Source organism: Eptesicus fuscus, chromosome 10 (genome assembly GCF_027574615.1).
Source record: "Eptesicus fuscus isolate TK198812 chromosome 10, DD_ASM_mEF_20220401, whole genome shotgun sequence".
NCBI classification, from domain to species: Eukaryota; Metazoa; Chordata; class Mammalia; order Chiroptera; family Vespertilionidae; genus Eptesicus; species Eptesicus fuscus.
In genome coordinates this window covers 76,755,061-76,827,149 of record NC_072482.1, presented here as the reverse complement: position 1 = coordinate 76,827,149, position 72,089 = coordinate 76,755,061, and the positions used below count along the sequence as shown (strand labels likewise).

General features: G+C 40.0%; 2 protein-coding genes across 4 annotated transcripts; one reads left to right on the top strand and one right to left on the bottom strand.

Annotated features, from left to right (window-relative positions):
• Window positions 1-16,048: 16,048 nt before the first annotated feature.
• Window positions 16,049-53,218, bottom strand: STX7 (syntaxin 7). 3 transcript variants are annotated; one of them, XM_054721913.1, is made up of 11 exons: window positions 53,114-53,218; window positions 47,106-47,226; window positions 46,380-46,530; window positions 26,986-27,055; window positions 24,752-24,845; window positions 23,922-24,059; window positions 23,095-23,147; window positions 22,462-22,558; window positions 21,236-21,308; window positions 19,839-19,921; window positions 16,049-16,457 (listed from the first exon to the last, which is right to left on the bottom strand). In XM_054721913.1, exons 3-11 carry the CDS (start codon window positions 46,462-46,464, stop codon window positions 16,368-16,370), a joined length of 783 nt encoding a protein of 260 aa, XP_054577888.1. In that variant the 5' UTR covers window positions 46,465-46,530; window positions 47,106-47,226; window positions 53,114-53,218; the 3' UTR covers window positions 16,049-16,367. The 3 variants fall into 3 exon arrangements, with proteins under 3 accessions (XP_054577888.1, XP_008160667.1, XP_027997870.1); XM_008162445.3 differs by lacking the exon at window positions 47,106-47,226; XM_028142069.2 differs by lacking the exons at window positions 16,049-16,457; window positions 47,106-47,226 and adding an exon at window positions 17,097-17,353.
• Window positions 53,219-59,145: 5,927 nt separating this feature from the next.
• Window positions 59,146-65,186, top strand: TAAR9 (trace amine associated receptor 9). Its single transcript, XM_054722680.1, is given in 5 exon segments — window positions 59,146-59,190; window positions 62,401-62,518; window positions 64,154-65,015; window positions 65,017-65,074; window positions 65,076-65,186. Coding segments are annotated over 5 exon segments (1,194 nt in total).
• Window positions 65,187-72,089: the final 6,903 nt, after the last annotated feature.

Here is a 72,089-nt window from a genome sequence, read left to right as displayed (position 1 = left end):
TCTCATTGTCATTTTTATTTGCATCTCTCAGATGATTAGTGACTTTGAGCATTTTTTCATATGTCTCTTGACTTTCTGTATGTCCACTTTGGAGAAGTATCTATTTAGGTCCTTTGCCCATTTTTAAATTGGATTGTTTCTCTTCCTTCTGTTAAGTTGTATGAGTTTCCTGCATATTTTGGAGATTAACCCCTTATTGGATGTATCATTGGCAAATATGTTCTCCCATGTAGTGGGCTCTCTTGTTATTTTGTTGATGGTTTCTTTTATAGTGCAGAAGCTTTTCATTTTAATGTAGTCCCATTTGTTTATTTTCTCCTTAGTTTCCATTGTCCTAGGAGATGTATCAGTAAACATATTGCTATGAGAGATGTCTGAGATTTTGGTGCCTATGGTTTTCTGAGACTTTTATGGTTTCATGCCTTACATTTAAGTCTTTTATCCATTTTGAGTTTATTGTTGTATATGAGGTAAGTTGGTGGTTGCATGAAAAGTTCTTAACACAATTCCTGATCCTTAGTAAGTACAGTTATAAATGTTAGTTATTAAAGATGATGTGCATCATTACAATAATTATGAATAATTATCATAAATACCACAGGGCCAAGAACTAAAACCAAGAAAAAGTTAAATGCAAGGAGCTAAATGCATAGTATGAGCAAGGGTTGATTTCTGTATATTCTTCAAAAGCCCAAATCTTTAGTAAAGTTTGATGTACCACAAAGTATCTAAGTAAAATTTTGGAAAACGAGGAGATGAGGTGGTGTTCAGGTGTTGAGGAAAAGAAAACTAGAGAAAAGCTATAGCAATCAGTAGAGCAAAGAGGCAGTAACACAAATCAATAAGCAATTAAGTTTGCTCAGGAATCAATGAAATAACTGGAGAAAATACTGGATTTCCAAAACTACCTAGAATGGAGATTCAAGCTATTTTACTTGGATATTATTGTAAAACATGGCACCAATATCCTGAAACACGTGAAAATTTGAGTTGCATATGTATAGCAATGGATGTTTATATCTATACTAGAGGCCGGGGGCATAAAATTCGTGTACTCGGGGGTAGGGGCGGGGGAGATTCCTTAGCCCGGCCTGTGCTCTCTCGCAGTCCAGGACTCCTCAGGGGATGTCTGCCTGCCAGCTTGGGATGTCCCAGGGGGATTGGGCCTAAGCCGGCAGGCAGACATCCCTCTCACAGTCTGGACCCCTCGCTCCTTACCACCCGCCTGCTCGCAACCTCTACCACTCAGCTTGCTGCTCCTTAGCACTACCACGGAGGTGGGAGAGGCTCCCTCCACCTCTGTTGTGCTCTCCAGCCATGAGCCCAACTTCTGGCTGAGTGGTGCTCCTGCTGTGGGAATACACTGACCACCAGGGGGCAACTCTTACGTTGAGCATCAGCCTCCTGGTGGTCAGTGTGCATCATAGCGACTGGCCAACCAGTCGTTCTGGTCGTTCTGCTGTTTGGTCACTGGGCTTTTATTATATAGGATAGAAAAAATTGAAGGAGGATATAAATCAAACTGTTAAACAATATCTATTGGGATAGGGATAACTGGGAACCTTCAGTTGTCTATTTTCTATATTTTTACATTGTTTAAAATTAAGCATGGGCTATCTTTATGAACCTGAAAATTAATAAAGATATTTTCATGATCATTATTTGTATGTATTGCTATAAAATTTTAACCTAGGGGTTATTTAGTTTACATTGTTGTTTAGAAGGTATAAACTTTATCATTCTTACTCCCCCTGCTGGCTGACCAAGAGAGCAAGGAAGCAACATTAACTCGGGTGCGGAACAGAACAATAGCACACCACCTTTTTAGGCTGTTGGTTGCAGAATGAGGACCATATTGCTGGTCATTTCTTAGTCTGAAGAAAACCAGGTGTAGGAAACCAGGTGTAGTCGACTCTTAGTGTAGGTAGTTTTTCCTGGAGAATTTTAAATATAAAGACAGTTCAGAACACGTCACCTGATGTTACCCTAAATCCCACCAATGGCATTTTAGGTATGGTGATTTTTATTTTTAAATTTGATAGGTAGATTGATAGCTTCCATTTATCAAGTGAGAGTATCTCTTTCTTTCTTGTGTCTGTCTGGATTTTTCCAGGAAACAGAGTGTATTGCACAAGCAAAGCCTCTGGTCACTTTGCACCAATAGATGTTCTGCCTTCAAGGAAAGCCATTGTCTCCTGGATCCACAGCATCTTAAACACATGCCCACAGGCATGCCGGGAGAGTGTGGGTTAATGATGACTCCAGTGTGCTCTCCTGGGGCCCATTTTCTCCCCCACGCTGCCAGAGCTCTTCCTTCCTGCCCCAGGTCCCTGGATTTTAAATGGTGCTGGCTGCCTCACCGAGGGTATGCCCATGGCCCTGCTGATTAAGACTTGGTCTGTGCTCCCCGAGACACCTTACATGCTCTCATTTCTGCTGTCCCCTGCCTGAGATCCTCACTGTGCAATATGCCGCCTCACCCCCAGCATCGACTTCTTTCTCAGCCATTTAGAAAGCATTGTCCTCTGTGTCCAGCTTCCAAAGAGAAGTTTTCACAGCAGACCAATAGCCCGGTGGCAATTCATTCTGGTCTTCCCTTTCCTTTCCAGTGCAACCTCATGTTCTAAAATGAACCACTGAAGCCCTGCTGATGAGTCTGTCAGACTGTTGAATTATTGCTGGGGATTTTCCCCCAAAGTGCCTCTTGTTCCTCCTTGAAATCTGTCTTCATTTCTACATTTACAATCCTGCTCACCCTTCTCAGTCTGCCCATTGGCATATCTCCTTTTGAAGAAACCAAAACTCTGAACTGATTTCAAGATAATTTATAGGGATGTTATGCTAATTGCCTTCTAACATTCTGTGACAGAGATGCTTTCATGGTCTGTTTGGCAATGTACATAGACACCCTTCAAAAGATGTCAGCTGTGGTCAGAGGAGGGCTTATGAATTACCATGTTGTTAATGAAGCTTAATCTTTAGGGGCTCTCACTTGCTCCTATTCTAAGGCTTGCTGTGTTCTCCGGGTAGCTAGGGAAGAAGAAGTGGCTGTGTCTATGAGCAGGAGGCAGGAAGTACTGCCTAGCTTGGTGGCCACCCTCTACAATCTGGGGGTGGTACTGGGACTGCAATGGGGCTAGCAAGCTGCCAGCAATACTTCCATATCATCCTAGGCCCTCAGACACAACTTCAGATTCTTGGAGCCTATCTGTGACCACAAGGAGAAAGACCAAGGAGATATCTCCTTGACTGCAGGCTACTATGACCCAGGATTCAAGAGTATTTTCTGTCCCCAATCTCAATGACTACTTCCCAGAGGGAAGCAGGGACAGCAAAGACCTAACAAAGTGGACCATCTGCTGTGGCAGGAGCCATACCCTGTGTTATCGACAGGCTGGAGTTTCCCGGGATTTTCCTGATCACTGCCTGAGTAAGATTCCAATGTGGCATCACCAGTAATGTAGGATGAAATTGCAAGAAAACTTTCTGATCCCTCAGTTTCCGTCTATCATGATAGAGGGAATATTTAATTATATTTCTAGTCTTTCTAGAAAAAAAAATTTACAAGATTGTTTTATAGAGAGAGATAATCTAAGTGTGTGCAGCCCAAAAATGTAGGGAAAAAAAATTGTTAGAGAGGTATTAGGCAGATCATCATTGTCATCGTCATCATCACATTATTTTTCTAGATTTTGAGATGGTTCTGCTATTTAACCTGCCCAATGCAATTTTTTTTTTACAGTAGGATGGTTATTATGAGGAGAAAGGAGCAAAGTCTGTTCCTCTGGTGGTTTCAGTGTGGAATTGAAGTCACTACCCACTAAAGAGAATCTTAATAAAAGAGACTGCCTCGTTGCTGGTCAAAGGGAGTGGCCTAGGGAATGGGTGAGAGAATGTCAGTGTAAACTGTATTCAATTATAGTGTTCTGATTCTTTTTGAGATCCTCTAGTTGTGTATTATAATTTAAGTGGAGACAACTACTTAGCTTTATTCCCTTAAAATATTGCTATTGGAAAGCTATTTGTAAAAAAAGAAGCCTACTTATCCTCTTCCTGTTAACTACTTTCTTAACAGCCCTCATTAGTTTAAAGAAATTACAAGGGCAAAGAAGCTAAGAGTCTGGAGAACTTAGTATAATTGATGACTCACGTCAAAGCAGGGACTTGAATGCTATTCAACAGATAAAATTGTGCCACTGTAGTGTGTTTGCCTGTGTGTGTCCCTGTGTGTTGTTTCTCCTCAATAATTGTTTGAGTAAAAAAAAAAAAAAAAGAATGCCTTCCAAATAGTATTGTCCTTATATAAAAGACAATTACACCATTAAATTAGATAATTTGGAAATAATCTTAAGCAGTGAAACAAAAAGTATTTTGCCCTAGCCAGTTTTTCTCAGTGGTTAGAGTGAAGGGTCCCAAGTTCAAGGCTCAATTCCTGCTGCATGTGGGAGGCAACCAATCAATATGTCTTTCTCACATTGATGTTTCTCTCTGCCTCTCGCCCTATCTTCCAGTCTCTCTAAAAAAAAAATTAAAAAAATCAATGGAAAAATATCATCCAGTGAGGATTAACAATAACAACAACAAAAAAGTATTGAAAGTAAGGAACTGAGATTTCTTTTGTTTACAGATGATTCATCCAACAACAAAAAAAGTCACTTTCTCTTTGCTCTATTCCACAGAGCTCAAGGAGGATTTTTAAAAAGAAGAATATAAATGTCATATTGGAATCATTAAGTGGGATCTGTTCGCCTTTTAATTTGCTCTTAATACAATTTTTAAAACAAGATTAAGTAGTACTGATGCCATTGTAATAACCTGATTATTATTTTTTAAAAAGAAGGAGCAAAAAGGGTGACCAAATAATATAATCATGTAATTTATACAGTTTTGCCAAAAGCTACATTTAATATTCTCCAAGTCTGTCCCCCGTTGATGGATGGGGGAAGGGACTGGAGAAAGGCAGTTTAGATGCATGTCCACTGGTCTAAGTGACATGGGAAAATGCTTACCTGTCAATCACACCTGGAAACAGGTAACTGGACAGGATGAGCATGGCTGCTGCAGTCAAGCAAAATCTAAACATATAAACTTCTAGACAAAGGAACCACACTCTCTTGTCTCCATGGCGTCTGGCTCCTGGGACTTCTGTTGCAGGGGCACACTCCCCTGCACCCTGCATGGCTCATGGACAGGTGGGGGACCACAGATGGACTAATGGACTTTAATCTGGCCTGAATGCCAAGCCACACCTGGCTTCAACATGGAACGAAAACTCTGGACACTTGCCCTGTTTCTGACTCTGCTGAACTCCTAGCTGCCCCTCTTTCAGGACTGGCTTAGGGGAAATGGGACATTGCAACCCAGGGAATGTTAACTCCATGCAAATAAAGCCTTCTTTTTTTTTTTTTTTCTTTTTTTTTTTTTTGTTAATCCTCACCTGAGGATATTTCCCATTGATTTTCAGAGAGAATGGAAGAGACAGGGAAAGACAGAAATATCGATGTGAGAGAAACACATTGATTGGTTGCCTCCTGCACTCATCCCAAGCAGGGCCCAGGCTGGGGAGGAGCCTGCAACCAAGGTATGTGCCCTTGACCGGAATTGAACCCGGGACCCTTTGGTCCACAGGACGAGACTCTATTCGCTGAGCCAACCTGGCTAGGACATAAAGCCTTTTCCCACATTCCATCTTCCCGTGGGGGCTTCTGAAAATGCTTCTTTCAGTGGTATCCCAAGAACCTCACTCCCCCAAATGATAGGGGAGTTTCATCCTCTGGCAACATCACTACTTTATAAATCATAAATAGCTTTGGGAATTAGGAAAGGGTAGACCTTTAAACACTTTTCTTTCTTTAGTCAGAAATGACTGGCACAACCTCACCCTAGTTCTCTGAGGCACATAACTATCAACTCTTAGAAAAGCAAGTCAGCAAAAGCCATGGATCTCAAAGACCCTCCCATACATGTCCTCCAGCCATGTTCAATGTAAACCGAACATTGTATAGTGGCAAGATAAGAGCTGCTTTGTTTTGATAAAAATCCATATTACTTTGTCATTGTGTAATATATTTGGGATTAAAGTTTGCTCCTTATTAGAACTATTTAGGAAGAAAGTAAGTCTAGAGGACCCCAAATCAAAGAATGTTATTTGCTGTGAGTGATGAAATTCCTCTCTGAAATACCCTTCTTCCCCTCCATCTGAGCAGTTAGCTTGACACGCAAGCACAAGGCAGGGGTCCAATGGAAAACAAAGGCAGGTGGAACATAGGCAGAGGTAGACACGGCAGTTTGAGCAGCCTAATCACAGAAACCGACCAAGCAGGAATAACAAAATGGTTTGGGACTCAAAGCGAGAGGCATGTGAAACCAGGGAGAGTCTGCAACAATAAGGTGAACTGACGCCTAGGAACACGGAAAGTTCAGGTCCGTGGCTGGGCAAGAACAATTGAGGGACTCAATCAGGTGATGACGTGGATAGAGAGCAGGCTTGTAGCAAATATATATCCCTAGACTACAAAGATTCAAGGGGCAACCCATTTGGCTCCCCCTCCCCGTGCAGGGAGTCTGAATCTGCTTGTAAGAAATTTTCCACACTTTTGCTTAAATCTTCTGGTCCATGGAGCTCATTCTTCGGCGTCTTGAGACACAACCCCAGGAAAACACCTCGGCTCACCGTTCTGGTTATCACATCTACACTTTAAAAATTGCAGAAAGATTAATAGATTTTTGTAATGCAATCAATGTTGAATTGTTATCTAAGAGGCTAAGTGCTTATAATACAAGCAAAGCCGAGGAACCAGAAATGACTAAGAAAAGTTCAATTGTGATGAATTTATACAGCATTTCAAAATAAGAACACACAGAAAAAAAATAACAATTTCAGTTTTTATGTGAGTTTTATGACCTTTTGAAAAAATAAATTTAAAAAATTACATATGGGGTTGTCATCACAATCTTTTTCATATTTGAAGCTTCAATAGTCTCAATTCAAGCCCTGGATACAAAAATTCTAAACACTGAGGGTTAAAGCATTGAAGACGCTAGTACACTTACAACTATTTATATTGCAAAAGCTTTGCCTTTCTGCAAGAACATGCCTTTTCCCAAACACTAACCTCTCTTTACAAGGTTATGCTTATTAGCTGGGATTTGTAGCTCAATAGCAACACTGTTCATCCTTGGTTCAATTCAGATTGTAATTTCTTTTTAAACTACCTGACCCTTATAATCATACGGTGTGTAGGTTTGATCATTCATCTTCCCCAGGCCAAGTACTTGGTCTGAACACAGAGTCACTTGTATTTCTGAAACCTCTCAGCATCATGATGATTGGGGTAAAAACTGTTAGGAAAAGTTTGAAAGAAACTTTTCATACAACGATTTTATTGTCTTGTGTTTTTTTTTTCTGGAACTAACATTTCTGATTGCAAAAATAAAAGTCTTCCTAAATACAAGGATGAAATTTTAAGAGATGATCTTTGTTAAGTATGGAAGCTAGCAGCTATTTTATTGTCCCCCGTGTTAAGAAATTGCTGAATAAGATTTTGCTTTTGCTCAGTGCCCAGTAGTTATTTAGCACTCAGCAGATGCTTGCTGAATGAAGGAATGAATGACTCTACCCAATCTCACGTCTCTAGCCTGAGCTGTATCATGCCTCATGGTATTAAAATGTTGCACTAGTGTCTGACTTCACGACTGAAGCACCACAGCCCACAGCACCAATGTTGCCCAAATTGGATTCCAGGTTGGAGGAAAGTAAATCCTGAGCTAATTGCCTCAACTTGACTTCTGCCCATTCCTGAACCAATCACTGAGGCAAAAGGAATGTGATTAGGCTGGCTGGTTTATGTAAAGCAGTAGGGACCAACTCTGGAGTCAGGATGGAGTCAATTCCACCCAAGGCACATGGCTGCTACCCAACAGAGGAGAGAGAATATTCCAAAGGAAAGTCTGGGACCATTTAGAACTGACAGGGGTGGCAGAGATATAGACAATGTAATTTCTACTTTCAATCTGACTCATTGAAGGGGGTCAAATAGATGGTGACAGAAGATGATCTGACTTTGGATGGTGAGCACAAAATGCAATATACAGATCATGTATCATATAAATGATCGCTTGAAACCTATATAATTGTATCAACCAATGTCATCCCAATTAATTTAATAACAAATCAATTTAGTTTATTGTGTCCTAAATATTTGGCTACTTGAGATAAAAATTGAGAGGTATATGAACTACAATCTAGTAGGATTCTCCACTTGCCCTGTAGTTCTATTAATTCTGGATTTTTTGCTATGTTAAGAACTGTTTGGAATTGTTATCCCTGCCTCATTACTTGAAACTTTTATTATTTTTAGACACATTTTATCCCTATTAAGGCTTTTTACCTTAGTATTTATAAGGACTAGTATTTTTTTAATCCTCACCCAAGGATATTTTTCCATTGATTTTTAGAAAGAGTGGAAGAGAGAGGGAAAGACAGAGAGAAATATTGATGTGAGAGAAACACATCGATTGGTTGCCTCCTGCATGAGCCCTGACCTGGCCCAGGCTGGGGAGGAGCCTGCAGCCCAACCAGCAGGTGGTTAAACAAACTGTCAGGCATCCATGACATAGCCTTAAAAAATGGACTATGGCCCTAACTGGTTTGGCTCAGTGGATAGAGCATCGGCCTGCGGACTGAAGGGTCCCAGGTTCGATTCCAGTCAAGGGCATGTACCTTGGTTGCGGGCACATCCCCAGTAAGGGGGTGTGCAGGAGGCAGCTGATTGATGTTTCTCTCTCATCAATGTTTCTAACTCTCTATCCTTCTCCCTTCCTCTCTGTAAAAAATCAATAAAATATATTAATTAAAATAAAAAAATGGACTCTGATGTACTTGATATACACAACAACATGGATGAGTTTCCAGAGAATTATGCTGAATAATAAAAAAAAGCTAAAAGGTTACATACCACATGATTCTAGTTATATAATATTAAAGAAATAATGAAATTATAAAAATGGAGAACAAATTATGATTGCCAAGGATGAATGAGGGGGTTAGGGAGGAAACACAGTGGCTGTGGCGATGTAAGGGCAACAGGAGAGGTCTTTATGCTGGAATGTTCTGCATCTTAACTGGATCAATGTCAGTGTCCTGTTTTAATATTGCACTAGTTTTGCAAGAGGTTGTCATTGGAGGAAATTTGGTGAGGGGTACATGAGAGGAATCTCTGTATTGTTTCTTACATTTGAAGATAAAAGTTTATCTGAGAATACAAGTTTAATTTAAAATATTAGCATTATACTTAGTTTATATTTTATAGAGAACGGGCTCTTTATTTTAAATGTTCATGCCATTTTAAAGGAAAGTCTTGGTCAGGTTGCCGCCATTCCTGGCTTGATAAAGGTTTAATGCAACATAGAAAACTTCTAAATTACTAAGAAAAATATTTTATCTTAGCTCAGGAAAAGATACAGAGACAACAGGGTAGCCCTAATTTAGACTATCCTGTTGTATCAAAGATAGAACTAATTTAAATGACATATGATGGTTGTCTTACTAAATTTTGGTATATACCTGGCCACAAAATAATAACTAAATGTTAAAATTATGGTCGCCTTTGGGGAAATTAAAACACTAAATTTGGCACTGGAAAGAGGTTGGATATGGTCAGGTACATTGAAAACACCTTTAAATGAACTTAAAATGGTCATAACACCTAGGTGTGGAAGTAACTTACATATAATATGCTCCACTAAATTATAACTTGGCCTTTTGTTTCTGGAGTCATTATTGACAGAAGGATTAGCTTTGACCAGAGAGCTTCTCATGATCAGGCCTTTAGCTGTGCGAGTTACTAAAAGCTTGTATCTCCCTGTTGGGTTAAATGTCTGTATCCTAGAGCTGTAAACGGGGCTCTCGTTATCCTGTTCTCACTTCGTATTTCAGATCTACCATGAAACAGCTGATATAAAACTCAGAGGATGTTAGAAATCAAAACTAGCATCAGTAAATCTTTGTTGAGACTCAATGACTGTATTTCTAAGTTTCCTCCAACGCTAACAGGTTTTGGACTTAGCAACTACTGTCAAACAGTACTTACAGTAAACACTTAAAAATTTGTACGTTGGGTTGCCAAAGTGGGAATTAAGGCCCTTTCATGTTTATTTAAAGACTCAGTTCAGTTCTAGCAGACTCCCTCTAAAACAAGCAAGGGCGTTATGCGTGCAACAACTGCACAGGAAATTTGGTTTTGCCTTCCGCCACTTACATTTTCAGCAGAAATGCCATCACGGCACGAAACCTACAGGAATCCCACTCTGAGTAATTGAGTAACCAACCTCTTAAAAACTTGCCAGAAGCAACAGTGTCTATAAAAACGTATGCAGTGTGTCAGTTATTCAGTTCTATTTCTGCCCTTCAAATTAGGATTATTTGGAGAAAAATAAGACATGATACAATTTTCATTTGTTAACCAAATGATTGCCAAAACCAAGCATTAGGATGGACATACTGATATAGTATGTGGGTTAAGTGAGCCATTAAGCGGGTGTTATTCCCTTTTGATTAAAAAAAAAAAAAAGATTTGCTAAGGGATAGGGTAGGGTTAAATTAGACACATTTTAAAGGGCATTTTGCCAGGAACATTCGTCATGCATTGGCTTTGAGTGCATCCTAAAGAAATATAGGTTCCAAATCCCCCTAGTTCTTTCCCTTCTTCCCAATGCTCTGCGCTTTATCGGGAGCAGTGATTCTGCAAAAGTCAGTCCCATCAGGACGCCCTGCCCCTGAATCCAGATGCTGCCACCAAAAGAAGGAAGGTTCCTTCTTTGGAGACATTACATACAGATTGCCTTCCAAATTAGCAGCCCCTCTTGAGAGAATTACCAATTTCCTAGTAGTCTGTTAATGGAGCAAAGAAAATGAAAGTCCGTTACTTGGTAAGGAGGGAAGAGGGTACAGAGGAAGCCATCCCTAGGAGTGAATGGTCCCAGAGTCTCAGGTGCTAGGCAGTCTGGGTGATGATCTTTCTCCCGTGCCTCCTTCCCCTCCCACCCACCATTTTCTTTCTTGCTTACACATCAGGTGTTTTTCACACGCTGAACGCCAAAAGCTGCTGAGGGCAGGGAACATACTCTTTGGGCTCCCTCTTGTACTCTGTGCCCAGGAATGTAGCAGCCTGGCACAAAATAAGTGCCCAATGAAGTCAGCAAATATTTATGGAGCAACTCTGGAAAGAGAAAACTGTTAGGTGCTTGGGCCTCAATGTTCGTATATATGGACTTGGTTCTGGTTGGAAAAATTGCCACACCATTTAGAAGCAGCGCTCCTAAGTTTTTTTCCATCGAAGGAACCCTAATGAAAGAAGAAAATTCTGGGAGGCCTTCTGCTTCCTGTCGTTTATGGTCTTTCTGCACTTCAGTGTTTCATTACCTCAACATCTCTGCTTCCTTCTGAAGCGCCCGTGCTCTGTATGGCAGGGAAGCCAGAAACTACTCTTCCCAGACTCTGCTTCACCTCTGGTTCTAAGTCAGATGGACCATTGAGAGGTATTCCCGGAGAGAAGGCGAGGCTGAAGGAAGTGCAGGCTTCCCAGCAGCTTCACAATCTCTTGCAGGCCACCTGCTCTGGTGCTCTCACAGCCAAGCAGGCTGGTGGCAACCCCTTGAGACCCACTGGTGTGGCTGCTACAAGCTGAGGAGGCACGGCCTTCCAATGTTTGGAGATTCAGGGACTCTGGGCCATCCCTGCTGCTGCTGCACTCACCTTCCGTGGCCTGCCCTTGAGTTTTCCCGGTGTCTTATTAACTTAGTGAAGGAGCTTCACTGTGTCCATGGACTTTGGGGGACCCCGCTGACCCTGCGTGTTTACATCCAGGCCATCTCTTCACTACCACCTGTGCTGCAATGTTGTAGGACACAAAATCCTAAATACATGGGGGAAATGGTCTTCTCTTCATTGACTTATGAACTGTAACTGGGCACTGTTAAGTAGAGATGTCATGCATTTTGTCAAAGAAGGGGTACCATGTATATTTTCATTTTCAGCTCCTATTGGTGTAAATAGCCCTAGTAAATCACAGGGCTATTTCAGGGATCCAGGTGAGCAATTATATTGCCTTGGATCAGATAGTAATATAAAACTTTGGATAAGGAATGCATTTGATCTTACTTTGAGTGAAATCTAGTGAATTGTGCAGCTCTCTCACTAGCATCTACATGTGCTTACAGTGGTGTGTGTGTGTTTGTTTTACAGATAGCATAGAAGCCAACGTTGAAAATGCAGAGGTGCATTTACCTCAAGTGCATTACTAAGTGTATTTCCTTGCCCAGAGGTCAAGCTGCTCAGATCCTATGGTAAGCTTAGCCTTTTAGAAGTCTGGGATCCACAGGTCAGTTTTTTGTTTTTATTTGTTGAATCATGAAAATATACAGCTTCATATTTTAAGATGCTATTACTTAAGATGTGAGGAATTTTTATCACATTTAAATGAACTAAAAATTGTTACCTAACTCATAACTTACCCAAACAACTCTCTTCATCCCATTCTGAAATTTTATTTTTATTGGAGCAACCTGATCATGTATAAAAAAGTCAATTTCATCTTTCAAAAAAAAGCTGAATAAATTACCCTTGTGAATTGGTCTTTATTATTAAATGGTGGACAATGACTTTTTTTTTAACACAGGTTTTATCTTTTATTAGAACATTCTTTTTTCTAGTTAAAGAAACAAAAATTATCTATATATATATATATAAAGCCAGCGACTGTAACGGCTATAACGACCGGTCGCTATAACGCCCACTGTGGCCAGCAAACCAGCCGATCAGGGGATGGGGCCGGCTGGCCAACCTCACGGCCCCTCCCCGCTGCTGGCCTGCCCCTGATCAGTCTCTTCCACCCTGATCAAGAGCTGGCTGCTGACCAAATGTCCCCTCCCTTCCCCCCAGCCAGCCCCGCCCCCATCAGCCTGCCCCACCACAATAGGCCCGCAGCCCCTCCCCCTGGCTGGCCCGCCCCTGATCACACCCCCCACCCCAATAGGGGGCGTGGCTGGGCAGCCAACCTCCTGTAGCCCCTCCCCCCACCCAGTCCCACCCAAGATCGGACCCCCACCCCATCAGGGGCAGGGCCGGCTGGCCAACCACCCATGGCCCCTCCCCAGGCCACTGACCCCCCATCGGCACCCCCACCCCATTTGGGGGCAGGGCCCGCTGGCCAATCGCCCACAGCCCCTTCCCCCAGCTGGCCCAGCCCTGATTGGGCCCCAATCGGGGTGGGCTGGCTGGCTGGCTGGCCAACCTCCTACCATCTCCTCCTCCTGACAGGCCCAGCCCCGATCTGCCTCAATTGGGGCCGGATGGCCGGACCCTACCCATGCACAAATTCATGCACTGGGCCTCTAGTACCAACTATAAAAGCTATTCTGTACTTTTCTTGCTAAACTACAGACTAATTTTGTGGAACAAGAAGTCTTCAAAAGTCATTTCTTTCTTCAATATAAAGTGCTCTAAGAAGACTGGTATTCAAAACACTTTATTGTGTAGAAAATTTTACCATTTTTAACAAAAGCAGTGAAGACCCTGCAGGACTCAGTGGCAACCTTTCCACGGAGCAGTGTTCTCAATCAAGGATGCAGATGCTGCCATGGGAACTGGGCATGCTCAGTGGCCTGATTCCAGATGCTGTGCCCAAGGTTTGCTGTCCTAGATTGAGTTCCATCTGTATCCAGATCTACATATTTTTTGGAGTGATCCCATGCCCACTAAAAAAGAACAACCTGCATTATGTTGAAATGACACCAATTATTCTTTTACCATCAATCACTGTGCAAAACCAAAACATTTTCATAATATTTAATAACCAATACAATGGCCAAATACTTCATGCCACACTGTCATTCAACTTAAGAACAGAAGCTGGTTAACCTCAGTCTGCGTCATCCAGCATGTCTTTGGAGCACACTGAAGTGAACAATATGTGTCGTTTGATAAGGAAACTACTTCAGTTTGAGACTCAGTTTGCCTCAAACAATTTCAATATGTTGACAGTCATTAAAACAACTCTAATTTTATTTTCTATAGTGTAAGCTTTGCCACCTTTCAAAGTGATTTTAAAATCTAAAGGAAATACATTTTTTAAAAAAATGCCCTAGCTGGTTTGGCTCAGTGGATAGAGTGTCAGCCTGTGGACTAAAGGGTCCCAGGTTCGATTCCAGCCAAGGACACATGCCTGGGTTGCGGGCTTGATTCCTCCCCCTCCAGTAGGGGGCCAGCAGGAGGCAGCCAATCAATGATTCTCTCTCATCATTGTTTCTATCTCTCTATCCCTCTCCCTTCCTCTCTGAAATCAATATATATATATATCCTAAAGGAAAACTTCAAGAATTTTAAAATTTTGCCCTAAGCGTTTTGGCTCGGTGGATAGAGCATTGGCCTGTGGACTGAAGGGTCCCAGGTTCGATTCTGGTCAAGGACATGTACCTTGGTTGCAGGCACATCCCCAGTAGGAGGTGTGCAGGAGGCAGCTGATCAATGTTTCTTTCTCATCGATGTCTCTAACTCTCTATCCCTCTCCCTTCCTCTCTGTAAAAAAAAAAAAAAAAAAAAAAAAAAAAAAAAAATCTATAAAATCTATATATATTTTAAAAGAATTTTAAAATTTTGGTGACTGCAATCCTTTTTTTTTTCTAATCAAGACTTTTCTTTCTATTCCCAATATTTTGTGCAAATTTCCCCCTTCAAAATTAATGATTCTTAAAATAATGCAAGTCACTGAAGTTCCTGGTTTTAGTCACTGACTTGTGTTCCAGTTAAAATCACTTATAAATTATTAAACTTTAAATAATGGTGCTAACATCATGCCAAAAAATTAAGTGCTTTTGTTGTTCTTGGAAACTTAACATAAAATAAATAAAGGTAAATGCCTTTGTCTTCATGATAATAATAACATTTATCAAGTACAACTGTGGCAAAAAAACAAACAAAACAACCCCACACAACTGAAGTGATCTGTGAAAGCCATCGGGACTTCCATAGGCATAAGATGCTGGTGTGTGACATGAAACGGCAGGCTCTTCTGCACTTACAAAGAAAGAGCCTGGTGGGCTCACACTGACTTCAGAACAGGTAGGAAGTATGAGTTCTCCCTGCATCACCCATCACCTACCTACACACCTATTTAGTTGTTTGTTTACTGTTCCCACCTGAAGCTCATAGCTTGCCAAATAAAACACTGCCTTTGCTATCAAACTGCTATATAAGAACATTATAAAATACAAACTATAAACTAAGATAATCTTCTTTACAGTATTCAGATTAGTGCATTAAAACAACATTGACTTTAAAAAGGCAAGTGAGTTAATTGGTAAACACCAATTTTTTTTCCAGTGAAGATGGTACAAAATGGTACTCAAGGTAAACACTATATTTTAAGTGGTGGGTGCTGAAAAACATTAATTGTGGAACAGTTACCTCCCCAATAATTTTGACCTCAGGATACAAATGTGGCCATTGTTCTACAGGATGTAAGGAAAAATCATTAATTTCCATTATAATAGCTGTGGAAATGCACAGCAGAGTTACAGGTTGGGATCTTTAGAATTCTAGCACAATAGGTATTGATTTGTCATACTCTCCTTCCAAATCACATCAAACATTTAAAGTGACTACACATTCCCCAGTAAATGTCAGATTTAAACAGAGCCTATGTAAAAACAATCTACCCTTCTTCCTATTTCACTAGGCAATCTACAGCAAATGCTTAACATATACACATCAGGTATTTGAAACATAGTAGGAAATTTTTCACTGACTTCATTCAGAGTAATAAAGGGTCTTAAGAGAAGACAACAGTAAAAGTTGAATAGATAATTTGTGCTGGTATAAACCAGAAAAAAAAGCCAACAGAAACAGGTTAATTTGTTTTAAGTTATTGAGAATATTTCCTCTGCTGGTCCTAATCCAAATTAAATTTGAGATTTTTAATGGAAGTAACACAAGTCTGGGTGCATGTTACACTGTGACAAGAGAGACAGATGCCCACAGAACACACACACACACACCTTTAAATTTATTAATTCCAAAAATGAAGTCAACATGATAAATAAATTATACATGAAAGACATATACAATGTGGGCAAAAAACTAAGTGTTATTAGACCAAAAATCATGGAAGTTATGCCAGCACTGATATTTAGAAAAACTTTCAGTATTAGGAAATACCATATTTGATCCAAAGGAAAATTTCCCCCAAATAAAAAGCATGGGAGCTATCCTTTATGCAACACCTTTAAAATAATAGTAAAAAAACCATGATTACAGGAGCTTTCCTACATAATTTAGATAACGCAGTGCAACAGTGTGCTCCTTCATAATTTTAGCCTTTCACTCCCCATATGACACCAATAATTACAATTCCGATGACAAGGAGAGAAATGATGATGCAGATGGTTTTTCTGGATTTGCGCTGCAGATGCAAAAACAAAAACATGTTTACAAATGTAGAGAAGCCATCACCATAGCACCTGAAAATCATTTGGTTCCTTTCTAGAGTAAAATTGCTCCCAAAATTCTTGGCTGTACTTTTTTGCTTCTTAAAAATCTCTTCAATTCACATGGAACTATTTTTTCAAAAATATTTTTCTCAAGTGTCTGGGACAAGTCAAGGGGTAATCATTCAACTTTTGTTGGTATTTTTTCTGGGGTAGAAGACATAGGAAAACAAAAAGTACTGATTTAAAGCATTAGACTGAGGTTATCTATGTATGAAAACAAGGAACAGCTTAAAAGCTTAGAAATCTTAAAACTTTCATCAAAACATTGTTCTTAAAAAAAAGTTGTGCTTCAAATTGCCAGTTATAAAAATTGTCACAGGGATATAAAGTATAGCACAGGAAATATAGTCAATAATATTATAATAAATATATGTTGGTGTCAGATGGGTACTAGACTTATTGGGGTGATCACTCCATAAGGTATATAAATATCTAATAACTATGTTGTATATCTGAAACTAATATAATATTATATATCAACTATAATTGAAAAATACATTTTAAAAAAAAAAAAGCTGTTCTTCAAAATGAGTTCTCTGAAAATGTCAGCAAGTATAAGTGTTGAGCAATTTTTCCCAAGGTTAATTTATTAGTTTCCAAAATCATTCTCATTCTTTCATATTCATGAAAACTGCATTCAAAATCTCAACATACAAATAAAAAAACAAAGAGGCAAAAAAATTAAGATACAGTCATTTAAAATATAAAGGTTAAAGATTTATTCCATTCTTCATTCCTGGCCCAGTTGTAGATTTCTATATTTCTTAATGGCTTGTGTATCTCACAGCAACATGCAGGAATCCTTTTTCTTGCAAAGTAGAAAAATTTGTAAATTTACTTTGTGTCAACCAGAAGTACCATTAAATTTACATAAAGATATGTTTCTGACTCTGAAGTCACCCTGAAAATGGTGAATACTTTCAGTATTCCACATATTCACCTAATTTTTCAACTGACTACCCCTTATATATAAAACATAATTCCTCTACAGTTTCAATATTATGCTTACATATTTTCCCCAGACCCCACTTGGTTACCCCGGACACATGTAATGCACCTTTATGAACAGTCAGAGGTATTCATTCTACTACAGTACAGCTGTTACCTGGGGAACCCTCCCTAGGGTCGGGTGGTGAGGCTCTTTGGGGTGCTGCAGTGGTAAGAACATTTATCACCTTCTTTTATGCTCGTGGTCCACCCAACCTATTTAGAAGCACCCTAAAGGCAGCCGTTTACTATCAAGGCTCCAAGTAGGGCTATTGGAAAGAGGCTCTTTTCCTGGGACCTGTGTTGTGTGGCTCTTTTCTCATCCCTGCAGGGCCTCCCGAGTTAAGCATTAGGGAAGCTCCAGTTTTGGAGGTGCAGCCTGGGAAGATGTGTTTCTTTTCCCCAGGGAGGCTGCAGGCTTCCCATGCACAAGGAAGAGGAAAAGTAAAACTTTCATGTATCTACATTCCCCCAAAACCAAAAGCCAAACGAAGTAATATGTAAGCCCAGTCACTGACGAATCCTGCTACACACTATGTTTGAGCAGTTGTAACTGTTGGCATTTACAGATTACCGTGTGCGTAACTATTTGTGAGGAATACAGTCTATGACACAATGACGTTAATTCTTCAGCGGTGCATATCTGAATCACATGCAAAAAGACGGTAAGTATGCATTACTCCATCAGTGAATATAATTGGCTATAACTCAGCGTCTCTATACAGCTTCATTGTTCTCTACATATCACTGAATATGCAGTAATCTGTCCAGTGAAAAAATGGCATTGACATTAAAGGGAACTTTTATAGTTAGTGAGAAAAGTAAAAAGCAACTGGAAATATCTAAGATGGTACAAATCTTAGATATTTTATAAGAAGGTAACAAGGACTGAGAAAATAATTATGGACAACAACAAAAATGAAGTTTTGAAAGGGAAGTTAAATCTTAAGCTGGGACTTAGTGGTTTCCAAAAAGCCTGGCCTTTTTTCCTTTAGAACATCAAAGGTCTACATATTAAACAATATATTGATAGTTCATGGTCCTGATATGCATATAGTACTTTAAACATACTTTATATTTGGCACATACATATGGACTCCTTGTATTAACTTGATTTACTTAAGAAATCAATTTAGTCCGAGTGAAGGGCCTGCTGAATGCTGACAGAATACCTAATAGTCAAGGACACTGAATACAGTGAAGCCTCGATTCTCGAACTTAATCCGTTCTGGAAGGCTGTTTGAGAAGCAATTTGTTAAAAAACGGAATCATTTTTTTCCCATTAGAAATAATGTAAATTGATCCCCAAATGATTATTTTAATCTTTCTTATATACAATATATGTCTAATGTACTGTTTAATCTATAAATAAACACTTCTTTTCTTATACTTATCGAACCACCCCCTCCTAGCCTTAAAGGAGTCACTTTCAGCACTCAGTCCAGGGGTGTCTTCCAGGTCAGCATGCAGCATCTTTGCTTGTTCATATATCACTGCCTCCGAAATGCTACCCCCGGCTAACTGCTTTTCCTTCATCCAAATCAACAACAGTTTTTCTACCTCTTCCGTTGCCTGTGATTACTGTTTCTTTACTCCCTTAGCAACATTAGCACTCCTTATGTTCTAAAACTGATTTCACCAGCAACAAAAGCATTCTCTCTGTTGTTTGTTGCATGAGAGACGCTTTTTGTCTTGCTGAGGTATCAGTATGAAAGGGTTGTCAGGTTGAAAACGAAGTTTGGTAACTTTAACAACCGAGACATTTTTTTCTGTGAACAACTTGGTTGAGAACTGAATTGTTGGAGATGGGAGATGTTCAAGAAACGAGGTCTGAATGGATGATCTCCACAGGACCTGAAGAGATCTCTGTAGGACAAAAGTTCTTGCTTCTTTAGTCCACAGCGTCGTTGACAAGAAGGGAAGGGAAGGTGGAAGGGAACAGTGAGAAACAGGCTGTCCAAGAGCTTCTGGGTTGGAATGTCACGGTGACATCAGAGCCTGTCAGAAAAGCCTGGCGTTCCTGCCCTATTGTTCCCCTCGGGACGCTAAACATTAACGTTCCTATCCTTGCGGCCACGATTCGGGTTCGACCCTGAAACATCCAGGCTAACTGCAGTTTATACTGACTGGCGTATTTCTGACCTGTCTTCCTTGGGATTTTAATCTTAAACAACTCTAGCCACTTTACACCTGATCACTCACACTCACACTCACTCACACACTCACTCACACACACACACACACACACTTACACTCACACAGTTAAAAGTCCAAGTTATCAGACAATTTACTCGAGTTAATATTACCTGATAATCAGATGCCCTCGACAGCTGCTGGTTTGCTTGCTGAACGTGCACCTCTGCATTTTCAACGTTGGCTTCTATGCTATCTGTAAAACAAACACACACACACCACTGTAAGCACATGTAGATGCTAGTGAGAGAGCTGCACAATTCACTAGATTTCACTCAAAGTAAGATCAAATGCATTCCTTATCCAAAGTTTTATATTACTATCTGATCCAAGGCAATATAATTGCTCACCTGGATCCCTGAAATAGCCCTGTGATTTACTAGGGCAGTGGTCGGCAAACCGCGGTTCGAGAGCCACATGCAGCTCTTTGGCCCCTTGAGTTTTTAGCAAAGGCCAGCTTAGGAGTACCCTAATTAAGTTAATAACAATGTACCTACCTATATAGTTTAAGTTTAAAAAATTTGGCTCTCAAAAGAAATTTCAATCGTTGTACTGTTGATATTTGGCTCTGTTGACTAATGAGTTTGCCGACCACTGTACTAGGGTGAGAGAAGAGACTTAGAATGGACGAATAATAGTTCTATTGAACTATATAGGTTCAAGTATTTCAATGGAACCAAATTCAGAAAGCATATTAAATACACACACACACACACACACACACACACACACACATATATATTCATATTTCAAAATGATCAGGATCCTGATCAGTGCTGACAATGACACCTTAAATGAATCACTATTACATTTAAAACTTAAAGAAAGCCTTAGTCACTGGTTTATTTTTAAGAAATTTTAAAAAAGAATTCTAAGTAATACTACTAAATAAATCTACCAAAACCTCTCAGGATGAATGATCAGGCAAATAGCTTCCTATTCCCTCTAATCTAAATGGCAAGATCACACGCACAATTATAAATAGCACAGATTTTCCCAAAAGTCCTTATTGTGATGAGAATTAGATTGGGATAAGATCAGAGGTCCTGGAAATGAGCTATAATGACAACTCTCCTGGTGCCTTCCATGATCTCAGCAGGAGGCCCGATTAAATTGGAGTATTCTAAAATAAATGAGTCTGGTCATTTCAACCACTAGGAGCCAAAAATGAGATCTGTTTTTGTGTGTGTTTTTTAAAAAAACATATTTTTATTGATTACAGAGAGGAAAGGAGAGGCACAGAGAGAACCATCAATAATTCCAGAGAATCCCTTACTGGGGATCAGGCCGCAACCTGATAGGCTGACGCTCTATCCACTGAGCCAAACCGGCTAGGGCAAGATCTATTTTAGATAATGCCAAGGGTGATGCTTTGTCTGCTGTATACTATGCTTTTGATTCCAGAGGAAACAAGGAAGAGAGGGAGCAGTTACTCTTGTTTGAGAAGTAACCACAGGTAAACTTCAGGTAGTTTGCTCACATCTCATGAAATCTAATCAGCAGGTCTTACCTATCACATCTCCTTGCTCATGAATCATCATTCCCAAATCTTTAAATATTTCATTAATATCCATAATATCAGCCTAAGAGAAAAAAGTACATATTATTAAAATCAGAAATTCAGTCCCCAATACACAGAAGGGGAAAATTAAAAACAAAACAAAATCAAACCGCCATACATAAATTTTGGAACAACAAAAATTATTTTACTATAAGCAATCCCAGGTAAGCAGAGCTTGAATAACTGTAACCAATCCCTAAAATAAGTTTGCGACATTAAAAATATTAAGCACAGCAGGATGGAAATGAAGGATCTATATTAGGGAAGAGCTGTGGTTATCACTAAGTTTATGTTATATAATCTGATTTGTTTTGTTATCACAAGCATTAGTCTTGCTATTTCCTCATAAGGGCATAAAATATTCTTGTTATGATATATTTCTAGTAAAAATATATACATCAATTTGACAACTTAAGAGAGTAAAACATTAGGTATATGCAAATTTATGAAATGTGATGGATAAAAAAGTAATAAATTTACTTTTCTTCAATATATAATAACTATTATTTTACCTGATTAAAGAGTAAAGTGTTGGCACTTTATTCAGGAGGGATGGGGCAATTTACATATGCACCCCTGTCTGAGTTTCCCCATCTATAATATGGCGATGGTAATGTCACAGTTAACACTTCACAGACACTTATGAGACAGTGAACATACAGAGCTTGTCACCATAGTACTTGGCACATGGAAGCCCTCAATAAACTGTAGCTACTGCTAGCTATCAGAAGCTCACCTTCTAGGGAACATGTAGGTGCCATAAGAACTAACGCTTTAGATCTTTTGGATGTCATGAACATACTCAAGAGAAATAACATACTTCTAAAGCCCTGGTAAAAATCATTATACATGCAGATGAATCATGTGCCATAGAAGGCATCAGACTCACTGAACAGACATTTACCTCCACACTGATATTTTTCTCAATGCTAAAGTTGCCTGAGATGACTTAAAAGAATTTAAAAAAAAATGTTAAAGCAGAGAGAGGATGTCCTCTCACCCAGGCACAAATTCTAAAGAGATTTTTTTTTTAAAGGAATTATTCTAATTTATATCAGAAATGCCACCAAATAGATTTTTTTTTTTTCTCAACCTCTCCCCCAGCATTAGCTACGGATCTTGAGGACAGTCACTAAGAACAGAACAGCAGTCCGACTCTACAATGTAAAGCTTACTTCAAGTTGCCTAATAGAAGACTCTCTCTCATGGATAAGGCGGAGGTCATCCTCTGTAATTTCGTCATCTTGCACTTGCACTTGAGACTGAGTTTGGCTAATAAAAAGAAAAGAATATGGAAAAAAGAAAGACTGTATTAAAACAATGGGACTTCTTTCCTACTAAAAAATAATAAATAGAATATTTTTTAAAGTCAGAGAATTGCTCAAATTCTAAGAATATAACAGAAATATTCATCACATTTTACTCTTATTCCATATGATAGATACTATTTTTTTAGAGTTATGATTTAATTATTGGAAGCTGTATTTGGCAGCTGGATATTTCTTTTTGGTTGACTTAGACCTCACACAAGTGAATATATCAAATGATAATTAAGCAATAATATTTATTTGGACAAATAATTATAAAGTGTTATTCCTATATTGGAATATTTTTATATATTTATAGATTATACAATAAATACTGACTCAAACCTTTTTTCGAAGTTATTATTTGTTTTCAATTTATAATAATTTAGGGTAGTCATAATATAATATACTGAAAGCTTTAATTCTGTTCTAGGGATGATAATACATAAAATGTATTTGAATAAGTACCTTTTGATCTGTATCATGTTTTATACCTCTTACCTTTCCCACGATACAAGATTCCTGTCTTTTGAGCTCTCCTCAGGAAAACCACCCTGAATAATTTAGCAAAGAGTGGATTGAGAAGGGGCAAGAAAAAACGCACAACATCACAACATTCACATTTTCCCTTACAATAACCTAGACTGTTTTACATGTGCATGTGAATATATGTGTAAAGAAAAACAATTGTTCTAATATTGTAGGTCAACTACTTCGAATTATAATAATATTATACCCTAAGATGACAAGGATGGCACTCATTAAATATTTCTAAGGGCATATAATAAACATTATTTAATTAAAATGTAACATAATCTTAGAAACTCTACATTAAGAAATAAGAAAATTACTTGTGATAGTGTCTAAGGGAACTTTAAATTAGAATAAGTCAAAATTCTACTCTAAATTATCTGTTCATTTATTTTCTCCAGGTGAATATTCTTCAACATTTGTACAATATATTCACTCTGTGCATTTCCACTTCATACAGCCCCGGAGTAGAATGCTCTCTACACTAGCACAGTAACAGCTTCAGGTTCAGTAAGTGTGGGAATATTATTTAGGATTTGACCCCTAATCTTTTCTGACAAAATATTTCTATATTTTTAATATAATCTATAATAGTTTGTTCCATGACATGGACAAAATAACCACAGTAATACATAACTATATAACTATCATCCTTCTTAAAAACTGAGCAGAAACACTTCAACATTACTCAAGTGCTGATTTCTAAGCTTTATGACTTAAAAAACATGTCAATGTGGACTTTTGAGGGATCCCTAGAGTATTATGCTCATTTTTACAATGCCTTTTTAAATACTTACGGATACTCTGGAACTGGCTCTCACTCGGGCCACAAAGTCTTTCTCTTTCTCAGCAGCTTGCCTCTGGACCTTCTGAAAGTTTGTCAGTGATGTTGTGAACTCAGCCACTAAGCGGTCCTTCTGTATTTTCCTTTGACGCTAGAGGAAAGGGGAATAAAAACCTACTAGAATCAAGCTGTGAAGTTCTACAAAATTTGCAAAAGCAGTTTTACCACTAGCTGACTCTTTATTTAATTCTGAAATTCTTGCTCACTCTCCAATTATAGGATCTTACTAACTGACTTTCAATAACATTCTGACAATATGTTCAAACACTGTATAAATTTACCTTGAGGCAAAAAGTCCATAATGCTGAAGTCCTTACCTTGAATTTTCATCCTAAAATCTGGGTCATGATTTTGAGGTTATTTTAAAGTAGTTCTCCTTTTTTCTTTTTAAAGGAAAATAAAACCTTATACTTTTACCTAACTAAACATCCACTAAGTAAGCAAGGAAATACATATGTGCCCCTAGGACACCTCACATCTTGAATGTTTGCATGTTGTGCGAGGTCGGTCCTGGAAGGACAGGAAACAATTACTCAGGAGGCATTTTCTGAGCACTTATTTAATTATGGGTCAGGGCAACTGCATGGAAATAATTTTTGCTTTATTGAACCACAGGATATTACCTGGGCAATTAAATATAGTTTTGTGTTCTGTGAACTAATCTCAAATAGAATCCCGCCCCCCACCCTAATTTCCTTTCTAGTGTAACAGTTCAAAGATCCCATAAGACATTGGGTTCCTTTCACATTCAATGCATCAACAATGCGTTTTAAAGCTGGGTACCTGCTCACTGGGGGTGGTGGGCAGAGATCCAAACTCTTTAATGTACTTATCTGTTTCTTTAGCAAGTTGGTTAGTATACTGCTGCTTCTGTTGCCTGAAGAGAGAAACACAGATTATAGAGAAAGAATAAATATATTTCATTAAGCTATGACTCTGCCACTTGCATTAATCCTGATGAATAGTTTTATAAAAATCACTTTTCTACAGACTGCCTCAGAATTTCTGTATGAAAATAAAATTGTCAGAATCTATTCTTTGATAAATATTGAGTAAATATGACAGGGAAAGTTCTTTACTCACACAAGATGGGTAACCAAACTTTGAGAAATAAGTATCAGTAGCCATTTAGAAAGGGAGATGACTCAAGCCAACTAGAGATTATGAGATGTCTGATGTTTGAGACACTGGGGGTGTGGGAGCCTTTTATCCGCATCCCACAGTTGGGAGGTCATCAATTAGTAAAGAGGATTTGTTGCCTTAAACTTTGCCCAGTTCTCAGGTCTTAAGGTACATCTGGCCTCTCATATTTCTCTACCTGGGAATTTATATCCTACAAATACTTCAAAAGAGAAAAGGGGGAAAGGTAGTAAGTAATAGTACAAATTATTATTTAAGATTGCTGCTGAAAAAAATAGCATTTTTCCATAGAGTGAACAGGCCACAATAACAGAAGTAAATTATATCAGTATCTACGTCTAACTTGCTAGCTAGCTTATAAAGTTAAAAGATTTCTAACTAAAGGACATGACACTAAAAAAAGCTAGTATTCATGTGATGCTTTATAAATTACAACATCAGTACCTCTCATACATATTAAATAACATCTCTCATTTTAAACACATATTAGTCACCACTTAGGATCCTTTAAAATAGCAAAGTACTACAGAAGTATATGTTTACATACAGACATCTGCACTTGACCAATAAGGAAGAATTATACCTATTTGTACCTATTTCCTGAGTATCCTATTTTTAATATGCCTTTTTAAACCTTTAGAAAAAGTCATATAATTAAAATTCTAAAAAGAACACTTTAATGATATCTACATATTCAGAATCTGCTATTAATGTTAGCAAAATATTGTAACTATTAAGAATTATGTGTTTCTATTTCATTTCATTCTAATAAATGATGGTTTATTATTTAGATTAAGGCATTTTTACCACTCTGACATCTATACACAACAAAGAAGTACAATATAAATTAGAGATAACTGTAAATTCTTCAAATTGTAATTGATAAGAAATGGGAATTATTATTAACTATCTTTTAATTTCTTCCTCATTTTTTCCTTCAGAGCCAATGTTTGGCATATAACTTATTATATATATATATGTTACTTGAAATTTGCAGCTGTGTCTGTGTTGAGCTAAGATTTAAAACTCAGGTTCAGAATGATGTTGGGCAAATCATCAAACCCCGAATGGACATGTTTTCCTTATAAGCAAAATGAAAATAGTTCTTTGATTTATTTCACCCCAATTTTATAAGTTTCAGATGAGAAAATGTGTAAAAAAACACTCTGTAAAATCTATAACACCACAAAATACAACTGCTGTTTTTCTAACAGCATATTAATTTACTGAAATATGTATTATATAAACATATTACATTTTTTAGCAGAGACTAATGCTTCCTGAAATTCAAGTATGTTGGTATAAGTTTTTGGGGAATAGCTCATATTGGATATGTACTTGATCTAAACCAAATAAAAATCTGGTCACTGTAGCACTGTAGGGATGGATAGCCAAAGGAAGTAAATCACACACACAGAGAAGCTTAGAGAACTAGTTTTCAAAAGCCATAAAAAACAACCTATTTAAAAAGTATAAGAAAACCCAGGTTCACTGACAATAGGGTGGTGAAGGCTTGGGGCGGGGGTGGGCTAGGAGAGGTCAATGGGGGGACAAAGGGGACATATGTAATACTTTCAACAATAAAGATTTTTAAAATAAATAAAACTGGAAAATGAAAAAGAAGTATAAGAAAAGTAACTAAAGAAGTTCTGCTTTGATATGGTAAGCCATATCTTTAAAAAACAACAAACAAACATCTGCCTACTCTGGATATGGAAAAACTTACACAAAAGCTTGGTACAAATAGGGGAGCAGAAATACCTTATTAATTTCCCATTGTTTTCTCCAGTAAGCATAACACTACACACTATGAAAGGAATATAACAAGTTATTTTTTCCCATTCTTCCTTTTTCTTTTTGTTTAATTAAATACTTACAGCTGTTGCCTCAATTCAGGTGTATCTTGAGGTGTTCCAAGTTGATTCAGTGTCCTCTGTATTTCCACAGCTATTATGATGGAAAATAAATGTACAATTGTTACAGATGGTAGGGCAACAGAAAATAAGTTAGAAATTAATATAAGCAATTGGGAAGTTAGAAAAACAAAGATTAAATATAGAAAACAGTTTAAAAAGTGAAATAAATGGTTTATTTGAATCTAATTAGTGATAATGAATTAATTTTCAAGAGGAAATTGTGTGGGGGCATTAACATAGCAAATTGCACTTACGATCCAAAGGTATTATATTCTTCCCTCCCCCATCAGAACATTAGGTGCAATGGCACATGGACTTTCACTTAAAAATTGTGAGAAAGATAATTGCAACAATTACACAATTCATTGGAATATAAAGTAAATGAATTATGGTTAATAAACGAGGGAGGAATAACAGAATTAGAAAAAAAATCATTTTTCAATTATTGTGTAATAAGTGATTCAAGCAGATCATCAAAGGATGAGAAAACCACAGGATATTCACAAGACCTGAAAGTACTACCACATAGATGGCATTAATTATAAAAGAGCTAACTTATCATAGGTAAATTTGTAGCTTAAAACGAATAATCACATTTAGCACCACTAATGGTACAAACTGGCACTAAGAGCCTCCTGACAATGCGATAAGAAAGTCACAATAGGACCTCTGCGTTTGTCTTGCCAAAATATTTAACCTGCATCTAATCATGAGAAAAGAATCAGACTGATCTACATTGTGGGATAATCTACAAAAATATTGGCCTGGACTTTTAAAATGTCAATGCTACAAAAGGAAAAAAATTAAAAGCAGGTGAGCTTTCTAAATTAAAGAACGGAAGTGCCCATATAAAGTATGCAAAAGGTAGTGTGATTTTTCACTAGCTTCTAAATCAGAAAAAAAAAAATGCTATAAAAAATTGTGGGGACAATTGAAGAATTTGAATTTGGAGTGAGGGATAGTAAACAAATGTTGAAAAATTTCAACAATTGGTGAATCCAGGTGAAGGTACATAAAAAGCTCACTATACTATACTTTTATTTTTCTATACGTTTAAAATACTTAAAGTTAAAAATCAGGGATTTAAAATTCATGCTAAGCTCACAAACCAGAAGTCTATGACCAATGCAATTTTAAAAAAAGAAAAAAAAAAGCTCTTCACATTAGGTAAGGTTACATAGTTTGACGTGTATACATGAAATGCCAAGTAGAAATGAGTTGAAAATCCAGCTTAAGAACTAGAGAAAAACAATCCAACCCACCAATACTTTTCATTTAAAATAAGTGGTTTACTTATATAGTTTAAATGCTTTTAAATAGTCATTATTTATTTATGGGATAAAGGGAATGATTGTATTCCAAAACACAGGATAACTTTTGTTCACTGAGGATGATGTAATGATCACTGCTTTCAAATCAGAGTTGGAAAGTATAAATACTGAAGAGGAATCATACAGCATATAGCAATTGTTAACCACCCAGCTAGTTTCAAAGGAATCTCTTTTGCTTTGATTTTGGCAAATTTTCCTTTTGCAGGGTAGAGAATTCTTGTTTACTGTTTTTAACTTATGGCTGCTTGCAATTAGTTATATATTTTCTTTTTACCTCAACAGATTTTCTTGGAATATCTTTTAGAGGTTTAAAATTTTTTTACTTTTGTTTTTTCAAGTATGTTGGTCAGACTAATTGAAGTGTAGACCTCTATAGGATAAAGGCAGGCATTGACCTCTTCTCTTGTCTTTTTAAAAAGTCATATTAAGCCATGGGAAGGTTGGAGTGCCATACACCAAAAGGTTGTGGGTTCGATTCCCCGTAGGGCACGTACTTACATTGCGGGTTTGATCCCCAGTCAGGCGAGTACGGGAGGCAACTGATCCATGTTTCTAACATCGATTTCTCTCTCTCTCCCCTCTTTCAAATCAATAAACATATGTTCAGATGAGAATAAAATTTTTTTTAAAAAGTATATGATTTTCTAACCACTGTGCTGTACACCTGAAACTAATACAGAATATTGAATGTAAACGATAATTGAAAAAAATAATATTTAAAAGGAAAACTATCACCCACCCAAAAAAGAAGTTCAACTGCTTCTGACAGGCCCAGTGGGAGCCTAAATACCCCAAGTGGTTATTCCCCTAGTTTATTTTTTTCAAACAGAGAGACTCAGCAGCCCCAGTTTTAATGCTTTCTGCCTACATGTTAGGGAAAGGAAGAGAAAATTGAAAGCCCCTGGTGGCTCTGCACTCTAACAAAACAGTGAACCAAGAGCAACTCCAGTCCCTATGTCCTTGCTCAGAAATGCCACCAAAAACCTGACAAGCTGAGCATGGTCTGCCTGCAGGATACAGAAGGTAAGTCATGATGGCTAGCAGAACCCTAGTTGATAGTGACTCCAATTGACAAGCTCTTCAAAATGGGACCATCACAAATTCTGATATCTTATGCAGACCTGCTGATATCATTTAAGTTCGCTTTGCTCTATCCTAAAAGAAATAGAAAACATGAGGAGTATGCTCTCAGTTGGTCCCTTAATCTGTATGGATTGTTGACATACTCCTGCAAAGCAAATGACAAATTGCTTTTCTTTAGTCTCAATACAAATAGGGAACAGTGCTTGGTGAGAATTATGCTGCTCCAACCCATTTTACTGAATGCCCCAAAAGGTGGCCAGCTCTGGCTCCAACTCCCCCAAAGAAACTGCAATCCAGCTAGTTCAAGTGCTAGTACAAGTAGCTCCAAAACTTGACTTTAATGACCCCATTGAATGACCCCATTGCTACTGAGCCCTGGATTAAAAGTAAACCTTGGTATACTAGGTAACCAAGCGACCTGAGCTGTCCACTGTGCATTAGGTGTTACGTAGTCTCATTGGCATATCTCTTACTTCATTTTGTTCTATGTATGCCAGTCAGCTTGCCCCTGACCCCACTTCCTATAGCATTTGTTCAATGGGAAAATAAACTAGGAATGGAGGAATAAAAGCCACATATAGGCTCATCAACATGGACTTCCCGTTTCTCACACTGACATGATTACTGGCAATGCTACATACCACTTTGTAGCAACAGCAAGCAAATGTAAATATGTGATATGACACCATTCTTGGAGGTACCAGGCAGCCACCCAGTGGCAAGATGATTATACCCCTTCCACCTTAGTGGAGGCAGAATTTTATATGACTGAAGCAGTAGCACTGTAGTTCACCCCAAGATTCTACCAGCTTCCCAGTTCATGGATCAGTCACAATCATGGTATTCCACACACCAGTGCTTCTGAGCAAGACACTCACTTTACAGAGAGAGAGAAAAAAAAAGAACAGATCTTCTGAGGACACAGGGATTCATTGCCCTGCCAGTGCTCCTTTATCTAGAACCTGCTGGGCTAGAATGTTTAATGGCCTAACAAAGGCTCAATGATGGTGTCGCCTGGGAGACAGTATTTTCGAAAGCTGTCCCACAGGATCTTTATGCTCTCAAAGGATAACCACTCCAGGGCGCTGTTTCACCCACAGCCAGAAAGAAAACTTAGATTTGGGAACTAAGGGGTGGAAGTTGAAGACAAATATTTCACATGTGTACCAAATTACCCCATGGCAAATTTTCTTCCATCTCTGGCGGTGACAGAGACAATATCCAAGTCAGAAATACAACCATGTCTTCACCCGAGTAGAAGAATGCATCTGTCCCATTTGGTGCCGGGATAGTATATGTCAGTGACTGAGGTCGTTGCTAATGGGAGATAAGGGTATACCAACTCATACCAACGTGAGAGGAGAAGGGACTTAACTCTTAGGGAGCAGCTGGAGGGAACTAGTTAACACTGCCAACTTTAACCATAACAGTTAGTATCACACAACACGTGAGCCGGAGCAACGAGGACCCTGGTTTGAAAGTCTGGATCACTCTAACCAGTCCAAGTGTTGAATGAAGGCAGAGAAACATGGAATGGCTACTCAGGGGAAACGTACTAATACAAACTGCACCTGTTTCCAGCTATAGAGCAGCAATTACAGTCAAAGAAAGAAGTTTCTAGGTGGATGACAAACTGGATGGTGAGATGTGGAAAAGCGGATAATCACTCCTGATTTCTCCATAGCAAGTCTAATGGGTTTCATTTCATTATCTAGTCTGGGTATTGTGAATTTATGGGATAGTCATACTCAATTTTAACTGGCATATGTCCACTTTAAAGAAAACTCTTGAAACATGAAACTTAAGGAACATATTCTTTACATAACCTTAAACAGTTTCTTGAAAAAAATTTACATAATCCATGGAGGTAGGATCAAATCAAGATGCACCTCTGCAAGGGTACAATGAACAAATTATTTTTACATTGTTCACAATTTGCACCATTACTTCTAGAGAGGTGACCTTAGAGAATATGTTACATTTTTCATAAAATCAAGAGAACACTATTTCCTATACATCCAAACATCCAAGAAAAGGTGCATTGCTATTTTCTCAAAACAAAAACAGTCCCCCGCTCGGAATCTGCAGAGCTTCAGGACTGAAGACCCATTCTGTTCCACGAGGGTCTGCTGCCATCTAGTGGAATACTTAAAAAATGCTTCATACGAAAGTATTTTTTTGTGTCAAAACTGAGGCAGCAGTTGGTGTGTAAGGCTATGTAATGTGACCTGTCAGTTCCCCGGGGAACAGGGAGGACACCGCTGGACCAGTGAGAGTGGCAGGCTAAGGAGCACCCTGGGCCAACCCTAACAGGCACAGAGAACGCCTTCAAATAACAGAATAGAATACAGCTATCTTCTCTCTTAGCACAAAACATTCCCATTGCTCAACCCAAAACAACTCAAGCTGTAACAGCCAATCATAGGAAACATGATTAGTAATGTATCACAAGTAAATACCTGTATCAGTTGGACAAGTGACTTTGAGATTCTGACTCGGTCTCACCCACAGCACACTGAGGAAGAAGTCGAGTTTACTGCCGACTAGGAAGTAACCTTGGGGCCAGACAGCCTGATTTGGAAACCTGACCTCTTCATCCTGGATGCTGACCTTGGCCAGTTTACCTAATCTCTCCAAGAGATAACTGCTTCAAGAGTCAAACGGTGAGATGCCGAAACCGGTTTGGCTCAGTGGATAGAGCGTCGGCCTACGGACTGAAGGGTCCCAGGTTCGATTCCGGTCAAGGGCATGTACCTTGGTTGCAGGCACATCCCCAGTGGGGGGTGTGCAGGAGGCAGCTGATGGATGTTTCTCTCTCATCGATGTTTCTGACTCTCTATCCCTCTCCCTTCCTCTCTGTAAAAAATCAATAAAATATATTAAAAATTTAAAAAAAAAAGAGTCAAACGGTGAGAAAACCAGCTCCTCTCAGTTATCATGAACCTTAACTGAGAACGATGTATGTAAGCACCTTTTACTGGCTATAGTAAGAGCTCAATAAATGAGAGCTAACAGTATAAACTGATTTGTTTTTCTCCTGAAGTCAGAAATGAATAAGAATTTTCTTATTAACATAACTAACTAATGTGAGCCATGCTTCAGGAGGATACCACAACTTTACTCCCTGTTATAACAATTGTAGAGATAATGATAGATATCAATTGACACTAGAGAGTTATACCCCATATTTAGGAGGCAGGAGGCAGCTACCTGACAAGTATCTAGCAGTTACATACAAGTGATGTGATTGAACTAGAAAAAAAAAGTAAATATTAAAAGAAACAAACTCTGTTTTACACTCAACTCTTTTTCTCACCTATGAAACCCTCTACCTGTTTTAAACAGTGGTTTGCAGTATTATAAAAAACTAGTGGCCCAGTGCACGAATTTGTGCACATTGAAAGGAAATTAATTAAAATAAATATTTTAATACCACTATTCACCCTTTCTCTATAATAGGAGTGTCAACCAAATTCACGATTGACAATGACAGATCAAAACACATGCGTGCGATTGGCATCAGCAAGAGCTTTATGTGTATCACGCACGTGCGAGTCAACTTAGCCTTTTATAGATATAGGATAAACTTGCTTAATTAGACCTGCTTTTTGATGTAGCTAAACTTTTCGGAGCCCAATGAAGCACCCAAACTTCTCTTTTAGGTAGTTATCAGCAACACAGCAATAAATATCAACATGAAGCAGATTATTATTGTAGATCACGCAGGGAGAACAAAGGGTAAATATTTAACTGCAGCAGTGTTTGACTATATTCTGTGCAGTGAGAAAACCTGAAGTCATTTTCAAGGTCCACCATTTCTTACTTCTTCTCAGTTGGGTCAAGTTTCTAAACTTTCTAAATCTCCGTTTTCTGGCTAATGAAAAGAAAATAGGATTCCACTGAGTCTCCTATCTACCTACTCAAGGACTTCTGTGAGGATCAAATGAGATGAGGCATGGGAAAACACTTCAAAGACATTTGGTTACAGTGTAAAATGTTTCTACCTGGCTATAAAGCAAGTCATGTTCCTGGGCTGAAGAAACTGCAAGGAGGCTAGTCGCTAGGGAGAGGAAGCGGGTGTTGCTATGTGACGTCATTACCCAGATGGGCACTTAGCATATTAGCCTTTTATATATGTAGATTATATATATATATATATGTATATATATATATATATACTGGTCATGTTAACTACAATTAGAGAATCATTAGGTTAGGTTTGTTACTAGGTACAAGGTGCATGGGAAAATATACCACAAGTAAATACCTGTATCAGTAGCTGAAAAAAAGATCAATACAAAAAGGTCCTAAGAAAAAAAATTAAGTCAACTTGGTCTATTTCATCTTCCAAGAAAAACCAAGAAAGGTGTGTTATAATTCTAAAAGGCACACCACAAGTGGAGAAAACTCCCTAGAGAGCCTGAAAGAATTACGGGCTTTTTTCCAAATAGGCTCTCTCTCTCATGCTCCATCTTGTGACCGGGACAGGGAGCTTATCTTCTTTGTGGGTAAAAGAACTGACGCAAATTGTGGAGACAAGAAGGGGTGGCGAGGAAGATGCAGACCTTCCAAAGGATGAATCTCGAGTGGACGAGGGCCTCCAGGGTTGGCCAAGCCCAGGGGTTTGCTATGCCGCCTGCCCAGCATGCGAAGGCAGATGCTGCCCCCACGAAGCAATCTCACATTTAGAACACATTCAATTTCAAATTCCTCGCTATGTCCTTCCCAGATACTTCAAAGGTAGAAAGGCAGAGAGGTTATTAACAAAGTAGAAATTTAGGGCGTTTTAAACTTATTGTAGGTTAATGAAGAGTTAAATCTGAAGGAATGGCTCTTAAAAATAAAGTACAAAAACAAGTCATTTGACTGCATGGGAACAACAGTTCGGTTTCTGAGACGGCCAGGACTTGGCAAGTTCTATCTCAGCAGAGGTAGTCAGTCCTAAAGTTTTATCTCACGCACCTGCTCAGTTCACCTGCTCTGAGAGGGTCTGGAATCAGAAGTCACAAAGACCGGGCAGGGAGTGGCCCCTTGAGAAGGTGACCTGTGTGAGCAGGGAGCACGGGCCAGGACTTGGCGAAGCCGCTCCTAACCTGCGTCTGAAAGGAAACTCTGCGCCAGGATCCCCCCGTTGTCTCTCGAGTCATGTTTAGAAGAGACACTGCTGTGTTACAAGGTCCTGGGAAAGCTGTGTTGTCATTGGTGCCTCCTTCCTACGTTTTTTTTTTTTTTTTTCTTGAGAAAAAAAAACAAGCCAACCTGTAATAACTTAGGAGTCATGGAACAGACCTTTGCTCTCAGCAAAATCAGGTTTTCAACAATGTGAGAGCCGTACCCGCACATTCTGTTCCCTCCTCAAAGCTGTCTGGTATGTGCCACCTGAAGACCTCTGAGTTTTCAACCGTTTTATTTTAAAAGCTGGACGGCTTATGATTGTAAAACATTTTATCACATATTCTGAAAATAGCTGTTCTCAGTTTGCTTAAGTGGAGTCCTGGATTATTGGTTGTTTTTATGGCAGAATGTATAAAATCTATTTTGCAGTTTTAAAATTGAAAACAATCCTTAAAAAAAATAAAAGGATCTCAATAAAGGGGTGGGATAAGGTGAAGCCTCATTCTAGTTCTCCAACCTTCCTGACGCCCCCCCCCCCGCCCCGGCCCACCTCCCTGGTGAGCTTGGCCCAATAACTCGCCTTCGGCTCCAAAAGCAGCCAAAGGTAGGCCACGTCATGAAGTTCACCTCCAATTTACATGACAGCAGCAGCGATTCCCAAATCGCTACCTCAGTCCTAATTTCTGATCACGGCTATTTACCAAAATAGCGCTGCTCAGATGTTGCTAAAACACTTAAAATGGGTTTCTGCTTCCAATAGGAACATGGTCGAAGTTTGTGTCTGAATCTTCCTTCCTGAAGCCATACAGAACACGGGGCGGGGGCGGGGGGGGGGGGGGGGAACCCATCAAAGTTACATTTGCAGAGAAATTAAGACAGCAACAAAATTCTCAAAAATATGTACACGTGGCCAAAAGCAACAGAAAAGAGCGGATCCTGTGTGGGAAGCCACGTGGGTGGGGTAGGAAATAGGGGCGTTCGAGAGCGGAGTGGGGGAGGCAGAGCGGCAAGGTATCACCAGCAAATGTCCACTTCCAGAGGACCATAATCACGCCCGGAGTGGACCAGGAGCAGGGCCGAGGACCAGGACCGGGGTCCGCTGCTGGGGGAGGTGGAAAGGGGAAGGAGGCAGACTCCTTAGGAAGAGGTGGCTGTGTATCTTGGGGCCAATGGCGGGGAAAGCTCTCCTACACCCAACTGGGTTCTGAGAAGCAGGGGAAAGAAATAGGCCTCAGGCAGGGCAGAGAGAACGGAGACCTTGAGCGGAGAGACTGGGCACTTCCCCTCCCCGCACTGCACTCCCCGGCCAGAACATCAAACTCATTCTCCTGAACAACAAAAAGAACAGATATAACCACACACAAGAAATATATCAAAAAAAGTATAGGAAAGAATAGCAAATTCCCTACAAAGAAAACGCAGCAGGAAAAAAAAAAAAGATGTTGCCACAAAGCAGAGAAGGTAAAAATTATAACCCGAAATAGTACCACCATTTTTTTTAACTCAGTGAGGCATCCGCAATTCTAAAGGAAGATCACAAAAGAACTCAAGGAGATGCCAGGTGAGAGGCACGGGTGAAGTGGAAACTAGAGGACCTCAGGGGAGACTTACAGAGCACTATTTTGTAGGAACTTTGGGTTCTCCCAAGTCAATGGATAAGCAAACTAATGTAAAAGCAAACTGCTTTTTAAAAACCCAGTCTGGAGTATGAAAGGCAATTACTCTTTAATGAAAAATATTGCTCAGTGATTGGTGAAAAACAACAAAAAATAACCAAAGAGATGAAAATACGAACTGTTGAAACCTCTTCCACCTACAACCCTTCAAGTATCTGAGCAGCGGGAAGTGCTCCCAGTACTTTCAAAATGCTGCATTACCTACTTACAGAGTGTGCTCGATTTCCCCTGCTCATGCCTCTTTGTCTCTTTCCATTGTTCACATTCATATGCTTTCCTTTTAGGAACTCAATTCACAAAAAGGTAACGTGCTGCCTTTCCTTTAAGATGTCTTTATACACCTTGCTGCTGCTTCACTAACGTACTTGTGTACATTGCCGGCAAGACATCTGACAGCTTCCCCTCTTATTCAACTGCCTTCCTTCCTTCCAGGGTCACATCCTGGCACCACAGCATTCTCCTTTCTAAAATCTTCTGTCCTAGCCTTTGTCAACCAACAAGCCCTAACAGCCTCTGCACACAAAGCTCTGGAGGAATACAATTATGCATAAAGACATGACTCCCTGCCATAGAAGAGATTATGGACCAGATAATAAAAAATGTCGGCACTTAGAAAAAATATATAAAGACTAAAAGATGAAAAAAAAAAAAAATTCACAAGCCAGCATCTTATTACCAAATGAAGGGAGATTTCGTTTGCCATAAGGCCAAACGAAAGGAAAAATAAAAATTTATCCAATGGCTACTACTTTTTGAGAATATATAAATGTAATTTAAATACACTGGGTAACCTAATTTAGAGCATGCATTGCGATTTTATGGAGGGCTGATGCAAGCCAGGCACTGCTCCTATAGCACAGACAGAGCTGTGAAAAGACATTTTATCTCAGGGAGCTGACATTTTAGTAGGGTATAACTGTAGTGTTTAATTTACTAATAAAAGACATAATAAAAATAAAACAGGTTCATGAGAAAAAGAGTAATTGGAGCTGCCCCCTGCATGTCCCCTACTGGGAATCGAGCCTGCAATCCGGGCATGTGCCCTGACCGGGAATTGAACCAACACCTTGGTGCATGGGAGGACACTCAACCACAATGGCCATGGCCAGGAGTCATATCTTAAAGTCAGAATTCATAAAACAAAAAAGGGTTCACTCAGATTGTCATAGACAGCACTCATGTTTGGTCATGTAGGAGAAAAGTCACCAGAGAAAAGAAGTTGTTGCTCTTTGTTAAAATTCCCGTGAATAAGACAATTTCCACACCTATCTCTGTTTAATGTCAACAGCTTAGGCATAAAGAAAATGACAATGAAATCAAAGCTATTGAAGTTTTTCTTCTCAAGGGGGAAAAAAGAAACACAATAAACATTTTCAGATATGTGATGTTAAAAGTAGATCTATCTATCTATCTGTCTACCAATCAAATAGCATTTTAGGAGAGAGAGGGAGAGGAGAAGGGAGAAGAGAGAGAACAGTTTTCAACTCCCTTTCCTCTATCAATTGCCTTCCCATCCAAAAAATGCTCACCAACAGGAAAAAAAATCCCCAATTCCTGGGTAAATATACATAGCTCCAGTAAATTTCATAAACTGCTCAGGACTGGGCTGGTTTTTTCAAGAAAAGCTTGCCCTGGCACTAAAATAGAGAAGTTGACATTAGCTTCCCTTTTGTGCAATCATGTGTTAAGATGCAAAAACAAGTGTCTCCTTCACCAGACTCTAATGAAAAAAAATTGTATTCATTCTCGTAGTAACAAAAGGGCTCACATTTGTATACTGACTTTGTATTTCATCTCAGAGTCCTAAAGACCTAATGGGGACAACAGCCAAGCACTGGCCCTAATTAACAAGTAAGTTAAGTATGCACACAGAATGAGAAGCTAATTACAGCACAAATATTTTTTCAACTCTAAACAAATCTGTGTTGGACTAACAGCTATAATCTATAGGAGCTAAGCATTAAAAAAGTGAAACAATAAAGACTCAACATAAATATTTTTCAGCCACCTTCTCTTAACCTTTATAACATGGGCTTAAGTTCAAATATTTTATCCCTCTCCAGAAAGTTCTGCCTTCCCAAATCTTCTGGAAAACACACACACACACACACACACACACACACACACACACACACACCATGTAATAAATCCTGCATATTTTAGCAGAACACTCTCAACACATAAATTCAGATGAGTATACTTTATTACCAATGGATCAACTCTGTTCATTTTTCAAAAGCTGTTAGCCACTCTGTATCTTCCTCTTTCAGATTACTCTTAAAAAACAAAAATAACAACTCAAATGCCAGATTCTCATTAGCACTGATGGGAAGACTAACTACAACATGGTGCATAGGGAAAACTTTTATCTCAAGGACTATGTTTCACTGTCAGCTGTTAATCATTTCTATGTGTTAATTTCCTCCAATTCGTAACTTGGCTAATTCTGGCATGATTAACACCAAAATCCCTGTGACTACAACTGTCCCACCTCTTAATACTTAGAAATAATACCTAAGTCTAACTGGTCTTGTGAATGACTGTATCTATTATGGGATTTTAAAAGTATTTATTATGGGTCCAGATATGGCAATTGGTCTCTTAATAACAAAGAGAATAATCCTGCATATGTTATAAGAGTTCTCAGGATTCTTTAAAACTTTGGTTAAAAATATAGCCTGTTAAAGGTGGAAAACCAAAACCCAGCCCAGAGAAAAAATATATATATAAGAATATCATGCCCTAGCCAGTTTGGCTCAGTGGACAGTGTCAGCCTTCGGACTGAAAGGTCCCAAGTTTGATTCTAATCAAGGGCACATGCCTGAGTTGCAGGCTCAATCCCCAGTAGGGGGCATCATCATTGATGTTTCTATCTCTCCCTCTCCTTTCCTCTCTGAAATCAATAAAAATATATTATATATATATATAGTCCTAGAAAGTGAAACAGCTCACTCAAAGTCACACTGCTATTTGCATCTGATTTCAGGAAATGTGCATGCACACACATATAGCTAGTCTAATTAGAAACTTTTCCTATGGTCTCATTGATTCTCCTAAGTAATATTCTAAAAAGTCTGATTCTAATGAGGAAATTGCAATATAAATCACAATGAGATACAAATATAGCTAAAATGTAAAAGACTGTAGATGCCAAATTTGGCAAGGATTTGGAGCAATACAAACTCTGGTCACTGGTTGGTAGGAGTATAACCTGATACAACTACTTTAGGTAACTGTTTAGCTGTATCTACTTCAGCTGAACATACACATATCCAGCAACCCAATTCCTACATACATGAAACAAAAGAATGTACAAGAATGTTCATAACAGCAAAGAAACATAAACCAGAAATACTCCAAATGTCCATCAACAACAAAGAATTGATTGTGGTATGTGTGGATATGGAATATATAGAGTATTGAAAACAAAAGACCTACATTACGTGCAACCACATGGATGAATTCCAAAAACATAATGGGAGAAAGAAGTCCAACACAAAACATATTACTTGATTCTATTAAATAAAGCTTAACCTTTTGCACTCGGATGTCGAGTGTGACTCGACACGGTTAGCATCGGTAGCAGGAATCGAGAAAAAAAGCGAGTGCAAAGGGTTAAAAACTAAGAAAATTAAACATGTTAGAAGTCAGGACACTAGTTATCTTTAGAGAGGGTATAAGTATGAGAAGAGCTTCAGGGGCTAGTAATGTTCTACTTAATCACATGTGTGGTGCTGTAACAGGTAATTCATTGAGCTATACACTAATAATATACTACTCAATATATATATATATATTTGACATCTATTTTTTAAGTTAAAAACAATAATAATTACGTGATAGATTTCAATACATTTATTCTGTTTCGTTAAAAAACATGAGTTCTTTCTGTGTGTTCTGAATAAATTTTTCTATATTGTTTGTTGTCTGTGCAAAGATAAACGGCCCCTATGAAAATACCCTACTTGGGTTTACCTTAGACAGCAGACTCAGCCATTTCCACCCAAAGGCTTGCTTATTTTTGTGTGCTATACGTCACTAGTAGGAGTTTGTCTCTGATACTCCTCGTAAAAATGTTACTTTTGAACATCTCATGCCAAAGTTTGAGAACTAAATTTAACCACTTCTTTGATTCATGATGACTTTCTAGACCTGGGATAACAAACAGTTTAATGTACATGCCAACTCCAGTCTGCGAGGAATGGCTGCCTGGCGCACGGAGAAAGGCTAGACGCCGTGTCAGGGCCAGGGCCAGCCGCAGAGAACGCCGTCTGTGCCGTGGGCAAAGGAGGAGCACTGGGAGCACAAATACTTGCTGAGTCTGTGACAGCCAACAGAACACTCTCTCTCACAGGACGAAAATGTCTTCTTAATCATTTTAAATGCTCCACGGAGAAATTCCCAATAAAGTTCTTAAGAAGTTATATTATTTTAATATAATCTATTGTCTAAATATATTTTATATTTAAGTATTCATAATATTTAAGTATTTTGTTTGATATACATTATATTACTGCAACATGGTTTAAATATTTCACTAGTAAAGCAAATTGATAAGACTACACATTATTTTTAATAAAAAGTCGTTTAAGGGAAAAAAATGTTTAAATACATTTTGTTTCATCTATCCTATTCTTTGCAAAACAGAACTGCCAGAATAAAATACTAGAAAGAAAAAAAACAAAAAACAAGCAACCCCCTCCCCCCCCCCCCCCACCACCACCACACTAAACTTCCATCTTACTAAATGTTATCCTTGGGTTCCTCCAAGAATGAAAAATCTTTTTGATGGCTATTTTCTTTTTTTGGTATAAACTAAACCATACAACCCAATATTGGGCAAGTTTTCATTAATCTATACATAGCAAAATTAATTTAAAAATGAGCTTTCCCACTGCTCAGGAAGACTACAGCTTTACTTGAAAGATGCACATATTCTAACTATAAGGGTGTCACCTTATTTACAGCATGTTTCTCCTTGGGTTTCTTTTGTAAAACTAGGTAATTTGTGCAGACACAAATTCACAAGATGCAAATGTACTGTGAAAAGAGCACCCAAATGCGGTGCAAAAGTGCCATTTTATTCAATCTCATCCAGTATTATTAGCATTACCAGATGGGGAAAAGTGAACTGAAATTTCACACTTCTGCCTTTCACTTCCATGTGATTTTTTTCACAGCCCTGCTCGGTGGCACACACCGGATAGTAGGTTAAACTTTTAACAGCTAACTCTAACTAAATCTAAACTGCCCTTCATTTAGACACTGAACCTCAGAATTGGAAAAAATACAGAAATGATGGGTTTCACTAAATTCATGACCCCAAATCGCAAATGAAGACTCAACCTGCCATTAACCCTTCTCTGTTTCCAAGGTATGTCAATTCTCTCAGTTGTCCAAACTACAAGTAGTTTCTCTTCTTTCCATGGACTTCCACCAGCCTTCCTTCCCATTCTCTATCCAATGCCTTTGCCTCCTATTTTGTTTAAAAACAGCTTATTCAGACAGGAACTCCTCATCTTCACCCACCACGTTTTCTGTTTACACCACACAACTCAGTACAGTGGACGAACCGGACACTAAAGATCCATTCCCCTTCCCCACTAGCCTTCAAAGACAGTTCTTTTACAATTATACTCTCCCTAGAATCTCCCTTTTGGACTGGAAAAATGCAACCTTTCTTTGATCCTCTTTCTACTTCCAAGGTAGAATCTGCCAGTTGCCTAAATATTGATTTCCCCTTCTCTCTCAAATGAAGCAATACCCAGTTTTAGTGAGCACATTGCAATCTAGCCTTCCTAAGCAGCTAGGCATGGTCATGTGACTATATCTCATTTCTGGTCAGTATATAAGCAGAGGTGAGCAGGATTCTGAGAAGTCTTGGTCCTTCTTCCCCCTTTTCTCCATCTACACTTGGAATATGGATATCAGACCACTCTTTCCAAAGTCACCAGTTTGCAAGTTCCAATTCTCTGCTTTTATCTTAGTCTCTCAGCAGCATTAGATACAGATGATGCCTCACTCAGTCTTGAAACACATTTTTTTTTAAATTTCTAGAAATCCACCAAATGCTAATTTTCTTGTTATCTCTCTGATCACTCCTGATTCTTTATGCTGCTTTCTCCTTGCCTTCTTGACCTCTATTTTTTTTAATGCTCCAGTCCTCTTTTCTTAACTGTACTCACACCTTTGCAATTATTTTAGAACTATGGTTTTATATTCTGATGACACTCTGATGTCCTAATTCATATACACTGAGAGGCCAGATTATTATGATCTCTGAACACATAATAATCTGCCCACTCAGTGTATATCCTATATAATAAAAGGCTAATATGCAAATGTCCCCTGGACCAGGAGTTCGACCAGCAGGCAGGCCAGCCAACCGCCCATGTCCCCTCCCCCTGGCCAGGCTGGCCGGACCCCACCCATGCACAAATTCATGCACCGGGCCTCTAATACACACACACACACACACACACACACACACACACACACACACACACTGAGTGGGCAGATTATTATGCGCGCAGAGATCATAATAATCTGGCCACTCAGTGTATTTACAACAGATGCTTCACTTAGATGTTTAAAAGACATCTCAAAAGTTACTTGACTAAAACAAAACTCTCCCCACTTCTGAACTGTAGTCCTTCCCATCTCAGTACATGCTCACCATTCTCTTGGTTGCTCAATGCAAAAACCACGAGTTATCCTGGATTCCTCTTTCTCTCTCAGTCCATCTGCATTCATCAGCAAGTCCCATTTGCTCTGCCTCCAGAGAACATCCGTCATTTCTCTCTGTCCCCACTGCTACCACCCTGGTGTAAGCCACATCTCTCTCATCAGGCACCCGGGATGGCCAATGTGCCCCCCCTCTATTTTCTAAGAGAAGCCAAAGCAATCTTTTCAAAGTGCAGATCTGATTGTGCCTCTTCCCTGCCTCTCAGAATGAAATCTGAACTCCCCAGATAGCCTACAAGGCTCTAGGTGACCTGCTCAACCTCCTCTCCGATTTCATTTCCGGTCACTCTTGCCTCAAGTGTTGTGTTTCAGCCACACTGGAGTTTTATTTCGTATTTTCTGCACATACTAATCTCTTGTCTGCTTTTTATTTAGTACCAGCAGTGGCTTCCATTTAAATGCTCTTTCCCAGTGTCTTCTCACCACCAGCCTCTTCTCCATTCTAAGCTAAGGCAGCTTCTTATGTTTACACAAGACATAAGATTATGCTTCAAATATCTAAAGGTGGTGGTTGTACCTCCTAATGGTTAAACACTCCCCATATAACAAGTCTTCACAAGAAACAGTAGTGGGTCTAATCACCACTTCCAAACTGTCCTAATGGCAATGCAGTGGCATACTCAGCTATCAACTGTGCCATGCATATACAACTCTGGTCCAATTTACCACTTCTCATCTGCCTGGATCAACTGATCTCTTCCTCAGGAGCATGACCTGATTTAAGTTAACCCTTATCCCCTTTCATCTCAAGCTCACACGCAATCTCCACCTGATGCATCTTTCACACCACCAAGTGCTACTGCCTCTAAAATCTCAGTACACTACAGTTATTTCTCCTTCTTCCCAGAAGTCCTGGCATCATTTAGCTTGAGGACACCTTCCCTATTCATTGGAGGAAGGCCTCCTGGACTCCTTTCTTACACAAAGATCCTGATTTTCCACACATGTAAATTAAAACAAGTTCTCTTCATTTTCACACAGGTGGCCTGAGGCTACCAGCATGATTTCTAACCAGCAACAAGGAAGCCACGGAAAGGAGAGGCTCTTTGGAGCATCATCAGAATAGACAAGAAGCTGGAAGAATGAGGTGGAGACAATGCTGGTGCCCTGGCACAAACTGGAACAATTCCTGATGTACCATTCCTATGGTCCCTGCTGTGGACAGACATGACACCTCTACACTATAGCAATCACTTCCTTTTCCTCTAATAATAGCCAAAGAAAAGAAGAATTACTCCAAAGCAGAATAAGCATTTATTCTACCCAGCTGTGCACAGTGGCACTGTTTGAGAACCATCTGTAATCTAATTTACTCCCTTTGTCTCAAAACACACTGATATCTCACTTAAATCATTCACGTAGAGTAATGATTGTTGGGAAGTTAATGATTAGGTAAAGATACACAGTTTGGTCATCTGAAAACAGTCCTCATTTCTGCAGTGTGTCAACATTCTGATAAAAAGAGTAGCCTTAAAGAAGTAGGATGAAGAAAAATAAAATAACACTCTAAAAGTGTTGCCCAGATAATGCCCAGAATGTCAAAACAGTGACCACAAGATGACTAGAATCATCCAGGTATGTGATTAGCTGTGATTCAGAAACAAAGAATAAAACAAAACAAAAGTTCTATAGGCTCAAATCTGCTATAGTGATTTTTTTTTGTTTTATGTACATTCTGAGGTGTAATAATTTCTAATAACATGCCACATTGAATCAGACTACTAATATTCTGTCTTTGACAGGTACAGCAAAGGAATCTGGAGAATCCAGATAGTTATCTTCTATATCTGCCTAAATAGATAATAATGTTCCCTCTTTAGTTCTTCCCTGCTCCTGAATAACATACAACATAGTTACCCTTTACAAAATTAACCTAAACCATATTCAGTCAGATTTTTTAAATAAACGTACGTTCCTTAAAAACGTGAGCCCTAGCCTGTTTGGCTCAGTGGATAGAGCATTGACCTGCGGACTGAAAGGTCCCAGGTTTGATTCCAGTCAAGGGCACATGGCAGGGTTGCTGGCTCGATCCCCAGTGTGGGGCATGCAAGAGGCAGCCGATCAATGATTCTCATCATTGATGTTTCTATCCCTCCCTCTCCTTCTCCCTTCCTCTCTGAAATGAGTAAAAAAAAAAATTAAAAAAACAAAAACTTGATAGTGCTGCCTCGTTCCAAATCTGTGAGACTTAGTCAAGTCTCATTAATCTCACCTAGAATCAGAGAGTTATAAAGCAAACATAAGTATCTACTTTTTTACATCTTTATTCATTAACTAGTAGCCCGTTTGCACGAAGATTCGTGCAATAGACCTTCATTCACCTGGTTGCCTGCACCAGTTTTCTGCCGGCACCGGGGACCCAGGCCTTGGCTGTGGCCACCACCTTCTGCCTTCTTTCAGGGTCCGGGCTTGGCCCTGGGCGGTGGCCTTGGGCTCGGCTGCACCCAGCGTCCCTGCTACCAATCGCAGGAGCCGACCCCCAGTGGTCTCCTGCGATCAGCGCAGGCTCTCCGCTGGCGCCCAAGGCGGCTTTCCCAGTGGTCTCCTGCGATCAGCGCAGGCTCTCCGCTGGCGCCCTCGGGCGGCTTTCCCGGCCTTGGGCTCGGCCGCACCCAGCGTCCCTGCGACCGATCGCAGGAGCCGACCCCCAGTGGTCTCCTGCGATCGGCACAGGCACCCCGCTGGCGCCCAAGGCCGGGAAAGCCTCGGGCGGCTTTCCCGGCCTTGGGCTCGGCTGCACCCAGCGTCCCTGCGACCGATCGCAGGAGCCGACCCCCAGTGGTCGCCTGCGATCGGCGCAGGCTCTCCGCTGGCGCCCAAGGCCGGGAAAGACTCGGGCGGCTTTCCCGGCCTTGGGCTCTGCCACACCCCAACGTCCCTGCAACGGTTTCCTGGTGGGCGTGGCTTGGTTGGTGGGCGTGGCTTGGGCGTAGCGAAGGTGCGGTCAATTTGCATATTTGTCTATTATAAGGTAAGATAAAATTATATTATGTGTCTAAAGCTCTAAAGAAAAATGCAGTTTAATGTTATCTCTTCTATATATAATTATTTCTTTTTAAAATATATTTTTATTGATTTCGGAGAGGAAGGGAAGGAGAGAGAGAGATAGAAACATCAATGATGAGAGCGAACCATTGATTGGCTGCCTCCTGCAAGCTCCCTACTGAGGATCCAGCCAGCAACCCAGACATGTGCCCTGACTCAATCTGCAGGTCAACATGAGCCAAACTGGCTAGGGCTATAATTATTTCTTATATTCAATCTAAAGAATTCTAGCCTTCTAAAATCTGTTCTTAAAGGAACTCCTCCATCTCTAAAGCACTAGTAGTTGTCCTTTTCTTAATCTCCACCAAGTTCAGCTAACAACTGAAAACAAACAGTGAAGTCAATTTAAAACTCAACTTACAACACTGTGTGATCTTCTGGATGTTGGAAGAGATACGCTGGGCCAGCTGAGTGGGGTCACCAATGGTTCCTGGCGTGTAAGACATGGTTGATTTGCTTAGTCACTAATTTCATCAGATGTTGGTGGACTATACAGTTTTCTAAGCAGTCACCTAAATAACGACAACAACAAAAAAAGTTGCATGGTTGTATTTTGAAAGTTATTGACTTATAGTTTCCAAACAGTCAATTTGGGAGGTTGCAAATATAAACTCGATTAACCTAACAGGGTTGAAATCTCTCCCCTATGTCTATCAACAAAACTAAACTTTATAAGACACTGTAGAGTTAAACATGTTAAACAAAATAAGGTTCCAATTGTACATTCCCTTTGAACTTCTCTGATTTCTCTAAGGAAGAATTATTAAGTCCTTTTTACTGTGTATAATTTTATTTGTTTATATATTTTGTCTTTAAACTGTGAGCAACTTTAAGGCAGGGCCTACATGCTATTTATCTTTCTCCAACAGTTAAAACAAATCCGGGCACAGAACAGATATTTAAATATTTATTAAACAGAATACAGACTTCAGGCTACCCCCAGGAATTTCAATACTCTAATGTAACATACAGCTCAGGAACATATGATTAATGGTCTCTAATTTTAGAGATCAAAAGGAAGAAGGTCAAATTTGAAAGAGCAAAGCCAACAAGCGAGGAAGAAAGCAATGCCCTGTAAAATGCTTACCACACAAACATCTTCCTGATAGAGCAAGAACAACTCTCCTCTTCCAGGGCCAGCATTAGGACAGGAAGCTAAGCTGGGCCACTGCTATGGTAAGGAGGTAAGATGAAATTCTTTTCTTCTTCTAGCCACACCACATCATTGGGAGTTAGAAAAGAAAGAATGAAAAGGGGTGTCCTATATACAGGACTGTGAACAACAAAGAATTTCAACTACTCCTACACCATCTTTTCACTGAGTGTGCCCTGAATACTGCAGAGTTGTAGGTGGTCAATTTGTAAGCCAACCATCTACCACGAGTTTGCTAGCGGCCCAGCATTAAAAGAAGCACTTGGGCCTGGCTCAGTGGTTGAGTGTTGGCCAATGAACCAGGAGGTAATGGTTTGATTCCCAGTCAGGGCACATGCCCAGGTTGCAGGCTTGATCCCCAGTAGGGGGCATGTCTCTCTCTCATTGATGTTTCTCTCTATCCCTCTCCCTTCCTCTCTCTAAAATCAATTTAAAAAAATTTTTAAAGAAGCACTTGGGAGCTGCAAGCAAGTACAACAACAAAGGTAAAGTATTTGTTCAAGTCAAGTTTGTCTTTTAGGTGAAAGGATAAAGTCAGTCATGTAAAACAACAAAAACAATACAAACCAGTGAAGAAAAGGTCAATACTGACAAGGACTATGGAAAGGAAATATCACTATTGCCCTTATCTAGAAAGAATTCATGAAACAGAAGCATAAGACTTAGATACCTGGGTATGGAAAACAACAAAGGCAAAGCACTAAAACCTGGAGCGGGTAGACCCAGAACATGTGGACAGAGCAAACACACTGTGTCAATCACCAGAGGAAGGAGAGGTTCCTGGTCAACTTCTGAGCCAGAAGATTCACGGCTGGGACAAGTGAGAGACAACACCGAAAGAAAGAGAGGAATGACCTAACATTTATTGCACATCTGTGAAATGAAAAGCATTTCACAAAGACTATCTGATACAATTTTCAAAATCTCCCCTTTAAAGTAGGTAATGGCAAATACACCTTGTTTTAACGATGAGAGAACTGTGGTTTATAAAGATGAAGTCACTGGAAAGGTAACCCAACCCATCCTCCAGGTGGAGGTGGGATTCAATCGCAGGGTTCTGGTTCCAAAACTACTCAAGCTGGGCTCCCACACAAAACTAGTGTCACAGAAGAGGGCGGGCCCTACACGCCGGTTTAGTTTGAATGTGTTGTGATAAGAAACCACTGCAGAATTCTGGAAGGGGAGAAGAGGCCACAAGGAAATATGTGTTTCTGTTCTAAGGGTCAGTGCTGGCAGGAAGTACAAACATCTTCCTGATAGAGCAAATATGTACCCAACTGTTGAGATGGGTACAACCGTACTGGTTCCATGCCTGAAACACTGACATGTGTCCTGGGAGCTTTTTGATGCTATTCTTCTGCATTGGTCCACAGGTCCAATTTATCTATTCTGGGCCCTCTGGACCTCACCACGTCCTAGAGATAGGTCCAAAACCAATTTCGTGAACAGGGAAATTAAAACCTCAATGCAGACAGCAGAACCACTGCAGCAGGGTAGCAGGAAGAAAGTTCCAGGCAGCTTTGGACTTGGGCCTGCAGTGACCTGAAGCTCTGGGCCCAGACAGAACAAGACTCGATCTGGGGATTCAATGAGACTAAACATCTACAAACCACCAATTGGATCTCAAAATTATGCATCTATTTTTTTTCAAGAAGCACTTTATTGAGATATAACTCACATATCATATGATTTACCCACTTAAAGTGTACAATCCAGCCCTAGCCTGTTTGGCTCAGTGGATAGAGCATAGGCCTACAGACTGAAAGGTCACGGGTTCGATTCCAATCAAGGGCACATACCCAGGTTTCGGGCTCGATCCCCAGTAGAGGGCGTGCAGGAGACAGCCGATCAATGATTCTCTCTCATTGATGTTTCTATCTCTCTCTCCCTCTCCCTTCCTCTCTGAAATCAATAAAAATATATTTAAAAATATATAAAAATTGCATTATTTAGTACATTTGTAATTTAAAAAAATAATAAAGTGTACAATCCAACAGTGTTTTTAAACATTCACCAAGTTGTACAACCATCACCACATCACATTTAGGACATTTCATTACCCTAAAGATAAAGTCCATACCCATAAGCGGCCACTCCCCCTTGCTCTCCAACCTCCCCAGCTGTAGGCAACCACTAACCCACTTTATATCTTCATAGGTATGCCTATTCTGTGTATTTCATATGAATGGAATCATACAATATGTGTTCTTTTGTGACTGGCTTCTTCTCTCAGTATGTTTTCAAGGCCCATCCATATTGATGTATGAATCAATACTTCATTACTTTTATAGCCAAACTAGAGGCCTGGTGCATGAAATTCGTGCATGGGGGGTGTGTGTGGGGGCAGTGTCCCTCAGCCCAGCCTGCACCCCCTCCAATCTGGGACCCCTCGAGGGATGTCTGACTGCCCGTTTAGGCCCGATCCAGGATCGGGCCTAAACAGGCAGTCGGACATCCCTCTCACAATCCAGGACTGCTGGCTCCCAAATGCTCGCCTGCCTGCCTTCCTGATTGCCCCTAACCTCTTCTGCCTGCCAGCCTGATCACCCCCTAACCACTCCCTTGCCAGCCTGATTGATGCCTAACTGCTCCCCTACCAGCCTGTTTGCCCCTAACTGCCCTCCCCTGCAGGCCTGGTCACCCCTAACTGCCCTCCCCTGCAGGCCTGGTCCCCCCCAACTGCTCTCCCCTGCAGGCCTGGGTCCCCCCCAACTGCCCTCCCCTGCTGGCCTGATCGCCCACAACTGCCCTCCCTTGCAGGCCTGGTCCCTCCCAACAGCCCTCCCCTGCTAGCCATCTTGTGTCCACATGGGGGCAGCCATATTGTGTGTTGGAGTGATGGTCAATTTGCATATTACTCTTTTATTAGATAGGATAGAGGCCTGGTGCACGGGTGAGGGCCAGCTGGTTTGCCCTGAAGGGTGTCCCAGATCAGGGTGGGGGTTCCCTTGGAGCATGAGGCGGCCTAGGCGAGGGGCCTGTAGTGGTTTGCAGGCTGGCCACGACCCCCGGCGACCCAAGCGGAGGCTCTGGTATCTGGGATTTATTTATCTTCTATAATTGAAACTTTGTAGCCTTGAGTGGAGGCCTGGGCCTGCCAGGGTGTGTGGAAAGCTTGGCTTCCTCCATTGCTGAAGAAACCCAAGCCTCCTGTTCACTCAGTGGCTGCAGCCATCTTAGTTGGGTTAATTTGCATAGTTCCTGATTGGCTAGTGGGTGTGGCTTATAGGTGTAGTGGAGTGATGGTTAATTTGCATATTACTGTTTTATTAGATAGGATAATATTCTACTACATGGTTAGAGAAAATTTTCTCCTGGCTCAATGACATCTTTCTTTTTCCTTTCCCTCTTATCAACAAAGCTCTAGAAAAACTGGCTCACAGCCAACACAAACACACTGGATGAGGAAATGTTCCTTTTTTCTTATTTATGTACTCTCTTCTACTCTCTTGGGTGCATGTGTGCGAGGGGAGGGGTTCCTCCATCCACATACACAAACACACATATATACAAATGAGTCTCCCCTCCATATCTCCAAGTCATACTCTTAACTCTGATTAGTATCTACATGGTCTTTGCAGCTACAGGCACTCACAAATTTCCTTTCAGCTGCCAGTGGAACTGGCAACAAGAGATCTCTATCTTAGACAAGACATTAAACACTGGGGCATGGACAAAGCAGTAAAAATAGTCAGTTTCACTTTCTTAATGGTGAGCACTAGCATACAGCATTGGATTTCCCTCCACATCGTGTCCCCAAATGTAAGAATATATTTGTCAAAATATAGCATTTGACAGAAAAGGCAAAGTTTTGTTGTTTTTTTCCTTCACGTCTGATTTTAAAGAGTAACAACCTAAAAAGCAAGAAGGGGAGGCATCTTGAAACATTCTATGTATCTTTAAAGGTCTTTATATAATCCAATTAATGAGGCAGGCAGTCTATCTTGTAGACTGCTCTGTTCTCAGTACCTGGCTATACAATAGGTGCTTAATAAATACTTGTAGAAAGAGTGAATAAATGGACCTATTTCCTAAGAACACACAACCAGTTTGAGAGTAAATGTCACTATTTCTAAGACACTGAATTCTGGTGCTTCTTTCAGATCCTGAAGGGCCCAGGCTTACTGTTGCCTTTAGGCCTGTGTTTGGCGCCACTTCCTATCTAAAGACGCTTCTTCCCATGAGCTCCATGTGACTGGCTCATTTTTCGCAACATTTCGTCACATGCTAGAGAAGCCTTCAGTGGCCACTGGATCTGAAGTGAGAGGTCACCATCCCTGCAACAATCCATTGATCTCTCTAACTTAGTGCATCATAGTGCTAATCATCATATAAAATGATCTACTTAGTACAGTGGTCGGCAAACTCATTAGTCAACAGAGCCAAATATCAACAACACAAAGATTGAAATTTCTTTTGAGAGCCAAATTTTTTAAACTTAAACTTCTTCTAATGCCACTTCTTCAAAATAGACTCGCCCAGGCCATGGTATTTTGTGGAAGAGCCACACTCCAGGGGCCAAAGAGCCGCACGTGGCTCGCGAGCCGCAGTTTGCCGACCAAGGACTTAGTATTGTTTAATAACTATCCCTACCTCTGGAAGATAAATATGAGAGATTAACCACAGTCTTTAGCTCAGCTCTTCCATCTGTTAAACTATTATATTATTTGATTTCCGTTCACAATGTCAAGGATTATTTTCACCCTTTCATACACTAAACTTCCAAATTAAGTGGAATCTTTACCCATACTTACAGCAGATGTTTTATATACTTTTCAACCTCCAGCACTTAGCTAAAGTCTGGTATCCTAAACAAAACTTTTGGTTTGACTTTTTTATTGGGAGCAGGAGAAGTAAAATATTGAAGAAAAATGATGTAGACCTTAATCAGTTAATATGGTGTCATATTAACTTCTACAGAAACTTTAAAACTACAGCATAATTCTTAACTAGTCACAAGTTTGAGACGAACTTCTCAAAGTGGCCCGTAACGCAGAGGCTGGCCCACATCACAAGACACTTTAACTCTGTTATCAGTTCATGCCCCTGAGGCTCAGGCCACCTCCAACATTACTAAACAGAGCAGCATTTCAAAACCATTTCCTTTTCTTCCAGATTCTGTACAAGTTTTAAATTACACATAGTTCTAGTCAGAATGCATTGATGGAAATTAAACAAACTGAATGTATGCATATGAGAGCCAGGCAAATGCCAAGAAACTTAAGAGAGAAAAATATAGCCTTTGACCAGAAAAGCAATGTTGTTTCTTTATGTCTGAATTTAAATAAAGTAACCATCTAGAAAACAAGAGAGGGGAGGCATCTTGAGATACTTTATGTATTTTTAAACGTCTTTATAGAAACCAATTCATGACATGTATTGAGAACGTCAAGGAGGGTTAGATTTAATCAAGCCAAATAGCAAATCGACCACAATGAGCCTCTGAATAAAGGTGTCTGGTCCCTTTACTGTAGCCCTATATGCTCAGTTCTTCCAGATCCGGAAGGAGAACTTTAAAATGTGTTTTCTAAATCAGTGGGTTAAAAAGAGGAAGAGGTCAGTTCGTGTCCGGATCGAGGCAGAAGCCGGATTCCAGAGCTGGCGGGGGCTGGCTCCCGGCCGGTCCCGCCCTGGTGCGCACAGCCCGCAGGTGCGCCCGAGCGAGCGGGGCCCGGGCGGCCGGGGGAAGGCGGCGAGGCTGCAGGCGCCGGACCGGCTCCACCGGCCGGGCCGCCAGACCGCGCCGCTCACCCGCGGGCCGGGGGCTGGGGGGCGTGGGGCGCGCCGGGAGCTGGGGATCCCCAGCCCTCCGCCCCCCGAGCGCCAGCCGCAAAGCGCAGAGCGGCCACCTGACGACGGCGTATAAACAAGGAGGCGCAGCATCTGCAGGGACATCGGACCGCGGGTGTCCGGCCAGGGGCCCCTTCCCATGCTCGTCTTACCTCAGCCTCCTCGGCTTCCTCCTCCTCCACCTCCTCCCACGCCGACAACAGGCTCCCACGGGCCCCGGAGCCCCTGGCTACAGTTCTCAGCAGCTGGGTGTTGGCGATGGGACACCCACTGCGCATGCCCACGATACAGCCCAGGAAGGGGGCGGGGATTGCCTTTCTCCCATTGGGCCGCGGTGCTGAGTGACAGCGGTCGTCTCCCGCCCCTTCTGATTCCAAACTAAGGAATGGGCATATCAGCAAAATTGCAAGGGAGGTATTTGGGGGGCGGGGTGGGGGTGGGGGGGTGTCTGACTTACAGATGGTGAACGCCTTAGCTTGCGTGCAAAAATCAAGAGAAAGAAATGGAGGGCAGCTGTCTTCTCTATCTGCTGATGCCGGCCTCCCTTAGACTCAGGTTTTCAACCCGCCCCATCAGCTCATTCCGGTCTTGTTTCCTAACCCTTGACTCTGCAGTAGACCGATTTCACAGTTCCAGGAAAAACTGCGAACGCAAATCAGCAATCCTGGCAGGAACAAAGGAAGAATAAGTCAGGAGTCATCTCCGTGTGCTCAGCTAGTAGGCAAGTCTTCATAGCACACAGGGCGTTCTCAGCATCCTGGAAGGGCAGGGCATATTTTGCACAGGGTTTGAAAAAAAGCAGAAAGTCTTCTAGTAACAAATATTAAACAATAATGTAATTGTTAGATTAAAAAAACACCACTTTCTTCAAGTGAAATAAGTACCTCACCAAATTGGCTTGGCCTTTGCTTATATTAGAGCAACATTATTTTCTGAAAGGATCCCCAGGACATCAAAAATCCAGATGCACTTAAGTGGGAAAAAAGCAACCCCAGAATATTTTGCATTGGTACCACCTGAGCAAATTCTAGTTTGTTTGGTGCTATATACACATACTTAAGTACAAAAATAAGGGCAGCCACGGATAAGAAGCAAGGATCTCTTGATTTATCTTTCATTTTTTACTTTTAACAAAGAAATGGGGGCGAGATATATTTTTTATTTCTCATCTTTATTGAAGAAAACTACAGTGAAAGTGTGATAATAAGCAGCAACTTATACTCTGTCCCTGTAAAAGGGGAGTAATAGAGAGAGATGGGCATTCTGCCAAGTCGAAGCACACATTCCATCTAAAAGTGTAGTATGATTCAGCTATAGCTGATGTGGACTTTGAGGAATTTTGGCCTAATATAGTCAAATTATCTGCTTTGTTAAGATATAATGGAAATTCAGATTTTTATGTGAAATTTCTCCTTTTTTTCAATATTCTTAAATTTTGATTAAACATTCTGTGATCAGGTAAAATATGTTTCAACCTCTGTCATAGACAGTAGTGTCAACCACAGAGTTTTAAAGCTGGAGAGGCCCTTATAGATGATCTAGCTCTACTTCCTCATTTCACATATTAAAGAAACTGAAACCAAAAGAAAATTCATCAAAATCACCCAAATGATTGTGAGCAGCACAGGTCCAGCTGACTTAATTCAGAATCTTGAGTACTTCCTACCATATAACTCATTCTGCAAGTATCCATTGAAAACCTGTCATATGTCAGGTACTGTTCTGGGCACTGCAGATAACTAAGAGGACTAGGGTATTTTCCCTCAAGGAGTTCAGGGAGTGAGATGCTCCCCAGGACACTGTAAGAGGTGCTATGATGAAGATTTGTACACAGCACCATGGGATCCCAGAGATGAGGATGCCTTACTGTGGAGTCAGGGACCATTTCAAAGGGGGAAGTGTTAACAGAATCTTGAAAGATGTGTTAAGAGTTCACCAGGAAGGCAAAATGGGAAAGGCAAAAGGAAGAGCACATAAAAATTTATAAAACCATAGACAAGTGCAAACGCTTAGGTATCACTATATAACTTTATTTAGATAAAACCTAATGAGTGTGTTAGAAGGCCATGCGACTGGAAAGGCAAGTGCCATTTATACAATGGAAAGCCTCTTTATCATGTTGAGTATCAAATAGGAGTTAAACTACTAAAGAGCTCTAAGCAAGGGTGTGTGTGATGTGCTCATAATTCCATGCAATGAAGAAAACTCTGGAGAAGTGGAAGGAATTAAAGGGAAATAACATTGAGACTAAAGAGAGAGAGAAAGAGAGAGAGAGATTACAACTATCATGTAGGAGGCTGTTGCAATAAGAATCTCCCCAATATCAGAGATACTTTCTAAAAATATGCTTTTATTGATTTTTGAGAGGAAGGGAGAGGGAGAGAGATAGAAACATTGGTGGTTCATTGGCTGCTGGGCATGTGAGCTGACAGGGAATTAGACTGTGACACTCAACCGCTGAGCAACACCAGCCGAGCCCAACATCAGAGATATTGAAGGACTGCACCAAGGCAAATGCATTGGAGAAGAAGAGGTTAGGACTGTTTGAGAAATATTTTAGAAGACTTGGAAATCAATTAGATATGGAGATTACTCCTGCTCTTAGGATATGTGAAATTGAGCTGAACACATTGTAGCTGAGATCTAAGTTTGTTAATAAAGTAATTGCAGTTTGAGGATGGAGGTGGTGAAATGAGGGAACAAAGAGGCAATAAAGTTAGCGTTGAGCATGTTATCTTTTAATATTCTGGGGAAGTGATGTTCAATGACCTACAGGTACCTGAAAATGTGAGGCGGAGTTCAAAGTAGAGCTGTGGTTGGAGCTATGAGAAGAGATGAGCTCTCTAACTCTAACGATGGAATGTTATGAACTTTCTATGTTTAAGGAGGGCATAGGAAAAACAACCCTGACAAGAAGTAATCAGAGAAATAGGAAATAAACCAGGAAAAGGTAAACTAAAGAATGAAGGAAGACATCTCAAAAAGAGGTAATGATCTATGATATTACATATCACAGTAAGTTCAAGTACATTAAGAAGCGCAACTTGTGCATTGGACTTGAGAATTAAGAAGTGGTTGGTGTCATGGACACTGACAATAGGGTAGTGAAGACCTGGGGGCAGGGGTAGGGGTTGGGAGAAGAGGGGGAGAGGGAGGGGAGATAGGAGATATCTATAATACTAGCAACAATATATATACACATATATACATATACATATATATATACTTTATATATGTAGATATATGTAATGAAGTGGTTGGTGAATTTAGGAAGAGGCATTTCAATCATTCAAGGAACTATCATGCAAAGAATTTACATCCACATAAGGTCCAGTGTATTCTCCAAACATCCTTTCATGTTACATTGTTTGAGGGGAAAGTGGGGGAAGAAGCCAGAGCCTCTGTGTGGATTAAATTGGTGTAGAACTGCATGCTGGCGCTGCTGTGGCTCACTCAGGGTACATGATGGAGGCTTTGTAGAAACCCAAACTCATGGAAGAAATGCTGTGAGACCCAGGGGTGTTGGAATGTCCGTGGTGGCTGGATCTCCTGGGAACAAATGGCCAAAGTCAGCTGGGATTGAGCAAATCGGGGGTGGGTTATAAACTGTATGAGAAAGAACAAAAATAGCCAATAATTACGCTTGAAAAGCAAACCAAACTACACAAAGAAAAGCAAAATAAAACAAGCTGTTTCATTGTTGCTGTTTTGACCTAGCAAATAAAAAAACAAATCTGGATTTAATAAGGAGAGAATCTATTCGGAAGTTATTGTAATGGGGAGAAACCTTTGACTATAAGTTTTACAGATGTTTCATGATTTAGGCAATAGTATTATCCTATATAATAAAGAGCTAATATGCTAATTAGGCCAGACAGCAGAACGACCAGTGGGCGGGTTGAGGCAGCTGGGGCTTCAAGGGCCTACTCTTGCACGAATTTCGTGCATTGGGTCTCTAGTTTTATATATATATATATATATATATATATATATATATATATATATATATACATATATATATATGTAGGGAGGGAGGGAGGGAGAGAGAGAGGGGGAGAGAGAGAGAGAGGGAGAGGGAGAGAGGAGAGAGAGAGAGAGAGAGAGAGAGAGAGAGAGAGAAAGGAGTAAACAAGACTAGAAAGAATTGGGTATGAGGACTTGGAATGAATGGACTTGACAAGATCAGAAAAGGTTTCACCTTGAGGCCAGTCTAGAGGGGGTGCTATTGAGGAAGGGCTAAGGCTGGACTAAAGTTCAGGCACCTGGTGGGGGGGAGGGGAGAATCTTAACCAAAATTTGGCTAGCAAGCATCTTGTTCTGATTGATCTGTACTGACAGAAGTTTAGTTAATCATTCAGGAGGCAAAGAATGGGGATTTGGCCTTGCCCAGCCTTGTAGGTAAATGAGCAGGAGTGGGGTTTTCAGAGAGAGGGAGTTCTGTGAGTCTTATCTAAGTCATATGAGGAAGGGTAGTTATATACCATAAGCCCATTTCCCAGAACTCAAATATATGAGGATTTCTTTAACTATCACTGTTTTCAAGATCACAAGGCTCAGGTAAAATTCAGCAGCATCAGACACCTAAGAGACGGGCAATATGAGAAAGGATGATAATACAGGGTGCTGCCAAGGGTAGGTATATGGGGAAATGGACACTGCCTTATAGTGTGGCAGCTCTTGAAATGGACACAGCCTTTCTGCAAACTTTCAAATGTAATGTAAGCTCATCCACCTCATCTTTAAAAATTGATACCGAGAGAATGCTTGGATAAGTGTGCTGATATAATCTATATTATGATATTATTTTAAATACCAAACATTTGGGAACAACATAAATATCTGTCATTGAGATCCATTAAGGATATTTGCATACACATAACAATGTGGCATTAGCAAAGATAATGAGAGTTAGAAGTAGTGTAGTGATTAAGGGTTGCTCTCTGGAGTCAGGCTGCCTGAGTTCAAACCCCAGCTTCAGCATTTATTGACATGTAATCTTGGGCAACTCAATCTCTCTGTGTCTCACATGGGAAATAGAAATGTATTTATGTCATAGGTTTGTTAGAGGGATTACATGAGTTAATACAAGCTAGCATGTAGTGTAACATAAATATAATAGTACTAGGGGCCCCGTGCACGAATTTGTGCACAGGTGGGGTCCCTCTGGGTGGCCTGCAGGGATCGGGCTGAAACCCTCAGTCCAATGCCGCCTGCAGCTCCTACCTGCCGCTCCCGCTCATCCTGGCCCCACTGTGCCTGCCGCGAACTCGCACCCAATCAGTCTCGATCGGGAGAGGCTTGTACTACCACAGCAGCGCTTGCCAGCCATCTGTCACCCTCCCAAGGAGAGTGGCCTGTGGGATCAGGCTGAAACCAGCTCTCCGACATCCCTGAGGGGGTCCTGGATTGTGAGAGGGTGCAGGCCAGGCTGAGGGACCCTACTGGTGCACAATCGGGCTGGGGAGGGATGGTGGGAGGGCTCCAGGGCGTGTATGTCCCATCTCCCTCAGTCCCGATCAGCTGGACCCCTGCAGTAAGCTAACCTACTGGTCAGAGCATCTGCCCCCTGGTGGTCAGTGCATGTCATAGTGAGCAGTTGAGCAGCCTTAGCATATCATTAGTATATTACACTTTGATTGGTTGTTTGATTGTTCTGCCGTTCAGTCTATTTACATATTACCCTTTTATTATATAGGATAGTTAGTTTTACTAGATTTATATTATTGGCAAAGGTGTTTTCCCTATATTAAATATGAAATCCAGCTATAAAATGAAATATGTGTTATTATACCATTTTTAAATGGCACCAAAAGCAAAGGCAACAAAAGAAAAAACAAAGAAGTTGGACCACAAACTAAAAGGAAACCATTAATAAAATGAGCCTGGCTGGTGTGGTTCAGTGGTTGAGCATTGACCCCATGAATCAGGAGGTCCTGGTTGACTCAGGGTCAGGGTACATGCCTGGGCTCGATCCCCAGTAGCGGGTGTACAGGAGGCCACCAGTCAATGATTCTCTCATCATTGATGTTTCTATCTCTTCCTCCCCCTCTCCCTTCTCTCTGAAATCAATTAAAAAACATTTTAAAATGATGCTCAACATCACTAATAATAAGGAAAATGAAAATCAAAACTAAGAGATATCACCTAACATCGGTTAGAACGGCTAGTATCAAAAAGACTAGACATGAGTGTTGCTGAAGATGTAAGAGAAAGGGAGTCCTTGTGCACTGTGAGTGGAAATGTAAATTGGTACAGCCATTATGGCAAATAGTATTGAGGTTCCTCAAAAAATTAAAAATAAGACTAGGATCAGTGACAAAAGTAAACAAAAATGTATTGTAGAATTCTGTTAGGTAGATTATTATGAAATTATTAATTCAATGATCAGTTGGTATCATATCTGTTTTAGTTGGAAAAACAGCAAATTACTCTTCATAAGACATCTTCCATCGCATATATACAGGGTCAGGTAAAAGTAGGTTTACAGTTCATATGGAAAACAATACAATACTTAATAAGTGATACAAGAATAAAATCTGTTTTTTGTACTCACAACTGTAAACCTCCTTTTGCCCCACCTTGTATATAAGACTGCAGGAGTTCAGAACGAGCCACCACAAGATGTGCTTCTGTGGTATGTGGATTGTTTTGAGGTAAAGGCAATTCTAGTTTCAGGCTCAAGAGAAACATCTGCCCCTCCCTTTAACACCTAAAAGAACTTGAATTAGGGGCTTTGCCTATAATAAGAGATTATCAGCGATAACCTTTTTGGCCCTCCTATATGACAAGGGCAAGCTTTTATTCACTAAACACCTGCTCTTCTTGTCATTCTGCAGTGAAGCCCCGAAGGTGCATTACCTCATTCCTAGCTAGGATGTCATATATGCCTCAATCATCCTTTCTATCTCTGAACCTCTAGGGCATGTGAGGTCTCTGACTAGCTCATGTGTGTGGGGTTCCCATACATATGTATGTGTTAAATATGGTTGTTCTCTCTTGCTAATCTGCTTCATGTCTTTGATTATTAGACCAGCCAGAAGAACCTTGAGGATAGAGAAATGTTTGGTGAGAGTTATTTGGAGTCAGTGAATGGCATCCTGGGGTCAGTTATTTTACCTGTTACCCTGTAACACTGTAACCCTTGTAAACTGTATGTACAATGTTAAGTGAAAGTGAAAAGCTCCAGAAACAGCCAAACAATTACAAATCCTCATGTACACAACCTTTCTTTTTCTTATATGAATAACAAATGGAAGCTCAGAGAGTTTGGAGATGTGTGCAGGGTCACAGAAATCAGAAACTTGAATCCTACATGTTCTTACTAACTCTCTTCAGAGTCTCTTTGATGAGAGAACTTTCTATAAGAGATATCATCAATCTGGCTCTCCCCAAGCTCTTGCCCTCCCCCACTCCACCCCCTAGGGATGGTCCTCCCTCCTTCTAGAGTTCTTATCTCAGAGCACTGAATTAATTGTCTACTTGCTTACCCAAAGTAGGCTATGAAATTATTCGGGCTAGGGACTGTGACTTTTATCACATCCTTTGCACCTAGGACGGATGGATGCCTGGCTAGAAGGTGCTTAGCAAGTGTGAAAGGAATGAATTGGTTTTCCTGACTCCAAGTTTAGAGCACTTCCCTTTTAATAGTGCTACTTCCCTTGGAGCAGTATTTCTCAAAAAGTGTTCTGTGGAATGCCACAATCATAAGAGGTGCTTGATTTAAAAAGCATATTTCTAATTTCACTCCAGTCCTAGAGATTAGAACTTCCGGGTGTAGGGCCTGGAAACCTTAAGTCCCTCCTGTGATTCTAACAAAGGCGAAAGTTCAAAAACCTTTCTTTGAGTTGCTTTTATGGAGGGGTGCCTTGGAGGGGAGCGAATAGATAGCTAACTGGCATGGTTTCAAAGTGTTTGTTGGGAGACCCTCCCCTCCCCTTCCCTCTTTATTTATTTTTTTTTTTTTGTGGGGGGGTCATTTTTAAATAGTCACTTCTAAGCATTTACCTGTTTAGCATTTGTCTCCTTGTTCAATCAGCCCAGTATTGTTCAGAGTGACCACTAAGGGGCAGCAGAGTATGGAAAAATAGGAGAATCACAAAGCACAGTGGAGACATTACCTTTGAAATAGTTCAGTAATAAAGATGCTCCTGTCCCCTTCCTACTTTTACCTACCATGTAAATGCTTCATTTCATCAATGTCTTCCGCTCCCCTGCAGCCAGATTTACCGTTGATGGTTCTTGCCTGAATCAGTATTAATTGTGATGGCTTTAAAATTATGATGTTTTGCCCTGGCCGGAGTGTCTCATGTACTGAAATGTTGCTAGTTTGATCCCCAGTGGGGGCACATGCCCAGGTTGCATGCTCAATCCCCAGTAGGGGCGTGCAAGAAGCAGCCGATGGTTGTTTCTCTCTGGCATTGATGTTTCTCTCTCTCTCCCTCTCTCCCTTCCTCTCTCTCTAAAAAGCAATAAAAAGCTTAAAAAAATAAAATTCTGGTGTTTTAACTCTAGCACTCTCTCAACATGTATCTGTTAGAAATTACTTTACTTTAAGGAAAAGCCCTCCTGCATGTACATATGTATGTACGTATGTTTGTATCTCTCTCTATTTTAGCTCATGGATTCCCATTTCCCTTGGGAATGGGAATCCATGAGCTTATACATTTTTACTCTCCCTAATTATTTTGGTATTCAAATTGTCCCATATTTAACCAGTGGGAGCCCATTCATACTGCAACAGTGTCCTTGTGAAATGCTCCAACTTCTTTTTACATTTCTTAGTTTCTGATATAAAAATATTGAAACAGGAATTTTAGGGGAATATAGGCAGGCTTAGGGAATTTTTAGAATTGGGGCCCATGGAAAAACACAGGGATACAGACTGGGAGAAGATACATCTCCATAACACAAGGAATCCAGGTGCAGTTACATTTCCATAAGACAAGGGAACTGGAAATAGCCAAAAAGATCTATATTTACAAAATAAAGGAGAAAGAAGGCCCAGAGGGAATAGGACAATGAGGGAGGAGGGCCTCAGAAGTTACTATAGTAACCAATTCAAAAGGAAATATTGATCAATCAGAGGGATATCAGAGGACAGGAACTGCAGCCTTTATAAACCATGGAAACAGGAAATCAGTGGGACCTTTTCCCCTTTCCCATGTGGAAGTCTGTACTTGTTCTTCAATAAATCTCCACCTTTGCTATACTACCCTCTGTCCGTGGATTCATTCTTCAACTCCGAAGGACAAAGAATCCGGTTCCAGTCCAAAAGTTCCTTTTCAATATGTTTCAGTTTCTTCCTGTGTCTCCTCTGTCCCATTGCTTGAATGAGGCATTTCTTTGAGAAGCCCTAGTTCCATGTACTGGTGAAAGTTATTAAACATCAACATGTGCGTCTCAGGAGTGCGCATTACTCCTCAAGTATCTTTGCTTCTAGGGAGGGGGAGTTTTACGACACTCTATAGAACTGAAGGCTGCTCTTTTAGGGCCTGAGCATAAAGACCTGAGGAAGCATCACTCTCCCTTTGCACAGCAGCAGCATCACTTGGGCACCAGTGAGGTGGGGAGTGCTGAAGAGACAGCATCTTTTACGTAGACACTCAGACTCTCAGTCAAGGTACCAGCCATGGTGGCAGTGGTGGAATTCCTTTAGCCAGCTTGAACGATGTGGTAGACTCTATTAGGACAGCTGAGGCAGAAGAATTCGGAGGGGTGGGGCGTGTCACATGGTGGTTTTACTGGGTAGACTGTCTTGTGAGCACATGGAAGCACCCATCCGAGGACTTCCAGGAGTAACTGGAAGATACTTTGTATGGAAGAGACTTAGATTTATACAGTCAAGCCAGTGAGGCCATAAATATAAAGTGGGAAGTAAAGTAAAAATGGATGAATTCAAAATTCACAGACTGGGGAAGCCTATCACCTAGAGCAGTGGTCGGCAAACTCATTAGTCAACAGAGTGGCGAACCGCATGTGGCTGGCGAGCCGCAGTTTGCCGACCCCTGACCTAGAGAGTATAGGCATATAGACAAAAGGTACACATACACAACTGTATGTCATAGCTTCTTCTAGGATACTACCCTTTCAACAGAGGCCAGACTACGAGATAAATGGTAATAAAAATAGTCCAGTCTCTAGCTCAAAAATTAAGATTTAGATGCACAGTTAAATAAAGTAAAAATTAATGATTCAATATTGTTTGGGCTCTAGTTTCCCCTTGGATGACTTAGCATAAATCCATTCCTTCCAGAGACATGACTAATCTACATACACACCTCCAGACCATCCCAGGTGTTGCCTACTCCTCTGTGAAAGGTTTCAAACCATACTGTTTATGCATTTTAAGGATGGGAAGGTGAGGGGCTAGGTGAGTCGCTGTTTATTTTAATCAATCTTATTGATTTTAGATGTCTAAAACTGTCTATTAGCCCAGAAAATACTTACACACTGATTATATTAGTATCAGTTTGATGAGATTAGTTCTCCAAACATCTCAAGCTGTCTAAACCATGAATGGCTATAAAAGTAAAAAAACACAAACTCTGGGAATGTAAGCAATGAAAGAAATATATTCAGCAAATAAGTTTAGCAAGCTATTATAAGTAAATGTTTCCTCAGCCTTCACACTCTACTAGTATATTATAGGGATTTTCGAGGTTACAATTTGAAGGAGATGCAATTTACTTCTTCTTGAAAAAAAACCAAGAAGAATAGTTTGTAATTATTGTGAAGTGGTTGCTCAGGGGAGATTACTTAGTAAATAAAACTCAGCTATTGGTCCCCTAATTATTTCTCAACTCAGGTGGTTATAGGTAAGATTTCAAAAGGTAAACACAATAAAGGGATTTTCTAATGATTAGCAAATTACATTCTATAAAATATATGATAATGTATAACATTGGACTAAGTATACTGCCAGCCAATTATTTAGTACTAAATGTGACTATAAGTTTAATGGCTTTCTGCAACAACTTTCCACTCTAAATATATTAAAAACTTGGGAATAAGTACTTTTTGGAAAGACTAAGAGGTTATAGTTAATATGCAAAAAAAAAAAAAAAATAGGAAAGTTCCTAACTTTCATTTTAACTATGTATTTTTCTTTGCCAGAGTGTTTCAAGTTGTCATCTCCTTGTTTTAAATTGCTGAAACAGAAAATCTGAGAACTTTGAAATAACTCCAACGAGAAGGCACGGTGAACAATTTCTCCCAAGCTGAAGCAGTGGAACTCTGCTAGGAGCATGTGAATGGCTCCTGTGTTAAGACTCCTTCCTCGCCAGGACCTCGAGCCATTCTGTACGCCTTCCTGGGTTTGGGGGCTGTGCTGGCCGTGTTTGGGAACTTACTGGTCATTACCGCTATCCTGCACTTCAAACAGCTGCACACACCTACCAACTTTCTGATTGCATCCCTGGCCTGTGCTGACTTCCTGGTGGGAGTGACGGCGATGCCCTTCAGCACGGTGAGGTCTGTGGAGAGCTGCTGGTACTTTAAATTTCATACGTGTTTCGATACTTCCTTCTGTTTTGCTTCTTTACTTCATGTATGCTGTATCTCTATTGATAGATATATCGCTGTTACTGATCCTCTGACCTATCCAACCAAGTTCACTGTCTCGGTGTCAGGAATATGCATTGTTCGCTCTTGGTTCTTTTCTGTCACCTATAGTTTTTCTGTTTCTTACACTGGGGCCAATGAAGAAGGAATTGAGGAACTAGTAGTTGCTCTAACCTATATAGGAGGCTGTCAAGCTCCATTGAATCAAAATTGGGTTCTACTTTGTTTTCTCCTATTCTTTATACCCACTGTGGCCATGGTGATTATATACGGTAAGATATTTTTGGTGGCTAAACATCAGGCTAGGAAGATTGAAAGTACAGCCAGCCAAGCTCAGTCCTCCTCAGAGAGTTACAAGGAAAGAGTAGCAAAGAGGGAGAGAAAAGCTGCTAAAACATTGGGTATTGCTATGGCAGCATTTCTTGTCTCTTGGCTGCCATACATCATGGATGCTGTGATTGATGCTTATATGAATTTTATAACTCCGCCTTATGTGTGAGATTTTAGTGTGGTGTGTTTATTATAATTCAGCTATGAACCCCTTGATATATGCTTTTTTTTAACCCACGGTTTTGGAAGGCAATAAAACTTATTGTAAATGGCAAAGTCTTAAGGAGTGATTCATCAACAATTAACTTATTTTCTGAGGAAGCAGATATAGATTAACAAGATTACTCCAGGGACTTCAAAATTAACATGGAATTAAGGTCAAGTGCAAAATTAAACACTTGAATCTAGAGCAGCAACTGTAATCATTTGCCAAGTAGGAGGATATTACATTTAACAAAGCCCTTGTCATCTTCAGGCATTTTCACGTTAAGTTTTAGAAATTTAGTGATGGGTGAATAAAATGTGCTGATTACTTCCCACTTAATATGTGTCTATGCTTTTTTTTTTTTAAATTTCTATGGTAATTTCTAATGCCTTCTCAATTTCCTATTTGTTTTTCCAAATAATTGAAGCTTTGTAGTTTCTCCCACACTTAATACCAATGTTCAGTTTTCTAAAATACATACAGGATAAAAAAAGTCTCTGCCTAACTTGCAACTTAGATTCTTTGGGGACAAAAATCTTCTTTAAAGCATATTTTGTCTGAGAAACATGTATAAGATTATAAGTTCTTGAAACTTTTTAATATCTAAAATGAGTTTATAAAACCTAAAATATGGAACTTCCTAGTAACTAAAGATTGTCTGGAAAACACTGAGACTCTTGTGTTTTCTGAACCCTGGCAATGCTTCTCTTCATTTTAGAACATGTTCACAAAGATCATATATAGTGATTATATGATTATACGCTACACCTTATTTTGGAAGAACATAATTTATTATGGTCAAATAAGCTTGTGGACAAAAGGATGGTTTCTGTCATTTTTAAAAAGTAATTTGAAGTAAAATAATTTTATAAAAAAGCTAATTCAAATTCACATTATTTTTCACTTTAGAGTTCTCTCTTTGTACCAGACACTGTATTTGGCATTGGAAGTATAAAACTGAGTGATCCAAACATAACCAAGGATTATTTCAAAAATAGCAAATACCCAAACTGGTATTATACATTCCATGGATAGCTTGTTTTCTCATCTGAGAACATTTCTTAGTCACACACATCTTAATTAAAAATATATGTTGATATGTTGAGTGTTTTAGGATAGAGTAAAAATTTGGAAAATTAATAATAGGTTATTTGCCTTCTCAAGTCTTTGACACAGCTTTAAATTTTTTAGGTAGTTAATTTTCACAGACTATTCTGTAACAAACTTGTTTTATGACATGAAAAGAAGAGGTAACTAAATAAGCAAAGTTACATAAACATTACATTATATATGTGTTATAAATGAACCACTTTAGAAATACTTTACACAAGATTAGGATTTTTTTTTTCATATTTTCCCATTAATACCTTTCAAATAGAGCTGACAGTATTTAGGGGGGGGAAAGATAAAGATACCTGTGGCAGGAATTGCTAAGTATAAAAAATACATTTTATATAGTACTAGAGGCCTGGTGCATGAATTCATGCACCAGTGAGGTCCCTAAGCCTGGCCTGCAAGATCGGGCCAAAACTGGCTCTCTGACATCCCTCAAGGGGTCCTGGATTGTGAGAGGGCACAGGCCAGGCCGAGGGATCCTACTGGTGCATGATCGGGGTGGGGGGCGGGGGGGAGGGGGGTGGCACGCAGGAGGTTGTCCAGGTGGGGAGGGACTGTGGGAGGGCTCCAGGGTGTGTCTGGCCTGTCTTGCTCAGTCCTGATCAGCTGGACCCCAGCAGCAAGCTAACCTACCACTCAGAGCGTCTGGCCCTTGGTGATCAGTGCACATCATAGCAAGTGGTTGAGTGGCCTTAGCATATCATTAGCTTTGACTGGTTGAGCAAATGACCAGACGACCAGACACTTAGCATATTAGGCTTTTATTATATAGGATTGTCCTCAAGGAAAATAATTGTGTAGGTAATATGGACAGCACACTTTAAATTGCATTATGGAGGACTGATAAATGTCATCATTGATGTTTCTATCTCTCTTTTCATCTCCCTTCCTCTCTTAAATCAATAAAAACATTTTTAAAAACAGAATAAGGAGTCAAAGGTAAGACAGAATCTGAGCATGCAGAAAAGATGACAAGAGTACAAAACATTTCTCTCCCCTTCCTCTCATTAACAAACTTCTGCGATAGGGTACTAGAAAGACCACAGAGGTCATTAATGCATCTTTCTCCCACTTACATCATCATAAGTTAGGACTGTCTCACACTTTCAGTCATTGGGGAGATGATTTATTTAATGGACGGCTATTTTAGAAGCATTTTAGAAAAGTTTCAAACCTGTAACCTGAAGGTCAAGTGGAGATCTGAGACTGAAACTTTAAATAATGCTAGATAACCAAAGTTTGCCTCCAAATCCTGCCCTTGGTGTTAGAATCATAACCCCTGAGAAACATGATTACTATGTAAATTGGTCTTTATTTGATGCAAATCCATTTATTCAAGATGGTATTATGAGCAAGATCAGAAGAGTTACATATGTGCAAGAATTTTACAGGACTTAAAGAGAACCTCCAACTTACATACCATCTCAGCAGGGGGCTAAATGTTCTTTATTGACTAACCTCAAACATGAAAATACAAAATAACTGAGATTTCGCTAATAAGTTTGAATGCTGTAGCAAAAAAGTGAAAAAATTCAGGGCAACCCTTTTCATAGCATAGATCTGATATTCCTTTCTCTATGTGGCTGATTTATTGGACATCTGCTTCGGTGGGATCATGTCAGGTTTATTATCATTTATTACTATTTCACTGTCTCTAATGTTTGGAGTTGACCAGATGCTGCCCTGGTTTGTTTTGAGGGCATAAAAGCCCTACCTACTGAAAATATCACCTTTGCTACTAAAAATACTAATGGGTCAGGACAGTGGTTCCTAGACATTTGGGTTTCAGAAAAAGTAAAATTGGTTAAAAATTTGGTGAACAAATAGAGAATAATAAAATTTTAAATTTATCAGCTAAGGACATTAAACTTTGAAGCGCCACCAGTAACAACAATTTCATGTCCTTGACCAAAATTTTATTAAAGGAAGTTTTAATAACTAATTATGGGAAAGGCATTATTTAACAATAATGCCTTATAATGCTTGCTCCATATCATTCTATTACATGGGTGAAACCTAATTTAACTTAACCCATATTGATTGAAGCTTTTTCCAGTTAATAATTAAAACTTATACAATGAATATCCTGGTCATGTTTGCTTCCTTGCCTGGTTCTTTTCTTAGGATTACTTGCTAGAAACAGAAGTACAGAGTCAAGTGACAAGTGTGATTTAAATTGTTATATAACTATTTTAATTTACCTCAGAAAGAAACTAAATTATATTTGTCCTAGATGTACATGAGCATGTTCAACTCTCATGAGAGCCCTCAATTTCCTGCACTCTAATTAGCATAAGGTATTATTGATCCTTTTAATATTTGCCAATGAAACATATAAAGCTCTATCATATTTTAAATTACTTGTACAACTTGCATTTTGATGTGTTTATTAGCTATTTGTATGTTTGTTCTGTAAAATTGCTTGCTCATTTGCTAGTGGAATGATTGCTTCTATCTTACTATTTTATAAAAAGCTTTTAGATTTTTAAATCTATGAGCCCTTTCTTCATCATGTATACTGCCAATAGTTTTTCCCAAGTTTGTCTTTTTTCCCTTAACCTAGCTTTGTTTTCATTTTAGTTTTATAAAACTTAAGTGGAGTACGTGTATCAAAATGAGTTTTCTGTAATGATTTCACCAATAAAAACTTATAAAAACTATACTTTCTCTAGTTTTTTAACTTCTGGAAGAAATCAGCTATGCTTTTGTGAAATACATGAAGCAATATGATTAACAATGTTTTTTCAAAAAGTTATATGCCATCTTAACATTTCTTGGATAGTCCATTCTTTTCCCATAACTTACAATACACTTTTAAAAAAATCATGGACAATGTATAAACTTTGGATAGTATTTACAGAAAAAAAAATGACAGAAAGTTGCCCTCCATCATGACTTGGAAGGTAAAAGAACACAACTCATGGGATGAGAAAATTTTCACATAAAATGGCAATTATTATTGCAGAAATTGTACTGTTTGCCCATGATTATTTCCACAATTACAAAATACCCCCCAAAATATAAAATAAGTCTTGTCCTGAGTCAAAATGGCTAATGTATGTGGATGACTCAGAGGCCTATAGGAGCTCCAAAAACATGGGCCCCAGAAACAAGCTGCTCCAAATGAAAGCAAAGTTAAGCAAATCCAGAGAAGCCAGGGGATATAAGACTCTGGGAATACAAAATGGGGAAAGCTTTGAAAATGACAGAAAGGTAAGGTTGGTAGGCTAGCTAAGAAAGATACAGGAGGCCTGAAAGAGGAAAATAATTAACTGATAGAGTGCACAGATTTGAAGAAACCAGAAAATAGAAACTTTATGTCCACCACTATTTACTAAACATGTTTCTATCAAATGTTTAAAGATGATCACTTCATCAAAAAAGTAAAAGCAGCACATGCCTGAGTTGCAGGCTTGATGGCTGGTGTGGGGAGTGCAGGAGGCAGCAGATCAATGATTCTCTCTCATCATTGATGCTTCTAACTCTCTCTCCTTCTCCCTTTCTCTCTGAAATCAAAAAAAATATATATTTTTTAAAAGTGAAAGCACAAAAGTTATGCTGTTAGAATTCAAGTTCTATTTCTAGTCCCCAATTTAATGAATTATTGCCATACACTGTATTTCAGATCATAATTATTGGGAAATTTCTAATAGGTTGCCAGATCAATTTCAAATTTTTTAAATCATTAATTTGAAATTTAGGCTTATTTAGAAATTAAATTTATAGTTGATGAACTGCCTTTTATTACTTAATCACTTATAAGTTTTATTGCTCTTCTAAACCAATAGTAAAAGAAATCATAGCTCAAAGAATTTAGGGTAGAGTTATAATTACTAAACCTGCAAGATATCTCATAAATATATCAAGGTGTTATAAACCTCAAGAATGAATGAATGAATGAATCAATATGGTAACCATGAGATCAAAAATGCTACCTGTGATACTCAGGCTGTTAGCTGCTTTTCTCTCTCTCTTAGCCACTGTGATTTGTAAGTCCATGATAATGCTGCTATAGGCAGCCCTTGGGTTACATCGGACTCACATACGGAGCCATCTCCTATTTATTTATATACGGAGCCATCTCCTATTTATTTATAAAAAAAAATAAGTTCTGTCATTTCGATGTATGTACATATGTGCTTTATGTTTTTTATTATTTACTGTATTTACCACAACTAAAGGTCAGAAATTATTATCTTTCTTTTACATTTTTTTTGCTGTTTCACTTCATTACAGTAGGTCCTCGGTTTACATCAGAGATTCATTCCTACAGTGCGACGTAACGCGATTTTCATCATAAGTCGGAACCCACCTACATAAGCACCTACATCACTCACATGGAGCACATACACAGTAGTAATGAAGAATATATATAGACTAGAGGCCCAGTGCATGAAATTCGTGCATGGGGCGGGGGGTCCCTCAGCCCGGCCTGCACCCTCTTCAATCTGGGACCCCTCAGGGGATGTTTGACTGCCGATTTAGGCCCAATCCCACAGGGATCATCAAACCAGCAGTCGGACATCCCTCTTGCAATCTGGGACCGCTGGCTCCTAACTGCTCACCCGCCTGCCGGCCTGATTGCCCTAACTGCCCTCTCCAGCTGGCCTGGTTGCCCCTACCTACCGCTGCCTCAGCTCCCACCACTGTGGCATTGTGTGGAAGGACATCCGGATAGATGGCTGGAAGACGTCGGTCTAATTAGCATATTACCCTTTTATTAGTATAGATTATACCACATAAGCTTTAAGGTAGAATTGCATTAATAGAAATGAAGAGAAGTTCATTAAAAATGTATATTGGTTTGATATGATTCAAATTCACTTGTTTATGACAAAAATCAAGTCTTTAAGAATAGGATTGCTTGCCCTAGCTGGTTTGGCTCAGTGGCTAGAGCTTCATCCTGAGGACTGAAGGGTCCCAGGTTCGATTCTGGTCAAGGGCACATGCCTGGGTTGTGGGCTCGATCCCCAGTAGGGGATGTGCAGGAGGCAGCCGATCAATGATTCTCTTTCATCATTGATGTTTCTGTCTCTCTCCCTCTCCCTTCCTCTCTGAAATCAATAAAAATCTATTTTAAAAAAATAAAAGAATAAGATTGCTTTGCTCTCAAAGCCATGTAAGGTGTGTCATTCGTTGTCCCTGATGAAGTTTGAGCAGCTCAGTTGCTAAGCGACTTCGCTGGGTTCTTATCAAATAAAATCCGTGGAGAAGCAACTAAACGCACCATGCATTTAGGCTATAAAGACGGAAAGTTGGGGAGGACAGAGAGTTTCTGGGGTAGGAGACAGTGAGGGTCAGTGGCTGGGAGGCAGGGAAGATGCGGGAATGCCCAGTGCCTGGAAGTATCGGAGGGTCTGGGATATGCAAATCTGCTGGGAACCGGGTCAGGCCTTGTGCTCCAAGAGGTCATGTCCGGAGGGAGGGCAGGGGTACGGTTCCAGGGATCCCTTCCTTGCAAGGTTCCTCCTCCTCCCCTTTAACCTCCTAACTTGTCCATTTGGATAAAGTGGGTGGGAAGCAGGTAGGCAGTGCCTGGGCGGGACGTCCCTCAGTCCCGGATCTCTCCGGGGCAGGGGCAGGGTGTTTGTATTGGTTTATTTTATTCTTCTCACACGTTGAAGGGGGTGGCAGGGGCATGTGTGCCAGACATGGTTTCCTTCTGCTTGCTCGCCAGAGCTGCCCTGCGTGATGCCTTTTCCCTTCCTTCCCCACTGCCCCAAGCTAATGCGTATGAGATCACCAGGGACGAAACTGGGGCCCTGTTGTATTGCGTGGAGATTGCACTCCCCAGGAACCTGCCTGATCCAGGGAGGGTTGGCATCATTCACTGCTGGAAAGGTTCGATTTAAACCAAGCCTCTGCTTGCCGCCTCTTATATAGGTGCTGGCTGAGCCATTTGCAGAGGGTTTATCATC

Bases quoted from the DNA above. Each gene is read 5' to 3' on its own strand.
- STX7 (XM_054721913.1), bottom strand. From the start codon at position 46,464: ATGTCTTACACGCCAGGAACCATTGGTGACCCCACTCAGCTGGCCCAG. The intron at 24,846-26,985 runs GTAAGTATTTAA...TTCTCTCTTCAG, and splicing joins CCTGAATTGAGGCAACAGCT to GCAACAGAAGCAGCAGTATA. The intron at 16,458-19,838 runs GTAATATTAACT...TTGCATCTGCAG, and splicing joins CGAGGGCATCTGATTATCAG to CGCAAATCCAGAAAAACCAT.